General features: G+C 35.0%; 1 protein-coding gene and 1 long non-coding RNA gene across 2 annotated transcripts; one reads left to right on the top strand and one right to left on the bottom strand.

Moving 5' to 3' along the window:
* The first annotated feature begins 5,730 nt into the window (after window positions 1–5,730).
* Window positions 5,731–50,180, top strand: LOC125669415 (ribosome biogenesis protein BMS1 homolog). The gene is made up of 23 exons (XM_048903900.2): window positions 5,731–5,809; window positions 9,448–9,672; window positions 9,921–10,111; window positions 12,409–12,488; window positions 13,512–13,700; window positions 14,790–14,932; window positions 17,901–18,022; window positions 21,914–22,113; window positions 22,285–22,415; window positions 22,504–22,594; window positions 23,228–23,816; window positions 23,981–24,141; window positions 25,948–26,029; window positions 26,177–26,278; window positions 26,448–26,611; window positions 31,577–31,765; window positions 32,161–32,341; window positions 32,957–33,015; window positions 38,994–39,116; window positions 39,900–40,047; window positions 43,587–43,762; window positions 45,269–45,421; window positions 49,339–50,180. Exons 2-23 carry the CDS (start codon window positions 9,506–9,508, stop codon window positions 49,546–49,548), a joined length of 3,651 nt encoding a protein of 1,216 aa, XP_048759857.2. The 5' UTR covers window positions 5,731–5,809; window positions 9,448–9,505; the 3' UTR covers window positions 49,549–50,180.
* On the bottom strand, window positions 12,647–18,140 carry LOC130053982 (uncharacterized). Its single transcript, XR_008802207.1, has 2 exons — window positions 17,886–18,140; window positions 12,647–12,958 (listed from the first exon to the last, which is right to left on the bottom strand). It is a non-coding gene; the product is annotated as an uncharacterized LOC130053982 (long non-coding RNA).
* Window positions 50,181–72,089: the final 21,909 nt, after the last annotated feature.

Raw genomic sequence — 72,089 nt, forward strand, 5'->3', positions numbered from 1 at the left:
CCTCTTTTGATACTTCAATGAATTCAGATTGAAATGTTTCATGTGCCAAATACGATCAGGACTTTGTTGTTTGCACAAGCCCCTCATAAGATAAGATAAGTTTATTACAATTTTGGGCACAGAGGGCATAACAGCAAAGACAGTTTATAAAGAAAGAAGTTTCAGAAAAGATTACAACACAACATTAACTATGAACTACACGTAGCTGTAGCATTTAGGGAAACAAGTACATAGGATTTACAAATCAGTTGATGGACAATATCAGTGTTATACATGCACCAACATATGAATAATAAACTAGAAGAATTTTTACTGTTTTAAAAAATTACCTTTTTTCTGAAAGTTTTAACCAGATATTCACTCAATTTGACAATTACTGGTTTGTTTTCACTAATCACCAACCAAGTAAATTTGTCCTTCGTTGTTGAATAGATTTTTTTAAAAATGTTGAGCTTGTACATGTATACATGTATATCATGAAAAAACAATAACATATTTCTCTCTTCAACATAGAATGGGCAATCAGTGAGAAAATGAATTATATATTCAAATACAACGCTACCTTTACTTGTTCTTGATAATGTAACATGTATGTAGATTAAACATAAAACATTAAAATTAGCATACATGTTACATTTGTGTTAAAAATTACACGCATGTTATAAAAATTTACATGTACAATTGGTGCTGTTAAAAAGTTTCAATCCTTCGCTTTGAAATGGTAGTGTATATTCGTTTCAGCAAGCGGAGGGGTATAATTTTACATTAGGCTGAGTCTCCATTATTGTCACTACTAAAGATGGTTTCTAAGACTGAATAGTGATTAAATGTAACAAATGGATGAAAATGCGTGTTCAATATTAGTAAATTAATTAAAATTCTGCATTTGCTTACATTACGTGTATAATTACTGGTAACACGACATAAAATCAATCACGTGCTTTATTCCTTCTGATGACGTATATGAGAGACTAGAAGTTGAACTCGTATTTCATTAGCTTTTACGTTTTCTTGCATTCTCGTCATATTGGTAAAAAAAAAAAAAAATTTAACACAGGAACAGATTTTCTTTATCACATTCTCGGATGTAACATCAAATACGTTATAATTTTAGAACGGAGGGTTATACAGTCTCACAGGTCAGAAGTCTGGGGAAACCACTACACGAGGGGTGGGATCGCCGGCGTTGGATCCGCCTTTGGGCATAAATATATGTTTCAGTATTTTTTGCTCTAAAGATAAATCTATGTATACATGAGGATATTGTGTATTTGTATGTAGTATATCAAACGGTGGATTCTGAGTATATCTTCCCGTTTTCTTTGTAATTTCCGCTTCCCTTGTTCATAAGCCTTTTGAGTTTACAAAATGCTGATCTTCTCCTGGTATCATTGCATAATTTATGGATCCGAATCTAATTGCACATGGTATTTAATCCACTTCGGGTATGTACCTGGTGCTTACTACCACCCCCCCCCCTCTTTCCAACTTCAACTTCAAAGGGGAGGCGAATTTCATTTATATGTGGTAACTTTCACAGGGGCCTGTTTCGTTTCGTTTCGGTGGGTTTCGTTTCGTTTCGGTAGATTTAGTTTTATTTCGTTTCGATTTCGTTTCGCACTTTACAGGTACCCATACATTTCATCATCAATTAATGTGATGATATGTATTTGCCGCTATCCATGTAGTCGTATCAAAGACAAGAGAAATATTTTGTACTATTGCTATCAATGCTGTGACGTATTCTTTTATTTCGAAATTAATTAAGGCTCTCGGGCACAACATACAAAATACGCATATGTTTATCTAGAGACAATGTTACTAAAACAACACATGGAGTAAAGACTTAATAATTGCTGTCGTTATTTTTAATCTGAATCTGTCGTTCTGCTACGCGTTGAAGCATAGCGTACGCCTCCAAAAAAGCAGAATATTACGGAAGCCGATGGGTGAAAGGATATAGAATTAACATTAATTTATATGGCGGGTGCCACTTATTTTATCGGACGACCGTCAGTTATTCTCTCTCTCTCTTTCTCTCTCTCTCTCTCTCTCTCTGAGAGATCCATATACAAAACTAATTGAAATAACACTCACCCCCGGCAAAATAAAGTGTTTTTAAAAGTATATTTTGTATGAAATACTTATTTTTGCCTGGTGCTCCTTTTTTTCGGCCGATCTCGCAATCCGCGACTGGAACATTGATACACTACAACAGCTGTCAAACATTATAAGGCATTCATGATGTTGAGCACGCTTTGTCGTTGACAAGCTAGCACTAACACTGTATCATACGTTTCACGTTGACGTTAATTAAAACTTGTAAATTGTTATTTTTCTTTTTTAAAACAATAATCTGTACCAGGTATCTTCTTTACAATTATAATACACCACAGAAGTTGACAGAACATAATAATATACTGTCGACTGTCAAAGGGTTCTCTAGATACGCTTTCTCAATGCGTGGACTGTTCAGAAACACACTGCATCTAATCTTCACACTTTTAAAAATTGTGTTACATTTATAGCAAGAAAATGGTGGAAATAAGGTGTCAAGACACAGCACGATCAATGTCCTGAACCCATCAGAGTTATTTACCACTTGATGTAAGGTTCATTCTCCAGAAAGCCAATCGAACACAGCCACTCAATCTTTGATCACTTGCACTCTGTCCAAATCACATTACATAACCATTTCTGTTGTGGTTACATCTCTCTCTCTCTCTCTCTCTCTCTCTCTCTCTCTCTCTCTCTGAAAGGGATGCAACACTTGTAACCCCTTCTCCTTTGTCATGATGTTATACACTTATTTAAAAGAAAATTGTCGTTTGTCGAGTGTGCTGTTTTACAAAGTTATATGAATGTTCATGATATCAGATGCTGAAGATAGATTCGCGCACGAAAAAATAAAATAAAATAGCTGCAGAACTGTCAGATAGACACCGTTGAAGTCTGTCTGCAATGCTGTCCCACTTAGCCCTCTGATAAAATTTTGCGACGGTTCTGATCCGTCTCAATATTTTCTCAGAGAGCTACAGTTCTGCAGTTAGAGAAAATATTAATATGTACTTTTAAAATATACTAATGTATCAGGCACGTAGAACCAGGGGATGCTCCTCCACTTTTTGACAAAGTTCATCTTCCGTAAATATGGCAAGAAATAAGGACCTCGTTTTTAGGCGATACTTTTGTACACAAGGTTGCATGCTCTATATTTCTTTATCCAAAAATTACAGAACGGGTACATTACAAATCGTATGGAAAACGAAAGTAAGAAATATCTGTATATGGATACAAATTAAATTGTACACTTGGTAACAGATGCTCACAACTCTATATATATGAAATTGATACAAGCTGAATTTTTAAAGTAAAAAATTAGGGACTGGAGAGAGAGAGAGAGAGAGAGAGAGAGAGAGAGAGAACATAGGCGTAGCTTGGGTTCGAATATTACCGAGGTAGGGGGTCTGGGGGCGCCCCCCAGAAGCTATCGACATTTTAACAACGTAAAAGGTGTTTTTTTTGTGGTTTTTTTTTTTTTACCGAGGCAGCTGCCTCGGTTGCCTCAATGGAAGCTACGCCACTGGAGAAGGTTACAATGGTTACACAGGGTGCACTTGGTTACAGATGGTCACAAGTCTATACTAGTATATAAAATAGATACAGACTGAGTTAATTGTTTGAATAAAGAATTAGGGAAGGGAGAGAGAGGCCAGGTTACAATGGTTACACAGGGTGCACTTAGTTGGTCACAACTGAAATATTAGATGAAACTCAATATACTCAACCGTACGAAGTAAATCAATTTTTTAAATTGAATTTTTAATACATGAATACTTGGCAGTCGCCAGTTAAAAAAAGACATTGATTCTCTACCCTGGCACCTACCGGCCTCTGTTCAATATGAATGTTTACGATATCAAATGTCGACAGATAGAGATTTGCGAACGAGAAAATATTGTGTACTAGATTCATGGGACAGCCTCCTTACATGTACTTTATTTACACGCAGTTATTTTCACATGCAAAGTAAGATATATAGTGGCTGCTTGGCCCCACTTTTTGGTAGTATTAGTGAATGGTAAGATTGTAAGTTTGAATGAACTGATAAATTGAAGGACGGCCGGTACCCCCGCCTCTCATTAGCGATATGAAGTTTTGGCTAAAGCCGGAGGAATTTTCATTTTTTTAAAAGCTTGTCAAATTTTTAGAATACAAATTCTCTTCCGGCTGCTCTCCCCACCTCTTTAAAAAAACAAGACCACGTACAGTTGGCAACTGCCATATTTAAATTAAGAGGCTACGGCCAGTTATATTAAATCGTGGCCTCCAGATATACATGTAGTAAGTGGCGATCGCCCATTAAACCTTAGCATCCACTGGCTACTGTAATTGTAATCAATTTGTAAATGTCACTTAAATATCTTTTATGACTATGTGAAGGAATTTGTGAAATGATGTACAGTGCCATTGAAAAGGATTATAAAATCTACACGCACACGCGCGCGCGCGCACGCACGCACACATACACAATCATTGTTGTTGTTGTCGTGGATGCAGAAGGTGTATTGTATATATGCAGGTACGAATGAAAGTGAATAAATTAAGAGAACTGTTGTATGCATAAATGTGTATGAATAAGATAAAAGTGAATAAATTGATGAATATGATCACCAGGGCCGTAACTGCCGATGAGGCAGACGAGGCAACTGCCTCGTCTGATTTTTTGGCAAAAAAGAAAATAAAATTATATAAATGTTATATTATAGGATATATGTTTAAAATGAAGACAAGCACCTTTGTCTTTGACACCATATTACGATTCTTTACATAGTACAAATGAAACACAAACATGATAAATTGGGATTTAAAAAGTGTCATTTTCAGTCGTAAAGTCAATCGGCGGCCCCCAATCCCCTGCCTCCCCTGATTTAGAACCCTACTTACGGCCCTGATCACCAAAATATGTTAACATGACATCAACGCTTTATTTGGTGTCGAGACGAGATGCATAAATCAGTCATTTTTCCTACAGTCTTCTACCTGTTGGATGTCACAGTGAGCCAGCAGCGTTATCAAACATGAATGGATGAAATTAAAAATACCATTTCGAAACAGAGATTCAATAAAGCAAAAATTCAGCTATAATCTGTTTGAAGCATTAAGCACAAATGATTTTGGAATTTGAAGTTATTTTTAAGAAATGAAGATACTCTTTGATAGGTCAAGCGTATTGAAAATTTCCACCTCAATTTGTTGCATCAATGAAATTATTACAAAACGATTTTTGCAGAAACAGTTTTTTAAAAAGAAATTTTTGTTATGAAAAAAACCCAAACAAAACAACTAGGCCCTACTTAATTAGGATTTATAGATCATTCAGTTTTAAAAAGAAACGTAATTTATTAGAATAATACTTAAGTTTTATGTGTATTTAAAACCGGTAATTTTTCGCCATGTTTATGTTAATCAAATACCGTAAAAACAGGAGCTTCCGAGGGCTTTGTCCCCTGGACCGTCATCAGGGCTTCGCCCTGGACCCACTTAGGGGAGGGGTTGAAATGCGACCCCCAGACCCCTTGCTCCTCAGATATTCCCACTCCCACTTCCCCAAATCTGAAATCCTGGATCCGCCAATGCTATATTTCACTGACTGCAGATGTATGATTTTGACAAATCATATTTAAACTATTGAAATCACATAAGTAGTTAGGATTTGATGATGAAACCTGTAGGCATAAAGACGATTTATAACTGGAATTAGTTGACGATCGACTTACTTCCAAGATGGCCGCCTCCATTGAAAAACGTGAGATGATACTGGCAACATTTTTCTTTGCTTTTAAGTATTTTCACTCTTACTAATATCATTATATATACATGTATGTGATAAGATTAAATGAATGATATATTGACGGTGCTACTGTTTGAGCGAGCGTAGCTACATGTATATATTTTGTAATGTTCATGCTTTGATCAAGTTCAATCGAAACAATATCTATTTGCTAAATACTCAGTACATGAATAAAATTAGGCGGCAGAAACAGCCCATTTTAGTTTTCTACCAGGGTTTCATATTAAATCATTAAAACATATAATACATGAATGTGATTGAAATATTTTTATGCTAGGCCTATATACATTTTATTTCTGTTGTCTTCACTGTGACTTTCTTAATCTTTGACGCGCGAAATGTTTTGAACTTCATGCTCTCGACTGCCTCTACTTTCCTAATTCTACTCTCAATCTTTCCAAGTTACAAACTGTGTGATAAAAATGCCCAAGTCTCTTTGCAAACCTTTCAAGTTTGTAAAACTTTGTGAACAGCACTGCCTTTGAACATAAAACGCATTTCAATATAATGATAGTTTTAAATAAATCCATAAATTCAACACTTTTTTTTCTTGTTAGAATAATCAATTCCTTTTGAGGCTCTAGTATTTTAATCAGATTTGTGGTTTGCAGTAGATTATACACAATTTGTATTCAATGCCATATTACGTATGCCTAATGTTTATGTACATTATCCTGGTATCATGACTTTTACAAATGGAAATAACAAGTCTTTAGATCCGCCACTGTCAGTCTTTATTGTGACGCACATCAAAACGTCGCACATCATCTTATCCTGCCTTTCGTAAACATTGCACTGCGGTTTACATTACGCCTAATGGTGTACTGAATTTTTGGGCTGGGAGACCCCAAGATTAGGATGATAATCCGCATAAGTTCACAATCATAGTCCAAGGTGTGACTTTGCGAGATCTCAGCCATTTTTGACAAGGGACTTCTGGAATTGGTGTCAATTTTTTTTCTTGTTAATGGTTTAAGATTTAGCTCGGATTATTTCCTGCGTTTTAGTCATTAGAGCTCGCAGTATGAGCCAGCGCTCTGCGCTGACTCGCAATGCTCGCTATAAATGAATATCACAGCAAATACCACAGGTGCTTGGGTCTTAATATATAATTTATAACTGGGCACATAAATAAACTGTAACTGTCCTGCTTTGCATATATACACCGTAGAACTCGGCCTACAGTTATTATTATTATTATCATTAGTAGTACATACATGAAGTATTATACTTTGCCAACTTTCCATGTTGTTAAAACAAGCCAAACCAGTGTTATTATAAGATACCACACTGCAAATTGTATCATAAACTTACATTATAATTGTTTGTACTTAATTGTATCAATGTTGGTATCTGAATTTTAATCAATAGATAGATAAAAAAAACCCTCCAAAACCAACTGTACCAGTGGTGCAAATGTAAGAGTCATGTATGTTGTACATAACATTATATATTTCCAGTATTTATTGGGGATGGTATCCCATTTGGGCAATGAGATCCAACTATTTAAATGTAAATTGAAAAATAGCTGATTCAATTTATTTGTAGCTTTTTAGTCTTAAGCTTGATATGAGGTGAAAATGCATACTGTATGCCTTGAAATTTTTACCCTGAGTCATTTTTGTGGAGATGCATTTAAAAAATTCCTGTGTCATTTGTAAGAAATTGGCTCCCAACCATTTATTAAGATCATATCGTTGATTCCATCACTCCGTATAATTTCTCTGCATTCTGTTGTGTGTATGGCTTTCCTGATAGGTTCATCCCATGACCTGAATTCTTTATACAGTTCTTCTACATGTTTCCTTTTGCCTTGCTTTCCTCACAGTTCCAAAAAAAGGTTGTTTAAGGGTTTATAAATTCGGGTTTGGGTCTATATAACTATTTTAAAAATCTAATATATGTTTATACCATGGACCAAGCGAACCATGGAATGGTCGTTGGTGTGTCCCAAGTGATAATCATAATTCCGTTAAATACGATATTATAAATTATAATTCGTTTAAAAATATATATTATTTATGAAATTCTCCTTGCACTAAATGCCCAGTAACATCTAAATTTTAAAGGAGGGATATATGATGATAGCTACAGGATACACCTATTCATTTAATGTGGGGAATATAATGCTAGGTGACATAAAGCATGCATTGTGACGTCACATTTAGCCTTGACTTTTTTCTCTTTCAGATCAAACAATTATAAAATACAGCAATACATTCCATTTGCAATTTGAAAGACATTTAAAACTAACCAACAAATTCAAAGTGGTAAAAAAGTAAGCGTAGATATATTGTATTTTTTTTTTTAAAAGAAACTCATGAACTCATTCATCTGTTTAGTCATATTACGGTTTTTTATTTGATGATTGGCTAAAAACTGTATCTATAATAATTACAACATTCATTTTTAACAGCCTGAGTGTTTGAATTACCAAGTGAATGTCAGTCTTGTATTTTTGGCATTCAAAATTAAAACATGAATAACTGTAGAAGCAATCAATGAACAAAACAAAATGGTGGCGCCCATGTGGATCACAAAATTTTCAGTGAACGTATGTAGAGAGTAGAGAATTCATTTACTGATTTTCTCATTTTTTGTTTTACATACATGTTACCTCTAGAGCCTTGCTTCACGGACGGGCCTTTGACCTGGCCGAGCCTCACTTGGTACAAGTTAAAATCAAAAACCTTTATTTGTATTTTGTTACAATAATTACTTGCAGATATGGACTTAGGTTTAGACTCGATCCATGGTACTAGAAACAGCATTGTCACATCTACTCGTTTCCATTCCATGTTTTCAATGCTTTGTCATTGACAATGTTGATCTTGTGGCGTATTTTCAATGCGTTTGACATATCTTACATACTGTCATTGTTTATAGTTTTGTCCACAATGCCATCATTTAACAATTAATCAAAATACAGCCATATTTTGGATTTTGACACCATTTTGTTTAAACAGATTTCTAATAATGATTCTATCATGAAAACCAGACTTGAACCGAAATACGGAAAAATGGAACTGAACCCGACCCGAATAACATGACCCATGGTTTTTGGTTATTCCAGGTGCCCGTTGCAGCCCTACTTCCTTCGCTCTGTGGGTGTCCAGTGTAGGACTCTTCTGGCATTGCTCATGACAATTAGTTCTCATTCTTACTACATGCTCTATACATTTGTATAGTGTATTTCATTTAATGAATTTGTTTTTATATATCATACAAATTATCTACAAAGAAAAAAGAGTTATTTGTAAATTTACTTTTTCCTGATATTCACTGGCTGTAACAGACATCAGGAAAATTAACCTGGGTTCCTTGGAATAATAATACAGTACATATAATTGAAGTTTCTCTCACAACTCAGATAAGGAAAAAAATCAGTGAGTTATTAAGGGGAAATAATCTTAGTCTAAATACATACATGTACTGATTGATTTGGTCAAAGGTGTAAAATTTTAAGGCCATGCAAGCTTGCATAGTAGGCATTGATAATCAACATATATAACAGGAAAGTTTTTTTTTTTTTTTTTTTTTAACAGGAATATGAAATGAAATCATTGATATTCAAATATGTAACTGTTTTCTAGGTCTAACTTGTTGAAACATCAATCTGATATACCGTTGAAAATATAACATTCTACAAAAATGGAGGAGGATGCAAATAAGAAAGTACATAGAAAGCGACAGGCGGGGCCGAAGGCAGAAAAGAAAAAGGCAAAGAATAAACACCAACAAGATTTAACTCCGCAACAGAGAAACCCTAAAGCCTTTGCTATTCAACATGCTCAGAAAACTGCCAAGCTTATTAAAAGGTTTGTATCACAGGCAAATCTAAAGGAAATGTATGCATTCTAAACATCTTGAATTTTGTCTGTAGTTGTTGTGTCATTCAGTTGTTTGTAATATAGCCTTAAACAAAAAAAGTTTTTGTTTTTAGAGTGTATTTGTGGGACAAGACGATAAGTAATATGTCAAGGGAAATTTGAAACGTGATTGTGTGTGCAAGCGCATTTTTCATATAAAGAGACATGAGCATATACCCATGTATTAAATATTGTAGAACACAAGATATTAAGACCAAGAAGCAGCACATTCCCATGGTGGACAGGACACCACTGGAACCGCCCCCAATAGTGATAGCCATTGTCGGCCCACCCAAAGTTGGAAAGTCCACCCTGTTACAGTGCATAGTTAAAAATTTCACAAAACAGAGGCTTGCCAATGTCCAAGGCCCAGTTACGGTTGTGTCAGGTAGACATGATATTTCTGTATATAGAGTGTAAATAATTGAAAACATGTCAGGCATTTATTTTTTAAATCCTGAAAATGGGACATAATTTAAAAAGTTCATCTATAAATGAATTATCTTAGATCAGCCATGATAGATAAGATCTAAAAATATCTAACATAATTTTTGTAGGATTGATTAATATTGGAAACATTTTGTAGGACTGATTGATATTGGAAACATTTTGTAGGACTGATTAATATTGGAAACTTTTTGTAGGACTGTTTAATGTTGGAAACATTTTGTAGGACTGATTAATATTGGAAACATTTTGTAGGACTGTTTAATGTTGGAAACATTTTGTAGGACTGATTAATATTGGAAACATTTTGTAGGACTGTTTAATGTTGGAAACATTTTGTAGGACTGATTAATATTGGAAACATTTTGTAGGACTGATTAATATTGGAAACATTTTGTAGGACTGATTAATATTGGAAACATTTTGTAGGACTGATTAATATTGGAAACATTTTGTAGGACTGATTAATATTGGAAACATTTTGTAGGACTGATTAATATTGGAAACATTTTGTAGGACTGATTAATATTGGAAACATTTTGTAGGACTGATTAATATTGGAGACAGTAGAAATGTTTTCAACCAATCTGGCTTCATGACCATAAACTGAGAATAGACTTGGGTCAAATTATCAAATTGATCTATTCCATATAATAATATTTTCAAGTCAGGAAAATTCATGATGAGGTTAGATTTTGATATGATTTAAAATGTCAGTAAAGTATTTGTGTAATTTAAACAAGCCAAGTGTAAATAGTACAAAATTTTAGTTCTGACTTAAGTCTATTGAATGGTCATGCAGCATGATTCAAAGGCACTTGTAATTGAATCTCCTGTGATATCTAGTGGATTAAGTAGATCATTGAATCTCCTGTGATATCTAGTGGATTAAGTAGATCATTTGATTCTCCTGTGATATCTAGTGGATTAAGTAGATCATTTGATTCTCCTGTGATATCTAGTGAATTAAGTAGATCATTGATTCTCCTGTGATATCTAGTGAATTAAGTAGATCATTGATTCTCCTGTGATATCTAGTGAATTAAGTAGATCATTGAATCTCTTGTGATATCTAGTGAATTAAGTAGATCATTGATTCTCCTGTGATATCTAGTGAATTAAGTAGATCATTGATTCTCCTTATGATGTCTAGTGAATTATCTAGTGGATCATTGAATCTCCTGTGATATCTAGTGGATTAAGTAGATCATTGAATCTCCTGTGATATCTAGCGAATTAAGTAGATCATTGATTCTCCTGTGATATCTAGTGAATTAAGTAGATCATTGAATCTCCTGTGATATCTAGTGAATTAAGTAGATCATTGATTCTCCTGCGATATCTAGTGAATTAAGTAGATCATTCTCCTGTGATATCTAGTGAATTATCTAATGGATCATTGAATCTCTTGTGATATCTAGTGAATCATTGATTCTCCTTATGATATCTAGTGAATTAAGTAGATCATTGATTCTCCTGTGATATCTAGTGAATTAAGTAGATCATTGAATCTCTTGTGATATCTAGTGAATTAAGTAGATCATTGATTCTCCTGTGATATCTAGTGAATTAAGTAGATCATTGAATCTCCTGTGATATCTAGTGAATTAAGTAGATCATTTGATTCTCCTTATGATATCTAGTGAATTATCTAGTGGATCATTGATTCTCCTGTGATATCTAGTGAATTAAGTAGATCATTTGATTCTCCTGTGATATCTAGTGAATTAAGTAGATCATTGAATCTCCTGTGATATCTAGTGGATTATCTAGTGGATCATTGAATCTCCTGTGATATCTAGTGAATTAAGTAGATCATTTGATTCTCCTGTGATATCTAGTGAATTAAGTAGATCATTTGATTCTCCTGTGATATCTAGTGAATTAAGTAGATCATTGAATCTCCTGTGATATCTAGTGGATTATCTAGTGGATCATTGAATCTCCTGTGATATCTAGTGAATTAAGTAGATCATTTGATTCTCCTGTGATATCTAGTGAATTAAGTAGATCATTGATTCTCCTGTGATATCTAGTGAATTAAGTAGATCATTGATTCTCCTTATGATATCTAGTGAATTATCTAGTGGATCATTGATTCTCCTGTGATATCTAGTGAATTATTAAGTATATATAAGTAGATCACACACATAGTGAACCTAATTTAGTAAAACGTTATATATCAATATTATATACATGAGTAATTTGACTGCATAAAACATTGGATTTCTTATTCAGGTAAAAGCAGGAGACTGACATTAATGGAGTGCAATAATGACATCAACAGCATGATTGATCTGGCCAAAGTAGCAGACCTGGTCAGTATTGTCAGAGTTTTTGAAATGAAAATAATTCACTGGCATAGTGGACTGGTGAATTGATGAAATTTTATGGTCTGAAGAAATATTTACTGGTCAGTATTTTAGTTACTTGAATGAAAAAAAACCCCCAAACAAACAAACAAAATAAAACATCAAAAAAAATTATTATTTAATGTAAAGCCACAATATTCACTACCTCATGACCGGAGTAATAGTAAAGGTGGACCATTTGAATTCCATCTATGTGACTTCAAATGCCTTGTTGAATAAGCAGACTTGTCTTCCAAGGGCTGCAAAGGTGTGTGCATTTGTGGGAACAGCAATGGAGCCCCAACCTGGAATGGCCTGCACACCAAATTTTTTAAATCTCACTGAAGCATCTGTCAACATGATAACGTCGAATTCATGTAACAAAGTTGTATTATTAGCAGTTTCCATCCATATCCGCTTATGTTTCGAATATGATCCTGAAAAATATAAAAAAGGAAATCGTCTAATTTCGCACTTGCAGTGCCTATTGGTTTGTTTTAAATGTTTGGTATTCAATTCCAAATTACATAAGCGTTTAGATTTACTCATTTAAATACACAGATTCAAATGTTCAGTCAATTTTACAACTACATTTAAAAACCATGCACATAAAAGAGGTTAAAGTTCCAATTTGATCATTTACACATTACCAGTCCTTTCACTTTCAAGTTCAGACTGATTATAATCATTATATGTACAAAAAATCCCTGACTATAGAAATATTTAACTGTTTTGCTGGTGGGACTTGCAGATTTTAGAAACTCTGGTATTGTGGTTGTGTATGTTTAATTTACATATTGCAGTAATGAAAATTAATGTGAATCAGAAAAATTTCTGTTTGGATCAGTAGGTGAAAGACTTCACCTATTTGTACATACAATGTATATAAGACTTTGTAGAATCATTGAATTATTTTTATAACTCCTTGTAAAACCAGTGTAGGATTCCTATATATCCCTGTAGAACCAATATACCATTTCATTTTTTCAGGTATTATTGTTGGTTGATGCAAGTTTTGGGTTTGAAATGGAAACTTTTGAGTTTCTGAATATCTGCCAAGTGCACGGCTTTCCAAGAATTATGGGAGTACTGACTCATCTTGATGCTTTCAAGGACAACAAACAAATGAGGAAAACCAAAAAGAGACTGAAACACAGATTTTGGACAGAGGTGTATCAGGTAAACATTGATTTTCTGTTATGGAGTGCTCAAGCATTTAATAGTGTAGAGTTATGTTTTGTGAACTTTATTTCATTATTGTTTAGCGTTTTGTGTATTTGATAAAGAAATAAAGCCCTTTATTACATGATTGAATAATTCCGAGCTTTCGGATTGGCTGAGATCTGAAAAACTAGAAAATAGAACATTTTATTCACCTCCACGGGTCTTTGAGGTGAATATAACATTTGATTTTTCCAACATTGGACCAAAGACGAAATCGTGATTCCCAATGTGATTGGTTGTTATCCCCTTGCTATTCATTGTGAGAAGGGATATCGCAACATTCATGTGTGGGCGAGTATGTATGTGAGTGTGTGTAAAACACTAAGTTTGGAGATGCTCTACAGGCCACATTTTTTCTGTGATTGATTTGATACTTCACAAGTAACTGTGTCACCAAGAGAAAAAGAACCTATTGATTTTGGGAGTCAAAGGTCAAGGTCACTATGGGACTTCATAGAAAAACCTTTAGACACTTATTGCGAGTGGATATGCCCCACTTTACGGAGCTCTTGTTATGTTTTAGTTATCCCATGTAAAACTCGCATCTCTAACCGCTTTCAACGAGGCCTTGCACTCTAGCTGTAGACAAAGATGGCTGACCAGGCTCCATGGCCATAGGCTGAGAATAGAATGAACTCAGAATTCAAATTTTGTATATACCTTGGGCTTATTAACATTACACAAATGGTATTTTGAATCATATTAAAATCAAATCTGATCATGAATTTTTTTTATTTATATATACTGTATTAATTTTATATGGATTAGGTCAATTTGAAAATTTGACTTCAGTCTATTTTCAGTTTATGATTGTGGAGCAAGGTATCAATCATTCATATCAGCATTAGAATCTGGTTTCAATATTTTAGATTATTCAATCATGTAATAGAACAATTATAGACATTTACTTGGTCACATGATGATTTAGGTACTTCAAAGTACAATATTCACTGAGCTCAGTGTTTTTAAAATACCTTGAAAGTCTGCAACTGTTTGTCCTTGTGAAAATGAAAATTTCATTGCAGAATAATTGTGATTTTGTAGGGTGCTAAGTTGTTCTATCTTTCTGGAATGGTAAATGAAGAATACCAGAAGACAGAAGTTCACAACCTGTGTCGATTCATCTCTGTCATGAAGTTCAGGCCCCTGCAGTGGCGACTCACACATCCCTACCTCCTTGTGGACAGGTAATATACCTGTATACTGGTAGCACTTTAAGTACTTGATAGGAAACAGTGACAGTGAAAGCTTCATTGTTAATTCAGTGAAATGTAGGGAAACATGATCCACAGAGTACAAACAGGTTTGGTACTTTCTCCAGCATGCTAGAGGTTCACAGCACTATACCTTTGACTTGGCTCCAAGAGGTGTATATATATAAGGGTCATTAACTGAGGCTCTAACTTGTTGGAGTAGTATGTTACTTTACTAAAATGTGGCTTGGCAAAGACAAATTCTGGAATATAGGAAAGATTTTATAAATACAGTCGAAGTTTGTTGTTTGTCCAATGGCGTTGCATCCATTTAATAAGGCAAAAAGACAAATGGTACACATGATTATGAGGTATTCACAAATATTAAAGCAACACACTACTGACGGTAAATAAATTGGAAAAAATATCAGAACTTATTATATACTTTCAATTTCATCTCTTCTTTTTTCTTTAAAAGTTTGCGGGCATATATCACACGATATATGCCCGGAAACATTCCGGCCCACAAACATTACGTCACAATCAAATTTCTACACCGTTAATTTTCAAATTTTTCGTGTTTTTCATCTTTTACTCAGTTAAACCGATAAAGTTATTGTTAAAAATAAAATTATTGTTAGTTTCTAAATGAAATTGAAAGTATATAATAAAAAGGTTATAGACTTTGTATGGGAAATATGACGACCTCGTTTTTTGTCATGGATGGACCTTGCAAGCTCGGTCCGTCTACGCGCCAAAAAACTCGGTCGTCATATTTCCCATACAAAGTCTATAACCTATAAAAATAGAATGCAGGGGTGTGATTTTTCCTCTTTTCAGAGGAAATCCTCTGATTTGCTCAATTTTCGAAAAAATGAAACGCTCTGGATTTGATCTAAAGTGGCAGAGAAGGATATTTTTCCAGGTAGGGTGAGGTGTTTTCCTCTCTTTTTGACCAGTTTTCCTCTGATTTCCGAGGAATTCAGTCACATCCCTGAGAATGACATATTTGTGATTGAATATGTATAATTTCATTGAATCAGAATGGATCTGAAGCAATAAACCCATTAAATCTGCAGAAAATGTCAAATCACGCATCATTGTCATCCTGACAGTAATTTCTGTTTGTAATATCCAATGTGCACTGACCTCGGAAGTCACCAGTTCAGAATAATACAAAAGAGAGGAACTGTGCACGTATCAGATTTGTAAACAATTTAACATGCCAATTTTAAAGAAAATTCTAATCAAAATTTCATTCCAGTGGCACATTTGCATACTGGTAATTAATACTATCTTACACTTATAATACTTCAAGTCTTTTATGAAACGATGTAATATTTAAAAAAAAATGTGTAGTTACTCATGTCAGTTGACAATGGTCTCCACAAACCTGATTATGTTCGGGAATCATCGTTCCTGTGTCCGAGTATATGACAATTGCATCAGAGGCTATGGCGATTTATACAGAATGCTCATTGTAGGTATGCTCTCAAACATATTCCCTTGCTCATTTTGCTGAATTTTTCATCAGATCTTAAGGATTGTATTAGTTATATCAATAAGTGTTAATTGGTGCATACTTGGATAGTTGAAAAATACCATCAGTTGCTTCAATGAACAACTTTTAACCTGAGTTATGTACTTTTGTCATTTCTTTTGGAATTACATGTACATCTTTAATGTCTACATTGAAAGAATTTATTAAAACAAAAAAGAAGAATAGGGGTCACTGTCCTTGTTATTGAACTATGTTGTGGTAAACTTGACCTTTTGCACTTTAGATCTGCTTTCGATTTATTCTATGAAGTTTAACACAATGTAAGCACCACAAATCAATCATTAAAGTAAATTAATGTACACTCGTGTCTTCTTATGGAAAGTTTAAATACTAGTAGAATGACCTTTTTGCACTCAAAATATGCAAAAATTCATCTGATTGTATCTTGCTTAACGTCTCTCTCGAGAATTTTTCACTCATATAGAGACGTCACCAAGACCGGTGAAGGGCTTCAAATTTAGGCCTATGCTCGGCGCTTACAGCCATTAAGCAGTGAGGGTTCTTTAGCGTGCCACACTTACTGTGTCACGGGACATCGGTTTTTAAGGTAATCTCCAAGGACCCATGACATTCACACCTGATGCTGAGCTTTTGGCGATGGAACTGTCACTACCTGTTTTAATGACTAAGGTCTGTCGCAGCCTGGATTCGAACCCTGGCCTTCCGCATGCAGGGCAAATGCTCTAACCTCTAGGCCACCGCGGGAGATTGGCTAGAAACTGAAAGTTTCAAAGAACAGTCTAGGAGTATTGTTTAATTTTAAAAATTGTGCTTGAGTTGCAATGTATCTCCTATCCTTGCTACCTTGCCATTTGGGATGAAAACAGATTTTAGTCCAAAAATTCATATATATGTTTTGTAATTCTCCTATTTGGAAGACTTGAGTTTAGCTTCCAAATATACTCAAAATTCAGCTTGCAAGGACTTTGTCCCCTGGAGCCATTGGGAGCTTTAAGGCAGCCTCCAAGCTCCTGCCTTAATTTGTGTGTACATTAATTAACCTCTAGTCCATGAACAGTACATTGTATTAACTTCAAAAGTAAATGTACAAAAGCTTCACAAAATGATGTTGTTTTGTGTCCATAGAGAGCATAAAGTTAGACCTAAACTTCTCATATAAGGTCACCTGACCCCCCCCCCCCCCCCCCCCCCCGACCCCCCCCTTAGGTCAAACCAATCTAACATGTTTGATGTCTGTCAAAGAAAGGGCTCTTAAGATATTGAGGGGACAACACTTTGTCTACCAACCGTCCAGCAGACTTACCTACCTACCGACAGGTCCAAAGCAGTATGCCCCCTTTTCTCAAGGGGGAGGGCATAGAAATATTTCAATACATATATTTGTGAAATCTTTGAAATAAGAGTTATATTGGTGAATTCATTTACCTGATGTCCTTTTAGAATTGAAGACATCACTGACCCAGAGGAGATTCGACAGAAACCTAAAATTGACAGGAAGCTGTCCATGTACGGTTACGTCAGAGGGACACACCTGAAGAACCACTCCATGGTCCACATCCCAGGCAAGTCAATATCCGTGTATAATTACTCACTCGTATTTATATTTTGACAACTTTAGCACTGATGTAAGTGTACTAATTTATCACCAATGTATAAATGTTACGGAACATGTATTTGAATTATATGACATTAATACTGAAAGGCATGGTGTCTGATTTTGACTGCATGATAGTTCTAGTTTATTATTCTGTGAAATAATTGTGATCTACATGTACATTAGCACAAAGTTTTTGATATACTAAACTCTGTACACACATATATAAGTACATTGTATACAGTACACGACACGAGTTTTATACACCCCACCGTGGAAAGACCACGGAGGAAAATCCACGGAGATACACCTTGTCCTCCGTGTTCCACGGTGTGTGTTATTTGCGAATACACACAGCTGCGAAGAGCTTTGTTCTGGCCATGGGCACCTTGCGGGAGATGTGAAAATGTGCCGCAGGCCAAATAATCAAGATAAGGGTGGAATTTTAAGAAAAGAAAAAATGTCAATATTTTTCCCCCTGATACTTATATTGTTTTTCAGCATATTGAGCCGATTCGAACGATACCAAACACTATATATTATGTTTTTAAGAAAACCTGGTTTTGACTTTTTTCTTTTAGTCTTCTTTCTTCATTAAAATATTCTAAAAATTCTATGTTTAAATAATGCGTACTTGCAGGCAATTCCTGTTTTGAATGCGAATTAGTATATTCAGTAAATGAAAAACATACATGTACAACATGTGATAGGGATATTTAATAATTACCCATGTGCTCTCTCTCTCTCTCTCTCTCTCTCTCTCTCTCTCTCTCTGTGACAAATGCGCTGTTTAACATAATTACCTCCATCATATTGTGTTGATATGCATCTTGACAAATATAACTTTATCCAATATAGAAATTAGAGCATTGTCGATGATTAACAAATTGGAATTAATTTATTACGTAATTAATAGAAGCAAAAATACAAACCATCGAATGATTTATTTTTAAAATCCCGAGTTAATTACATTTGACTGAGACTTATGTTCGATGTACTTTGATAGAGGTTTTCATAAAAAAAATGTTCATAGGGAGTGTCTGGATAATGCAATGATTTTTGTATAATAAGTATATACCATGCAAATTCCTAGGGTCTTTCTCACAGTATAACTAAATTACGGTTAGCTAGTTTGGGTTATGACTTCTCATGAAAAGTGTGAAATATATTGGGTCGGCGCGATATCAGATCTAGTCTAAGATCACGGGTATCTTACGCTGACCCAATATATTTCACACTTTCCGCAAGAAGCTAAGCACTTCTGTTGATTTCAAATACACGGATTAGCTGACTCCCATTGTTCTACTGAGGCGAAAACCCCTTCGAATTTGCATGGAATGTACAAGTTATACACAGGTCATTGTTATAGTCATACATCATAGTACCGCTAACCCAACAAACATTTTTTTTTTTATTTTGAATAAGTTATTGAATGACGAAGTATGACCAAACTGCAGATTGAACTTTATAGAGCCCCGTGCTAACATTACTTATATATTTTTCAATGTATCAGAAGGGGTATGTTGCCGGTTAAGTTGTGTAAATTTCTTGACAAGCAATAAAATAACAACAGAAATGGTGCTTAAATTGTCCGATTACGAAAACCTTTCAAGTTTTCAAAGTACACCCTCTCCGATTCTACGTGCTTGTAATCAATATTTAAGGATGTAAATCCTCGGTGTCAAATGCAACTAGTTCATGAAAAAAAAACTAATATAAATATAAACAGAAATGACTTTACGATTATTTGCTTTTATTCATATACGCTATCGATTATTAAGATCTTTAATTTAATCTTTAGATGCATTAGATAATGAAAGCGCGCGAGAGAGAGAGAGAGAGAGAGAGAGAGAGAGAGAGAGAGAGAGAGCATTGGTAATTGTTTCATCTTCGTTAGCCGAGATTATTCGTGCACGAAGGCACAGTTGACTCAAAACCCATTGCTAGCGGAGATTAGATGAATTTTACCTCCGTATTATGTTAAAACTGCCCAAAACCTAGTACGTTTGTTTTACAATTTTCATTCAGAAGACGCGCAAGTTATTGAGTTACTGAATAAACGAGAAAACGTCTGCATTTTTATTTCAATCGTTGTCAACTCTTTACTTTGTGATATTTCAAGACTACATGTACTCAATTCAATTTATTGGATCTCATCACCATTATGCAATGGTATATAAAAATATAAAGACAAAAAGCTGTTATATATACATTTAGTAAATAATACATGCGTGTAATAAAGTATTTATCAAGTTAGAAAAAAAACCTAAAAAAAAACCGTGTTATTATTAATGTGAAATATGGGCATTCTAATGAAATTTTCCTAATGAAAGTACGTAGTTTTCTAAAGATTTGTTTAAAAGTAAAGATAGTTTTAATATTTATTTGTTTAAGTGATAAAAATTTGAGTCTTTGCTCACATTGCTTCACAGTTGAGTACATAATGAAATTCATATCCAATGTAAACATGTACATGTATATAGCTGACCTTAATCACATATTCCTAATTACAATGAAAACCTTACGTAAAAATAAACTATTGCTTATGGTACACATTTCTTTGAACTGCTGTTTATCAAATTGAAATTACTGGCATGTGATTGTCGTTGTTCATGACCCTTCTTTTATTTGGTGAAATTGTGCTGCACGTGCCGTGAAACAATGTACCGACGAGTGGTAGGAATAACACAGGTGTTTATATACAGGATGTCGAGAATTTGGGCGTTTCATAAAAAAGGTGTGAACGTCTGCAGGGAAGTCTACATACGGATATGAACCGAAAACACCAACGTATCATTAAACAACAGTTACAAGAATTGAATGATTTATAGCTAATTTCTAAATAAGTAATGGGGTGAGGGCATGTATGCTGGCCAAGCGAAAAGGTTTTTTGGGTGAATCATTTCGGAAATTATTTCTTTGTTTTATCACACGGAGGTACACGGTGGCATCGACGGAGGTACAGGTGACATCCACGGAGGTGCGAGGTGGCATCCACGGAGATCCTCCGTGGACTTCAATGTCTAGCTCGCGCGGAAAAATAGGACTTCAAAGGTGCCGACAATTTTAAAGGTCCACCGTGTTTGGGGCAAATTTGTTCCTCTGCGTTGCGTGGAACACGCATAAAACTCGTGTCGTGTACTGTATTTAGCATAAGGATTTGAATGGATCTTGTCATAAATTCATGTAGTAAAAAAAAAGAAAGAACAATTGAAGACCAGTTTAATGACTGTTGAAACTTCATGATCCAGTGTCTGGTACCCAGCCCCCTTTTCTAAAGAAAAAAGTAATATACAATGTTTATCAAATTCATGATCCCCCCCCCCCCTCCCAATGACTTATTCGTAATCAACTAATCTTAAATGTAATAGGCACATGTACATGTCTGATACATACATGTAAGCATATGTGTGTGTAAGATTGTCACATTCAAGAACACTGATTATGTAGACTAACTTTAATGCTCTCTCTCTTGATCAGGTTGTGGGGATTACAGTATCAGTGATAAGAACACTGATTATGTAGACTAACTTTAATGCTCTCTCTCTCTTGATCAGGTTGTGGTGATTACAATATCAGTGATATGAACACTGATTATGTAGACTAACTTTAATGATCTCTCTCTTGATCAGGTTGCGGGGATTACAGTATCAGTGATATGAACACTGATTATGTAGACTAACTTTAATGCTCTCTCTCTCTTGATCAGGTTGTGGTGATTACAGTATCAGTGATATGAACACTGATTATGTAGACTAACTTTAATGATCTCTCTCTTGATCAGGTTGCGGGGATTACAGTATCAGTGATATGAACACTGATTATGTAGACTAACTTTAATGATCTCTCTCTTGATCAGGTTGTGGGGATTACAGTATCAGTGATATGCAGACTTTACCAGATCCATGTCCAATGCCAGACAAGGAGAAGAAAAAGACCCTCCATGTGAAGGAGAGATTGATCTACGCTCCCATGTCTGGGGTGGGGGGAGTTATTTACGACAAGGATGCCGTGTATATAGACCTGGGGGGCAGCCATTCCCTCACACAGAATGCAGAGGTACAGAAAACAAGAAAAAATAACTGATAAAGTATAAAGAGAGAGAACAAAGTAACTCAGAAGGGTTCATTTTTTATTAATTTTTTCTCTCATAATCCTTTATGACCATTCATTATGATCGTGTGGTGTTTGATATTATAAACCAGTAAACTTGTGTCATTATTCTAACAGGAGTCTGATGCCCCGATGAATGAACTTGTGGCCTCTTTGATGAATGTAAACAATCCACTGGATGAGAAAATGACAACCAGTCACATGACCTTATTCTCTAATGCTGCCCCAATCATAGAGGCAGATTTACAGTATGTTTCGAATGATTGTTCACTGGGATAAGAATGGGATTTGATTTGATTCATTTTATAATCAAAGTAAATATATTGATGTTTGTAGAGAGGATAAGGATGACGATGAAGAAATCTCGAGGATTCGTAGATTGGCGGAGTTTGATGTTGATCCAGAAAAAGACCACAAACAACGAAAGGTAAAGTCAACACAGATTTTTGTGTGTAGGAAAGAAATGCTCCATGCTGGGAACTTTTATCCCTTTTTTGATTTCACAGTTGTCCTAGTTAGCAAATTAAAAAATAGGCAAGTTTGAATTTACTCATTATTCAAAAGTTGTAATATAGAAGGTTGTGGGTGAAAAGAATGTCATCAGAAAGTATGATTTCATTTATTTTTTCTTAATTATCGTAGCAAAGTTTCATTTCATAAATGGGACCAAATTATCATTACATATATTGAACATATTGTCAAAATTTGAAATGAGTCTTTGTAGTAGACAATTCCTTTTGTCTTGATTACTATATGATTTGCTAAATATGTATTGTAAGATCTTACATCCGCAATATTTTATCAGCAAATCATGATTTTCATGAACATTCAATTTGTTAGTCACCATATACAACTTGTATGTATAAAACTATTCATGAGAGACTGACTTTTACTTGAAGGATTCGTCACATTTATGCAAAATTAAAGTACTATACCTACAAATAAAAGTGATTTACAGCAATGTAGCAAAATTTCTTTATCAAATTATTATCACATTAAAAGCATATTTTTGAAAGATGGGATTATATGTTAAAAGTGAAAGTATGATTTTATTTATTAGAAAACGGAGGACTTGGTGTTTGATGATAGTGACGAAGAGGGAGAGGCATTCAGTCTGTTTTCAAACTCGGTGAAAAAACAAATTGGGACTAATTCTGAAAAGGCAGATCGGATTCATGAAAATGAAAACAGTGAATCTGAATCAGGATCAAATAGTGGCTCAGACATGGAGTATTCTGAAGAGGAAGAAATTGCAGTAAAAAAACCCAAACTGTCAAGGACTTCAAGTGAAGGAAAATCTGGTTCCTTCAATTTTGCTGGTGCTGATGTGACTGACCCTGAAAGTGATGCATGTGCCGAGTCCGATGATGATGTGCAAAATGGAAGAAGTGATATTTCTAAAAGTGTGATGGAAGATAGTGATGATGATGTTGATGAAGAGGATGATTCTAATAGTGATGAGGACAGTGAAGGCAGTGAGGAGGAGGAAGAGGACATTGTGGAAGAAGCTGATAGTGAAAGTGATGAAGAGGATGGTGAAGAAGAGGGACATTTAAAATGGAAAGCTAAAATAGCTGCTTCAGCTGCTGAGTCATTCAAAAGGAGGAAATCAGATAGGATTAATTATAGGAAGCTTATCTATGGGAAAGGTCTGTTTACTAGGGAATATTCCAACAATTTGTTATTTATTTACCTTGGTGATATTCAGTGAAAGTAACCATTTTGCAATTTGTTTCTTCTTTGTATTCATGTATTTAGATTATAAATGTTATTTTCACCTTCTCCCTAATGATGAAATACCCTTTCTGTTAAGTTGAGGAAGAGGAGCAGGAAGAGGAGGAGGAGGATGAATTGGGAGGACTGTTTAAAGTGTTAAAACAGAAAGAGCAAAAGAAAAATCCCAACCTGGAAGCTGATATGACGGACAGCTCTAAGTGTGTGCCCAACAAATTCCAGGCCTGGGAGTTAGAGGAGGTAGGTCAGGGGTCAGGCAGGTGGTAAATCAGGGATTAGGAAGGTGGTAAGTTTGTTAAATTCATGGCCCTCGATGGTAGGATGGGGCCACAATAGGGGACCAAACTTTTACATACAAATATAGGGAAAATCTTGAAAAATCGTCTACTAAAGACACACTGGGCCAGGAAAGTTCAAATTTACATGGCAGCTTTTTGACTAGTGCAGATTCAAGTTTGTTGAATTTGTGGCCCCCAGATGTAGGGGATCAAAGTTTTACTTGGGAATATATTATTTTTAGAAAAATTCTTTAAAAATCTGCTTCTCTAGAACCACTGGGCCAGAAAAGTTTACCTTTACATGACAGCTTCCCGACATAGTGCAGAATGGGGAAAATCTTTAGAAATCTCCTTTTCAAAAATCATAGGGCCAAAAAAGTGGAGATTTACATGAAAACTTATTGACATAGAGTAGATCCAATTTTGTACAATTCATGGTCCCCAAGGGTAGGGTGTGGCCACATTAGGGGATCAGCTGATATATAGGATAAATCTTTAAAGATAGCTTTTGACCTATTTAAGCTAGGGCTTTCATATTTTGTATATACATTTCAATTTCTAAAACTCTAAAGAAAAAAAGGTACATAATTGATAGAAATATTATTCATGTCCATGAAGTTACTTAGTGCTTTTTTTAAATAGATGAACTGACACTTAGAATGACGTTCAAGGTAAAAGGAAAATTACAACAGACGATAAAATACTTCATTTCTGCCACTATATTGAACGAAAAAGTTTGAAAAGAATACATTTCAAATTTCACTTTAAGATTTCACTTGTTATTTTGGGGATTTTGATTGGCCAAACCATGATATATACTCCTCTATCTGCAAATATAACCAGATGTAATGTCAAAACCATCCTCAAATCCTGTGTTAGGCTGTCTCCAATACAACTGAAATGATCATGGATGGTAACACTGTAAGGGGCGAGATCAAAAGATCGATGTCGGATAAAAATCTAAATTCAAATAGTTAGGGGGACTGAAGAGGAGGGGGGGGGGGGGGGGGGGGGGGGTCTGTGTGAAAACTCCTGTAAGTTTCTGTCATCCGACATCGAATACACATTAGTGGAGAAAGAAAAAAGACAAGTGACTGTTAAAAACCATATGATATTACATTTTAATGAACATTTATTAGTTTTATTGAACACTTTCATTTGTGAAAAAAAAAACAGTAGAAAAGGTATACAGAGTGTTATTTATACTTGTTTGTTTTTACTTGTTAATCGTTAAGTTTCAACATCCATCATATTGACTGTTAGTCCCCGAGGGTCTCTACAGCCCAGTAGCTAAGTACTTCGTTACTAGCTTGAAAATACGGACGTATATTTAATTGCTGTTATAAAATTTAGAAATTCATTTCAAAATTAAGGATTATCTCCCTCACGCATAGCTCTTATCCTTCGATGAATTTGACTCCACTTTTTTGGCACACTGTTTTCCCCTATAATAGTTCTAAAACTTCATTGTTATTTCGGATTTCAAACATTTCGGTTGAGCATCACTGAAGAGACATTATTTGTCGAAATGTGCATCTGGTGCATCAAAATTGGTGCTGTATAAGTTTTATATTTAGTTCTTCTAAGGGGGTTGGGGAAAACTATGTGAATTTAATTTTTTGTCAGACATTGAACTTTTGATCTCGCCCCTAAATCTGTTGATGCTTTAATTCCAAAATGGTTTCTTTTGAAGAATTGGAAGTGTTACTGTCCATTCTTTGGTAATTTTTGTATGTAACTTTTTTCATGTTTTCATGCAACTCCACAGGTGCAGGATTTGATCAGGGACTGCTTTGTAACAGGAAACTGGGACAAGAGCGAGGATGCTAAAGAGCTGCTTAACCAAGATGGTGAGGAAATTAAGCTCCATTTACGTGTATTTAAATTTTTTCAAAAACAATTTCATTGCATTCCAAGTTTTTTTGTTTCAGCACATAACTATGGTTTCATGAATGTACGAGAAATTGTACAGGTGTACATGTAACAATGTTTTTCAGATGAACTGTTTGGAGACTTTGAGGATCTAGAGACTGGTGAAGTTCACCATGGTGATGGAGGTGAAGAAGATGAAGAAGATGATGAGGGTGAGGATGGTGAAGGTAATAAATCACTGATTATTTTTCTTCCACCACAATTACCATAGTAATCAAACGTTTGCAAAGAATTCATAAATCTAACAAGTTCAATTTTTTTTTTAGAGAGTAGTATCATTTTCGCATCTCTTTTTTCTTGTCGAAATTTAATTGTTTGTTTGATATATGTGCATAGAAGAGTCATCGGAGAGGAAGAAAACAAAGGCAGAGAAGACGGCCTTAGAACGAAGAATGGAGAAGAAGAAGAAGCTGAAGGAGATGTTTGATAATGAGTATGACATGAAGGGAGATAATGAGTTCTATGATAACTGGAAACTACAGAATGAGGAACAAGCCAAGGTAATGTAAGGGGCACATTATGTACCTAACGCAAGGGGCATATCATGTACTTAATGCAAGGGGCATATCATGTACTTAATGCAAGGGGCATATCATGTACTTAATGCAAGGGGAATGCCATGTACTTAATGCAAGGGGCATATCATGTACTTCAAATATGCAGAGAGAAATGCAATCACATCTATATTTAAGGACCTTTTAAGGGAGTTTAAAAAAAAGGTCACATATATGACAGGTGCTCTTTTACAGTAATTTAGGTTTAAATGGAGTGGAGATAGTATGTTAAGATTTGCATATAGTGTTTCATTTTTTTTTTATCATTGGTATATCTTAAATGAATTTTTGAAATATTGTAAAGTGTTTGTAAAAGATATAAATGAATACAGCATCAAAAAGTTTTATGTGTCATAAAACCAATTTGCTGTCTTCACAATTAAAACAAATCCTTTTAAATATGAAACATGTATGCATATTTTTTTTATTTTACAAAATTGGTGTGAGTTTGTTTGTTTTTTAAAAAAAAAAAAAAAAGCAATTATTGAATGCCTCCCTTTTTGTTCTGAAATTGTTGACAGGTGTATATGACATTTTCAAGGACATTGAATGCAGTTGATTAGCAAAACCTAATGAGACTACTACATGTAGTTTCCTCTCTGTCAGGCCCTCTATCTGGTGATTTTTTTGTTTAAGATTTATGGAACTTTGTGCTGATTGTAGTTTTCCACACTTTTCTCCACTATGCTTTTTAAAAATTGAAATTTGATATATAATTATCTAATGCCAGGGTAGACACAGACTGATTTTCATTATCATCATGGTTGACATACATATGTATTCTAACAAAGTTTGGAAGACTAAGTTTCATTATTGAGTGAATTTCTTTAATTGTTGTACTCCGTTTTCTAGTTTATTTTTTATTGCATAAGTTCTGTATGATTTACTGAATGAATTATGAAATAGATTTTATCTATTCTTTTTTTTATGATTATTCATAAACTGTTGATGTAAGATTATTCACTCAGAATTTTACATGAATGACTTAAACTGGGACTGGTAGGGAACATGTATTTGCTACACAAAATTTACAGAATGCTTGTTAATCTTTATAGTTGCCCATGTCATCATTTAATTATTTAGTGTATATATCACCCTAAAATGATAGTGTAGAGACAATGTTCAGTATAATTATTTAACTTCCATAGTAAGGGAAACAACTCAAGATTGGAAGCAGTCAAAATTTGTTTTGTTAAATCAACATTGTTTTGCAAGCAAGTTCCATGCTTTGTACGTGTACAGTGTAATTATCGCCTAATATTAACCACATTGTCACTTCTGTATTGTGTGGGCTTAACTGATAAGTAGGTTCCTGTCTCACATGTATTTTTCACACCACTGTCTGATTGCACTGAATAAACATACAGTCTAAAATATAAACATTGATACATGGTATTTAGTTGTAAAATTTTGTTTTGCTATTTTGAAGAAAATAAATCACCATTGTTCATACATATGCTAATTTTTGAGAATCCCCATGGGGGATTTTGTGGGTGACATTTTTTCAAAGCTTTAGATTCATGACATTTTGTCGGGAAAATAAATATTTGTCTTTTTAAAAGAAAATATAGATCTGATACATTCTACATGTATCATACATGTACATATTTTAAACACAAAATAACAAAGTGTGTTTTATTCTCCACCACCTAAAACAAAACTCAGACTATTGATTAATTTTTTGGGAGCCTATATATTTGTAATTCTTATACAGGGCTTGAAACTAACTTATTTTCAACAAGTCCGCAGAAAAATTTACCAGTCCATCAAGGTTTCCAGTACTAATCAAACATATTTAGTTAATTATGTTATTCAAATAAGATGATAGGATTTAACTTGATAAGCCTTGGACAATATTGCAACATTAAGCAGGTTCATCTGATATCTACAGAGGGATGCCGGGGTTAAGATTCGTAAGTAAGTTTTTCAAAATGATGTTTTAGAAAATTGACCAGTCCCATCGGACTAACTAAAACAAATATCAGTCTGTCCACCAGACTTTTAACCAGTGAGGGACTGACGGGCATATGTTAATTTCGAGCCCTGTTCTATTGTCAATTTACTTGCTGATATCAAATATCAAATTCAACATCAACATTTTAACTGACTGAAGATTTATGCAATTTACGTATTACAAAGTCTATTGAATACAAGATCCCCATTAATTTTATAATACATCTCTCTAGATTTGGACAAGAAAAAAATAGAATTTCAGGTACCTATTGCATATCAGTAGCCCCCAACTTGGATTCTGCCATACTGAAAATCTGGAATGTCCAAATTTTTGGTGGTTTAACTATCATTGTTGTCTTTCACATTTTTGCAAAGAATATGGCAATTTGAAATCCATCTTCCCATTTAATTACTATCAAAATATGTTTCTCATTATCAACGCTTTGCTGTGAGTTACATCCCTTTGCTGGGTCAGCCAAAGGTCAATCGGTGAAAAGTCAAGTTTTCCTTTACCCTACCAAATGTAATAGGTTACTACTGTGAATTATAGCAAATTATCAAGTTTTCTTACAAGTTTATGGGTTGCCCCACCCTGAAGCATTATTGTAGTCGACTGCAATTGATGGAAAAGTAACAAATATCAAAGTTACAGATCAGAAAATTACAAAGGCCAATGTAAGAAAAGACTACTTTGTAACCAGATATAAATAGATATAAGGTAAACCAAATTTCCTCCCAGACTGATTCTTTCATTTTTGAACATCGATCAATATTTATGTCATACACATACTTCTAGATCTTAGATTTTCTTGATAAAAGTACTTGTGTGAAGTAGGAATAATTGATCATAGGCCTATAGGAAAAAGAATAAGATTTTCTTAATTTTTTCCTTAAAGCATCTAAGATGGCCTCAAGTTCAAAGTATCCTGAGAGTTTTGCTCTAGTCTTTTACTTTTGTTAGTTACAACTTATTCCCATAAATTTCAAAAATCTTTTCTTGCTGTGATTTTGTTCTACATGAAGACAAAAGTCAGTACTTTCAAATGAGGAAATAAAGTGAATTTTACTATGCCATTGACACTGAAAATATAGTTTTCTATAATTCAAGTTCCCCAGGCCTTATTGTAGCGTTAAATGTTACAACTACGGTATATACTCACCTATAGGTCGGATTTTTGAGAGTTAAAATTTGGTCCAAAACTTTATATCTGACTTATAAGTGAGTCCAAAGAAGATTAGTATTTTTCTGGACGATGTTATGTATCGTATTTTTTTTAAAACAACTCCTTACTCCGACAATTATCATGATTAACATTGACTAGACACATTTTATTATCTATGTATTCCAAGATTAAGGTATTTTCTTCAATTATGAAACAAAAGTCATGGTGCCGCATTACTCTTTCTTGCTTATACATGTACCGTATTTACTTGCCTATAAGTCGGTTGTATATTTTTTAGGTTATTTTGGAGGGATTTGCCATTTGCCTGTTTATACGTCGGTATAACTTTGCAAGAATCAGTTGACAATTTCAAATCATTGCTCTAATATTTTCACCTCTGTTTCAAATAATATTTTGAGAAATGTGCTGCTATATATTCATTTTCTCAACTGATTAATTTCAATGATATATGCAGTGTTCGAAATTGGTTTAAAACTTGGCATAGACCTCGGGTCTATGCCAAAACAAGATGGCTTAGACCTCATCGAATTGGCATAGACCGCAACATTGAAAAAAAACCCACAAATTTAAAACATTATTATTTACTTCTAATGTACTTAAAAAGCATATTCTCTTTCCATTTCCATAACAATGTCCTCCTTTCCTCATAACGTTTATCAGACGTTGAATTTTGGGATAACTCTTTTGCGTCAAATCTAGAAAATCAGCATAGACAATTTGGTCTATCCCAATTACAATTGGCATAGACTGGTGTTATTTGACATAGACTCGGTCTATCGGTCTATGGTTAATTTCCAACACTGATATATGTAATCTGTAGTTAATGTTTTAAACTTTTTTTGAAAATTTCTTTCTTTATAAGCTGTCTTGCTGTTATGCCCACTGGGCCCAAAATTGGAATAAACTTATCTTATCTTATCTATACACTTAAGATAAATAAAGATATAGATAAAATCATTGAAATATGTAAATACTTGTACTTTATGCATACCTGGTAATTTTAGAATACATAGATAATGAAATGTGTCCAGTCAACGTTAATCATGATAATCGTCAGAGTATGATGTATAACAGCATTTCTTCTTCTTTTTTTATGCAAGATTGACATTCCAAGATCAATAAGGCATTACTAAATGTAATTCAGAAATATTTTTCACAAGCATTTAGCGAAGATGTAGAATTGTACAAAATCTCAAATGATCACTGTTTGTCTTCATTGTATATGTAGCTATAAAGTTGCTTGTGAATGACGTTGAATTAGCAGGGTTTGACATTTACTTTTTTGAGCACTAGACCAGTCGGGCTACTTCAAATGATTTTTACTAGACCTGACTTTATATCCACTAGCCCTGACCAACTTTCCAGTAAAAAACTCTTGATAGTTTCTCCATATTTAAATACTTCATGTAAATGACAAACGTTTACGACGTAATTTATTAACTTGATAAACACTTTATTATTGTCTATTCAAATAAACTGTTTAAAATTAACATCCAGTAGATGTCGTAAAACATCACTACCGACCGCGACGTATTTATTAGAACTAAAAATAGAGATTATTCCACCACACGGTTCAAGATTGGTAGTTTCTTGTTTATTATTTAACACGACCAGTCGGACGACTAGTCAATCGACATTTTACCCGACCGGACCTATCATTTAGTAGACTCGGTCGGTCGGACGTGCCTTAGTGTCAAACCCTGAATTAGAGGAATGCAGATTTTGAGATGTGATATGAGCTTGGATCAACAGAACTCTTTTCTTATTGTTGCAGTTGAACCGAGCTGAGTTTGAGAACATGGACGATAGTTTGCGCGTCGGCTACGAGGGGTTCCGTCCAGGTATGTACGTCAGAGTGGAGCTGGAGAGACTGCCATGTGAACTCATCAATAACTTTGATGCCACTTTTCCTCTCATACTTGGGGGTCAACAGAGTGTGGAGGGAAACATTGGATTTGTCCAGGTATATACAATTTACTGAAAATAATGAAATAGTATACAGTCATGTGCTTTATCTGGAAAATGTCAGATGCTTTTTAAATCTCTTTGAAATAAAATATTTACATTAAATAAAATTGATAGCTTAATAATTGGAATCAATGCTCTTTGTCTTTGATTATGAGATTGCTATATACGAATTTACTGTAATTATTTGTATGTGCTTGCTGTATTATGTAAATGTATTAACTAAAGGCTAAAATAGAATTATTATTTGCAATAGGTTTACAATGACACCACTTTTTAATTGAGGGAGGTTTGGGGAACATGTATTAACGGTCCCTGTTACAATTAGAACTAGTTATTTGTATATGCTTGCTGTATTATATATGTACATATATGTGTATTTGTTGTGTTTAGACACGCATGAAGAAGCATAGGTGGTACAAAAGGATCCTGAAGAGTCGTAACCCCCTGATTATCTCCCTTGGATGGCGGAGGTTCCAGTCTATTCCTCTGTACTCCATACAGGACCACAACTTCCGGAATCGCCTACTCAAGTACACCCCACAACATCTTCACTGTCACGCCTGCTTCTGGGGTACGTACAATGTAGATTTAGAATTAGCTGCTGAGGTACATAGATTTGAAATTAGCTTCTAATGTACACCGATTCAGAATTAGTTTCTGAGGTATGTAGATTTAGAATTACCTTCTTACATGTAGGTATGTAGATTTAGAATTACCTTCTGAGGTATATAGATTTAGAATTTGCGTCTGAGGAATGTACATTTAGAATTAGTTTTTGAGGTATGTACATTTAGAATTAGTTTTTGAAGTAGGTAGATTTAGAATTACCTTCTGAGGTATATAGATTTAGAATTTGCGTCTGAGGTAGGTAGATTTAGAATTAGTTTCTGAGGTATGTAGATTTAGAATTAGTTTTTGAAGTAGGTAGATTTAGAATTACCTTCTGAGGTATATAGATTTAGAATTTGCATCTGAGGTAGGTAGATTTAGAATTAGTTTCTGAGGTAGGTAGATTTAGAATTAGTTTCTGAGGTACACAGATTTAGAATTCTCTATAGTGTGGCAAGGAAAAGAAAAAGGAATGGAGAAATGATTTAATAATCATTTTGATGACAACAAGATATATTCATGTATTATGTCATAGTAATTCAAAATGAAGAATTTGGAGAGGTTGTGATTTTTGTAGGTCCTATAACACCCCAGGGTACAGGTTTACTAGCCGTCGAGAGCCTGACAGGAAATGAGGTAGGATCAACTTTTCATTCATAAGTTTTTATGCCCCCGAGATCGAAGATTGGGGGGCATATTGTTTTTGTCCTGTCTGTCATTCTGTAATTCTGTCATTCTGTCTGAAACTTTAACCTTGCTAATAACTTTTGAACAGTAAGTGATAGAGCTTTGATATTTCACATGAGTGTTCCTTGTGATAAGACCTTTCCGTGGGTACCAACGTGGGTACCATTATTTGTGACCCCGTGACCTTGACCTTGGAGTAGACCTACTTTTTGAAAACTTTAACCTTGCAAATAACATTTGAACAGTAAGTGATAGAGCTTTAATATTTCACATGAGTATTCCTTGTGACAAGACCTTTCCGTGGGTACCAACATTTTTGACCCTGTGACCTTCACCTTGGAGTTTGACCTACTTCTTTAAAACTTTAACTTGCTAATAACTTTTGAACAATAAGTGATAGAGCTTTGATATTTCACATGAGTGTTCCTTGTGACAAGACCTTTCCGTTGGTATTAAACCTCTTGACCTTGACATTTAACTTACTTTTAATTTTTTTTACATTGGTCATAACTTCTAAATGGTAAATATTAGAGCTTTCATTTTATACATGAACATTTCTTTTGACAAGACCTTTCTACTGGTACCAAGATATTTGCCCTTGTGACCTTGGCCAGCTTTGGAATTGGCCATTATCGGAGGCATTTGTGTTTCACAAACACATCTTGTTATTAATATTTCAATGCTAGACCTCTTAGAAAATGTCACTGTAAACTGTAAATAAAGTCTGTTTTTAGTATTCACAGCAGATATGTTAAATAATTGATTTGATTAATAATTCAGTTTATTGACATATCCAAATAAGTGGTAGACAGTCTAGAATAATTGGGTAACAGGTATAATCGAAATCCTTAAATTTGACTGAAATCCTTGACCTCCCCCTGAAACCAAAATCCCCAGGAAGTGTAACCTTGGGGGTAGAATATCACCAATATTATTATTATTATATATATATATATATATATATATATATATATATTTATATATATATATATATATATATATATATATATATATATATATATTATGTCTTATTTATTTTACTTCATAGAGTGAAATGTTGGAGTTTTTTTTGTCCAAAGCAGCAAATAGCTCCATTGTTTTGGATTAGAGGTCCCTGTGTAGAATACCTGATATCTTGATTTACACACTCAATATTTTGAAATGTATTTGATTTTTCAAAAAACAATTTCTAGGACTTGAACCATAAATTTTTTTTAAATCAAATTCATTATAACAGAATTAACGATTTTCCTGTCTTGTTGTGTTCCCCCCTCTAGCTGCATGCGAGACTTATCTGTGTAGTCTTAATTTCTGTTGTTTAAAAAAATATATAGCATGGAGTATGGTGTGCAAGGATCTCAAATCTAAAATGGCTGCTGGATTTTTGCCACTTTGAACAAAGAAACTGCTTACAAAAGCAACATTTAACTCTATAAAATTATGCAAATATATTGTATGGTGGTATCCACCTCCAAGTTTAAAGGTACATGTACGTACTAATAACGTTTGCATCATGCACGCCTTCTTCACATGTGGTTGGATAGAAAGGATGTAAAAAATTTGTAAGTTGTAAAATCGAGTTCGTCAACTGTTGATATAAAGAGTAAGACCTTTCAGTCTAAATTCATTATGCTGGATCATGTGTAAAACACTAAAAGGAGTTAGATATGTTCAATTTCTAGAATTGCTGGAAAAATAGCATATGTTATGCTAATAAGACAGTCACATGGTCAGCACTTGGTCCATTTGGGGAAAAAAAATTGTTTTTAAAGACAGGCTGCATTTTGAAACTAGTTTTTTCTTTATATGTCTACAACTGTAGATTTTGTATGGATGTCTACCAAAATTTTTTGTTTCATTTTATTCATATATTAATATTGTGGTATTGATACACATGTATCTTTATTCAAATCTAACATAAAACTTTGAACATATGTACCTTTAAAGGGATTGATTCATATGGCAAGCCCTTTTACTATTTATTCATTAAATAAGATATCTCTTTAAATAAGAGAGATATCTTTATTGGTTAAAGAGATATCTCTGTAAGTTAGAGAGATATCTTTTTACGCTAGGGAGATATCTCTTTTGTTTAAAGAGATATCTCTTTAAACAAAAGAGATATATCTTTTGATTAAAGAGATATCTCTTTAAGCAAATGAGATATCTCTTTACGCTTGGGAGATATCTCTTTCTCTTTGAGAGATATCTCTCAAAGCTAGAGAGATATCTCTCAGAGAGAAAGAGATATCTCTCTAGTGGAAAGAGATATCTCTCTATCGATGTAAAAAGAGATATCCCTTTAAGTTAGAGAGATATCTCTTTAAATTTTCAAAGATATCTCTTTAATATAAAGAGATATCTCTTTAGATTTTCCACCCGGTGATCATAATGACTTCTCCCTGTTGCATTGTCAGTGAAATGATGTAACTCTATTTTTTAACCAAGCAAAATACTACTAGCCTACAAGGTTGAAGAGGTGGTTGGGGTAATATTGTCAAGTTGCCGAGAGGCGAAATCTAGTCTAGCTTGCATATTTCATCAATTTATTGTCTCTGTTTTCTGTTACCTGTACATATATACATTTCACATGCGGTAAAAAGCAAAATCTTCCCACGGGATTGCAGCCATCAGGGTGTTGCTAAAACGTGGAACGAAAACAAAACGGAACAGAATTTAAGAATTCGAATGATTAATGTAGATAAGATAACGGTAAAAATCAGGGGTAGAGGGGGGGGGGGGGGGGGGGTCTATTTTGATTAAAATCAACAATTTGGGAATTGTTTACAAGCGATAAAACAACTTTATCTTAAAATTTTGCATTATAAATTGATTAATTGAATTTAGTTAAACGTTAGTATAAGAATTTACAAGGCATTTTACAAGAATTTCGAAATTTTGGCAATGACAGGGGTGTTAGTGAGCAGTGACACCTAACCTATGGGTAGAGAATGAAAAGAACACACGTGGTTTATCATCCCCCCCCCTCCCCCCCCCCGGTGGCAAAACGTCATTAACGCACATGACACGTATTTACACATAATACCGTGTATGTGTGTACTTACAACAAGGAGTGTGATATGTATAAAACAATAATAATTCATGATCTTATTTAGTCAACAAGTTAAACATCTTTTGTCTGATTTATCATTTTTATACACCCGTCGAAGATGGGACGTATTATGGTATGGCGTCGTCCGTCCGTCCGTCTGTCTGTCCGGACCTTGTGTGCAGGATACAGACTGAACCATAAGCCCTAGGGCTTTACAACTTGGTACATTTGATCACCATGATGAGAGGAAGGTGCCTATTGTTTTTCAAGGTCAAAGGTCAAGGTCGTAGTATCACTTATTAGGAAAACCTTATGGGCAGGATACAAACCGAACCGTAAGCTCCAGGATATTATAACTCGGTATATTTGATCATCATAATGAGAGGAAGGTGCCTATTGTTTTTCAAAGTCAAAGGTCAAGGTCGTAGTATCACTTATTAGGAAAACCTTGTGGGCAGGATACAAACAGAACCGTAAGCTCCAGGATATTATAACTTGGTATATTTGATCACCATGATGAGAGGAAGATGCCTATTGTTTTTCAAGGTCAAAGGTCAAGGTCATAGTATCACTTTTTAGGAAAACCTTGTGGGCAGGATACAAACCAAAGCGTAAGCTCCAGGATATTATAACTTGTTATTTTTTATCATCATGATGAGAGGAAGGTACCTATTGTTTTTCAAGGTCAGAGGTCAAAGGTCAAGGTCGTAGTATCACTTATAAGGAAAACCTTGTGGGCAGGATACAAACTGAACCGTAAGCTCCTGGATATTATAACTTGGTACATGTATATTTGATCACCATGATAATGAATTAGCTCACAGAGGACAGTGCTAACTTCACTAAAATATGAATCCCACTAAAATATGTTTTCCTTGAACAAAATCTACGGGCGTATTATGCGTTGGCGTTGCTCTTGTTTAACTAACAGGAGACTTAGTAACCGCAACACTCCAATCCTAAATACTGAGGACTTCTGGCAGTTAATTTTTAAACTAAATACTTGTATAGCTTAACATTTGGATTAAGAATGAGATGACTTTTAATTCCATTCAAGTATAAATTCTGTGTTAGGTTTTTAGCTACTTCATATATTATGAAATAAATCTGTTAATTCCTCTTACAATTGGTCATAAACTTCACCCTAGTTAACATCGGTTTTGTTTCAATCTTTCTTTCCTGCTGTATCTCTTAAGTTTCAACACTAATCCGCAGGATATCGGTAAATGTACGAAATTTCGCATAGATTCATCCCAAATGAGGCAAAACTTGTTTCTTCACCGGACTCGTTCGCTTTAAAATTTGATTTGATGCATAAATGTATATTGTACCAGGTGTAGAACTAAATTCAAATTCAGATATCTTAAACATATGTAGTTCGATTGAAAGCACGTTCGATTTAAAAAGGCTATGTTTAGGGAAAATTGTTCAAAGAATTATTTTATGTTTTACAATGTTGTTTTTGGGGGAGGGGGGTGTACCTTTTATTCATTGGATGGGCTCATAAAATCTTTTCTTACCAGAATAAAGTAGTAAATTATAATTCAAGTCTTTTCAGTATGTTACCTTATTGAGTTTTTCTTCATTTGTGAAACAACATACTGTCAAAATCTGGGTTGGGGGTGGGTGGGGGGTGGGGGTGACAAAGCCAGGAAAAAAGATGGTGCCAATAGGCGCTTGCTTAATATTTTTATTAAAACTTACTATATGCAAAATATTAAGCAAGCGCCTGTTGGTACATTCATCCGCAAAACACACCGTGTAAAAATACATAATAATGCTTTAGTATGAGGTATCAATATGAAATGGTGGATTCTGAGGATGACTTCCTGTTCTCTCTGTAATTTCTTCATTCCTTGTTCAAAATAAGCCTTTTGATTTTGCAAAATGTTGACCTCCTCATGACATTATTGCATATATTTTTCGTTTTCCGTTCCATTTTCCATTCCGCGTTTTAGCAACACCCCAGCCATCATGGTAAGATTTGCTTTGGCGGGCTTCTGTTTTAGGGAGGAGTATGCAATTATTCAAACTAATAAAAATATTGGAAAGAGATATCTCTTTCTCTTTGAGAGATATCTCTTTTTCAACGATTAAAGAGACATCTCTTATACTTTGAGAGATATCTCTCTAGGAATTCTTTGAGAGATATCTCTTTAAGTGAAGGAGATATCTCTCAAAGTAAAAGAGATATCTCTCAGAGTAAAGGAGATATCTCTTTAATTGAAAGAGATATCTCTCTAAGTGAAAGAGATATCTCTTAAAGTATAAGAGATATCTCTCTACGTGAAAGAGATATCTCTTAAAGTGAAAGAAATATCTCTTTAAGTGTAAAAGATATCTCTAAAGGTAAAAGAGATATCTCTCTAAGTGAAAGAGATATATCTCTAGGTGAAAGAGATATCTCTCTAAATGAAAGAGATATCTATCTAAGTGAAAGAGATATCTCTTATCTAGAGAGATATCTCTTATTAATAAGATTAAGAGATATCTCATTTTAAAGAGATATCTCTTTAAAATAAGAGATATCTCTTTAATTCAAAGAGATATCTTATTTTTCGAATAAATAGTAAAAGGGCTTGCCATAGATTCATGATTTTCCTCCAAATTTTATTTTTCACATTAAATGATAAAAATCTACAGTCTATTCAATTCTTTTGAAAAACGTGAACCAGTCCCTTTAAGATTCCAAGGGATTTTGGTATTTACAGGGATGTGTATTATAATGATGCTTTTATATCATTTCATTCTTTCAGAGAATTATAATATTTTTGTACATGAAGAGACTACTGGAGCTGATGTACTTTTTTGGGGGTATATATTTGAACTTACCTATTTCTCAGTGTATATAGGTGTATACTTGTATTACTTACAGCCAGGCTTCAGGATTGCTGCCACAGGTGTTGTCCTAGAATTGGATAAATCAATGCAGATTGTAAAGAAACTGAAACTTACAGGCACACCTTACAAGATCTTTAAGAAAACTGCATTCATTCAGGTAGGACACAGGTGTTTTGTCAGTCAGTGAATTTAATTTGCACTGGATGTAGAGGTGAAGTTCTATATAATTAAAGTGTGATGTGTCAGTATATCAAATTAGTGTTTTATTGATGTATGAGAAAGCATCAGGATCACCATCCTTGTTTTTCCATTGATGTTCTCCAGAAATTGAAATGAACATTGTGCACTGAAAAAAACCTCACAATACATGTACAGACAAAAGGTTTCAAACGCTGGATAATGGTGGTAAACCTGAATCTTTTTTATATCGTAGTAGAGTTGAGATGTGCAGTAGCGATACACACTTTATTTTTGTATAAGAATGAAGTCATTATTCTCGTGCAGTCCCATCGTATCATTGATGTACATGTACATTGTATAAGAATGAAGTCATTATTCTCGTGCAGTCCCATCTTATCATTGATGTACATGTACATTGTATAAGAATGAAGTCATTATTCTCGTGCAGTCCCATCGTATCATTGATGTACATGTACATTGTATAAGAATGAAGTCATTATTCTCGTGCAGTCCCATCGTATCATTGATGTACATGTACATTGTATAAGAATGAAGTCATTATTCTCGTGCAGTCCCATCTTATCATTGATGTACATGTACATTGTATAAGAATGAAGTCATTCTCGTGCAGTCCCATCTTATCATTGATGTACATGTACATTGAAACTATGTACTTGTTGAGTCTAATTTTAAAAATACATGTATAGTATGAAGTTGTTGATTTAGGATAAATGATTTTCATGATGTGTGCATTATTTAGGGCATGTTCAACTCCATCCTGGAAGTTACCAAGTTTGAAGGTGCCAAGATTAGGACAGTGAGTGGAATCCGGGGACAGGTGAAAAAGGGGTTGAGGACCCCTGAGGGAGCATTTAGGGCCACATTCGAGGACAAAGTTCTCCTCAGTGGTGAGCAAATACAGATACCTGTACATGTACAGTACGCACCAGACCCACCCTGACAGAAAACAAACCTTTTGTCAGCATTCTGAGTTTGCTCTGTCAGCCCTAGCAAATCTAAGGCAGACGTGAAAAGCACTTGTAGAATTTTGCAAATTGAATGTAAAATCTTAGCAGAGAGCCCCGTGATCACTTTACAACTAACCCAGGAGGCAAAGCTTATCTCTGTGGACAGAGTTAAACTTTCACTTGATGATGAATGCAAAATTATTTATTTTCTAGGTATCATTTTAATAAGTGAGGGAAATTACAGTGATGGACAGTTTAATCATTGTACTTTATTATGTATACTGTAGGTAATTTTTTATTGTAAAGAAAACTATCACAAAATGAAAAGCTTTTTGGTCATTTTGGTATCTTTCGGGGAAATTTAAGATTATACATGTATTTACTCTTTTTATAGTTTTTGTACAAAACAACACCTTGGCAATATCTTTTGAACCAAGCCAAGGGGGATATGGCTTTGATATTTTTCATGTATATGCCTATGAAGAGATACTTGTTTTGGTACCAAGTTATTGGACCTAATGACCTTGACCTTGAACTTTGACCTACTTTTTAAAAACTTTAACCTACATGTAGGCTTTATCTTTTGAACAATGGAGAGTAGGGCTTTAATATTTTACTTATAGATGCCTCATGAAGAGACCTTTGTTTTGGTACGAAGATGTTTAACCTAATTATCTTGACCTTGAAATTTGACCTACTTTTCGAAAACTTTAACACTGGCTATATCTTTTGAACCAAGAGTGATAGGGCTTTGATATTTCAAATATAGATGCCTCATTACAAGAAATTTATTTTGGTACCAGAACTGTTGACCTTGGACTTTGATTTACTTTTCAAAAACTTTAACCATGGCTATATCTTTTGAACCAAGGGGGATAGGAATTTGATATTTAGATGCCGCATGACCATGCAAACTTTAACCATTTGAACTAAAGGGGATAGGTTAAGTAGAGTCATGCTTCCCGACAAGCTATGTTGTCTTCTGACAACTTTTGTTTTAATTTGTCTTGATCTTATTAAATTATTGTCATATCTTAACACTTGTAATTAAAAACCAGTGATGAAGAATAAATATATGTACTATAAATACATATATCTTATATAACAGTAATACAAAGGTGGGGATAAATAGATACTTTAATTAATTTTGAACAAGAGATCTGCAAAGCAAGGCATTCCCTTTCAGCGTATGTACATGTAGGCAATCAGTAACTGCAAGTCCCATAGGAACCTTGACATTTGAATCTCAAAATCAAAAGGGCTCTTCCTTTCTCTAACAAAGGTATATACAACTGTATGTAGTATGAAATTATGAAGTATGAAATAAATGATGTGCTTTTAAATAACGAAAGAAAGTATTTTTTCTAACAAATAAACGAGTTATTAACATTGTCTACAACTTTTCCGGACAACCCTTCTGTATATAAATCATGTTTTTAAAGCAAGATTTTCTTGACATTGTCATGTTATATAACTATCAATAGTGAAAATTGTTGCTGAATGTACAGAGAAAATTTGCTAGGAAAAGAAAGAATACACAAGGAACAAAACTAGAAATGAACGCAGCAGACCCAGTGGATGCTAAGTACACTTCATACATGGGTGAACAAAGCTGATGTGAAAAACTAACACTGGGACTACTCTGACCCTCAGCTGACTTGCTCAGATTTCACTTTATTGAAGCTGGGTTCTGGTTTCTGGATCCACTTGGGTGTTAGCCTGGGTCTGTCAGTACTGTACATAGTATATATGTAGATTTGATGATATAAGATGATAAAATGATAATTTAAAAATGTGATTTGTGATCAATTTCATATCCAGGTAATGAGAGTTTGTCAGAAATATGTTATAATGTATTCACATCTGGGTGTTTTTTCAAAGAGATGATTGATTGAAAAAACTCCTGAACAATTATATAAAAGATTAGATTCAGCTAGTACATCATTGAAATCTGCCCCTATAAAGCATTAAAGATTTTGAATGATTCAAACTTGCTGTTACATACAGTATATGAATCAGTGCCTGTCAATTATGACTGTTTCTATGAATTCACAATATGAACCATTTCCTGATATTTCTCTTAAAGATACAGCCAAAAACTCTAAATTTAATACACATTTTGCCTTGGCCTTGGAGTTTGACCTACTTTTTGAAAACTTTAACCTTGCTAATAACTTTTGAACAATAAGAGATAGAGCTTTGATATTTCACATGAGTATTCCTTGTGAAAAGACCTTTTCGTGGGTACCAACATTTTTGACCCCATGACCTTGACGTTTGACCTACTTTTTGAAAACTTTAACTTTGCTAATACCTTTTGTACAGTAAGTGATAGAGCTTTGATATTTCACATGAGTATTCCCTGTGACAAGACCTTTCCGTGGGTACCAACATTTTTTACCCTTGACCATGGAATTTGACCTACTTTTTGAAAACTTTAACCTTGCTAATACCTTTTGAACAGTAAGAGGTAGAGCTTTGATATTTCACATGAGTATTCATTGTTACAAGATCTTTCCGTTGGTATTGAACCTTTTGACCTTGACATTTGACCTACTTTAAATTTTTTTTTTTACATTGGTCATAACTTCTAAATGGTAAATATTAGAGCTTTCATATTGTACATGAGCATTTCTTTTGACAAGATCTTTCTACTGGTACCAAGATATTTGCCCTTGTGACCTTGGCCATCTTCGGAAATGGCCATTATCGGGGGCATTTGTGTTTCACAAACACATCTTGTTTACTGATATCATTATTTGATAAAATGGTGTGTGATCACCATTACTCTCTACATTTTCCCAATCAAAAAACTAACATGATCAAAATAGGTAATTGGTCATAATTGTAACCAATGTGAAATTATATCATTTTTATGATATCATTAAAATAACTGAATAATGGAATCATAGTAAAATATACTTTTACTCTTTTTTCTTTTTTTTTCCCCGCCACACTCAACAATTTTTCAGTTTTCTGGTGGCGCCCAGTTTTTATTGGTGGAAGAGAGAACCCAGATACGATGTAATTGGAAAGAGACCACCGACCTTCCGAAAGTAAACTTGGAAACTTTCTCACTTGCCGGCGCAAGCAGGATTCTAACCTGCGCCGACAGAGGTGAGAGGCCGTGTGATTTTGAGTGCGATGCTCTAACCACTCGGCCACGGAGGCCCCTTTTACTGTTTTGAAAGAAGTTGGTATTCTTAAGGTTTATATAGTGACCGTATATTTCCATCTCAAAATGTTATTTAGAGGGTAGGAAATAGTCACTATTGCACATGTATATATTTTTTTTTTTTTTAGTTTCCCATTATGTTGAATCAATGACTTGAAAAAAAAAATTGAATTGTTTATACATTTATGTTTGATATTGTTTATACATGTGTGTTTGATATTGTTTATACATGTGTGTTTGATATTGTTTATACATGTGTGTTTGATATTGAACATAAAAAGAATATTAATTTAATAATTTTCAGATATTGTGTTTATGAGGACTTGGTACCCTGTGGAGGTGCCCCAGTTCTATGCTACTGTGACCTCTCTACTGTTACCCCCAGCAGAGAAAGTAGCCTGGGTCGGGATGAAGACTCTGGGTCAGCTGAAGCGAGAGAGAGCTGTAACAGCCCCACTGAAGGAGGATTCCCTCTACAAGGTCTGTATTAGTGTGTCAGGGGAGAGAGAGAGAGAGAGAGAGAGAGAGAGAGAGAGAGAGAGAGAGAGAGCTAGCTGTAACAGCCCCACTGAAGGAGGATTCCCTCTACAAGGTCTGTAATAGTGTGTCAGAGAGAGAGAGAGAGAGAGAGAGAGAGAGAGCTGTAACAGCCCCACTGAAGGAGGATTCCCTCTACAAGGTCTGTAATAGTGTGTCAGCTGAGGGGGGGGGGGGAGAGATAGCTGTAACAGCCCCACTGAAGGAGGATTCCCTCTACAAGGTCTGTATTAGTGTGTCAGCAGAGGGGCGGGGGGGGGGGGGGGGGGGGGGAGAGAGCTGTAACAGCCCCACTGAAGGAGGATTCCCTCTACAAGGTCTGTAATAGTGTGTCAGGGAGAGAGAGAGAGAGAGAGAGAGAGAGAGAGAGAGAGAGCTGTAACAGCCCCACTGAAGGAGGATTCCCTCTACAAGGTCTGTAATAGTGTGTCAGCTGAGGGGAGAGAGAGAGAGAGAGAGAGAGAGACCCACTGATGGAGGTCTGTAATATTGTATATGTAAAGCACATGGTACATGTATATGAAAGTATTATATTAAATGTTGGAATAAATTCCAATTTTGTGGAGTCCAGAATGCCCTTTCTTTCTCATTGATTCTTTTACCAATTAAGATCTTCATTCCAAGAATTTGGTGCCTTCTTTGGCAGTAATCATAAGTTGGCACAGTGGAAGTATGTAACATATATTGTAACACCTTGCCTTGGTGTGATGTTAACATATGTATCATCATGGGGAACAAATATCCTGTAAAATTCACCCTCAAAACCATGGCAGCTAGCCTAGGAGGTGAAGCTTATGACATAGTGGGGATGAATGGTTGTCATTCCCCAATTATTTTGTGAAATTGCCCTCAAAACCATCAAACATGCTTAGATAATTATGATATTTATTATACCCCCCGCAATAAGTTGTGGGGGGGGGGGGGTATACTGGAATCGGGTTGTCCATCTGTCTGTCCGTCCGTCCGTCTGTAGACGCAATCGTTTCCGGGCTCTAAAGCATTATCCTTTCCACCTACCTTTGCCATATCATACATATGGACTACCCATGGGATGAAGATGTTCCCTATCGATTTTGGGGTCCAAAGGTCAAGTGCACTGGACATCGAAGTAGCAATATGGTTTCCGGGCTCTAAAGTGTTATCCTTTCCACCTACAGTCACCATATCATACATATGGACTACCCATGGGATGAAGATGTTCCCTATCGATTTTTGGGTCAAAAAGTCAAAGGTCACGCGCACTGGACATCGAAGTAGCAATATGGTTCGGTTTGTCATGCCATTTGTTTTTTATACTCAGAAAAGAGGTAGTTTATACCTATTACCAACACCCTTTGGGAGATTGGGGTAAGCGGGGGGTATTCTTAGTGAGCATTGCTCACAGTACCTCTTGTTCCCCAAGAAAAACTACACGATTTTTTAAAATGAATGATATGTTGTATTTTGTAGCCGGTTGAAAGAAAAAAGAGATATGAACCAACTCTGAAGATCCCCAAGGATTTACAGAAGATGCTACCTTTTAAGGACACACCAAAAATTCTTAAGGAAAAGAAGGATCCATATAAAAGGGTAGCTGTCATTCTGGAACCACATGAAGCAAAGGTATGTGACTCAGGTTTACATGATTTCAAGTTATTCATTTCAAATGTTGTTATCAAAGCAATTAAAATATGTTTTATTAATTTTAAAGTGGTATGGACATGATTTTGGTACAAAAAATTATTTAGATATGTAATTGATAATAATATGATAGTATTTGATTCGTGTAAAACATAGCAACAAACCTAAATTTCAAAAACTGACGCAAAGATGTATTTAAGACATTTACATATAAACTTTTCATTTCCAAAACAAAAGACACGGACCCTGTTTATGTTTACATGTCACGTGACTCGCCTATCAGCATGTTGCTAAATTTGACGGCTTTGGTGAAAAATGGTTTTATAACTAAACTTTTCTGTTCTTTCTTCTTTGTGCTTGCTTCCTAAATTGATTCATTATTAACTATTATATGTTGAAATGTTGAATGCTTTTGACATAGTTTTTGAGTCGACTTGCATAGCGAGCTACTTCTTGGCATCGGGTCCATCCTGTGGATTGTCCTCTTCACTACCACCCTCATACGCAACTGAATATAGTTTTACTGGCAGTGTATGTTAATTGTTTTGTTAAATGAAGTCATTGCTGTGCACATAAAATTCTTAATAATGTCATTAGAACACACACATTATTTTTGAAAGAATGCGAAAACATTTTAAAATCGGGCATCATTAGCAGTTTGCAACTGAATACAGTTGGGAGAAGATGAAAGTCTGTTGATATGAAAGCAGACACTGCATGTCTTTCAATGAGTTTAGATTTGTTAACATGGTTAATAAAGTTATGTATAATATATTCTAATTTTAGCCAAACAATAACGGTGAAAGACTTCTATTGAAATAATATTTTTAATCACTCATGAATATAAGGAGGGAAGAGTTAGGAGAATAAGGACTTCATATTACTTGATATATAGCATTTAACTTTCTGTGAAATGGTGATTCTTGAACTGATATTCTAACAGAATCATGACGAAAATATATCTGAAATGAACTAACGAATTCTATATGAATAAACAACAAACGAGTTAACATCAGTTGTCTACTCATGGGGTACATTTATGCGGGAATATTTAATGTAAACAAGATGAAGGAAGAGGTGATCAAGATGTATTGAAGATATTTGAAGACTTCAAGAGAATAATTTGTATAATTACCTGCTACAATTGTGTCCGGGCTGTTACTTTTTATGCCCCTGAGATAGAAGATTGGGGGGCATATTGTTTTTGTCCTGTCTGTCATTCTGTCTGAAACTTTAACTTGCTAATAACTTTTGAACAGTAAGTGCTAGAGCTTTGATATTTCACATGAGTATTCCTTGTGACAAGACCTTTCCGTGGGTACCAAAAGTTTTGACCCTGTGACCTTGACCTTGGAGTTTGACCTATATTTTGAAAACTTTAACTTTGCTAATAACTTTTGAACAGCAAGTGCTAGAGCTTCGATATTTCACATGGGTATTACTTGTGACAAGACATTTCTGTGGGTACCAACATTTTTTACCCTTTGACCTTGGAGTTTGACCTACATTTTGAAAACTTTAACCTTGCAAATAACTTTTGAACAGCAAGACCTAGAGCTTTGATATTTCACATGAGTATTCCTTGTGACAAGACCTTTCCGTGGGTACTAAACTTTTTGATCTTGTCATTTGACCTAATTTTAAAAAGTTGACATTGGTCATAACTTCTAAATGGTAAATATTAGCGCTTTCATCTTGCACATGAGCATTTCTTGTGACAAGATATTTCTACTGGTACCAAGATATTTGTACTTGTGACCTTGGCCATCTTTGGAATTGGCCATTATCGTGGGCATTTGTGTTTCACAAACACATCTTGTTTGGCTTTTGATATTTGATTATTATAATTATCTTATATCGAGATGAAATGATAAGGAAATATGATAAATGTGTGTACTATGAAATCTTATATTGTTTCATAGATATTGGAATATAATCTGGGCAAGTGGTTGTTCTCTTCACGTGGGATTGATGTTTATAAGCTCATCTGAGGCACAATAGGGGATCAAATTTTACAAACTAATATATAGAAATCAAACTTTAAAAATCTTCTTCTCAAGAACCATTGGGCCAAAGAAATTTACATTTACATGAAAGCTTCCTAACATAGTGCAGAATCAAGTTGTAAAAATCATGGCCCCAAGGGTAGGATGGAGCCATAATAGGGGATCAAAGTTTTACATACAAATATACATGTATAGTGATTTTTAAAAAAAAATCTCTTCTCAAAAACCACTGGGATAGGGAAGTACAAATTTACATGAAAGCTTCCTGTCATAGTCCAGACTCAAGTCTGTTAAAATTGTGGCCCCTGGGGTTAGGGTGGGGCCACAATAGGGGATCAAAATTTTGCATATAAAGATATAGGGAAAATCATTAAAAATCTTCTTCTGAAAAATCACTGGGCCAGAAAAGTTTACATTTTCATGAAATCTTCCTGACATAGTGCAGATTCAAGTTTGTTAATGTCATGGCCCCTGGGGTTAGGATGGGGCCACAATAGGGGATCAAAGTTTTACATACTAATATATAAATTAGAGAAAATCTTTAGAATTCTTCATCTCGAGAACCATTAAGGCCCAAGAAGTTTACATTTACATGAAAGCTTCCTGACATAGTGCAGATTCAAGTCTGTAAAAATTATGGTCCCCGGATGTAGGTTGGAGCCACAATAGGGATCAAAGTTTTATATGTGAATATATTGGGAAAATCTTTAAATATGGGCCAAGATAACTCAGGTGAGCGATGTGGCCCATTGGCCTCTTGTATATACATTTCCAATGTTTTTGCCTTTGGTATCTTTACAAATTGTAATGATAGCCATTTCCTCATGAATGTGTAGCAGTTGAGAACTATGCAATGTAAATCTTGATAAATATAGTACATTAACTCAGTATTTTATCAGCTAGGAATTCCGACTTAAATGAGAGTGCAATGAAAATATAAAGAATAAAGTTGGGTTTTGGGGATGGGTTGTTGCACCAGAGACAGTACTTTCTCTGTCCAAAAGGGGAATTGTACCCCCTATTATGACACAAAGTAACCTTTATTTACACATGTAGATAAGATTTTCCTACCCAAAACATTGTATGTGGGTAGGATGGAGTGGTGATGGGGGTCTAATCCTCAGAATTCCCTCTAGATTGCCCACTCGTTGAGAAATTAAATGATATAGAAAGTTTTAAAGAGAGAAGTCCATATTCTTAGATTAAACCAAAGTAACAGCTCTGATGTCATTACTGTTATGTTAGGCTGGAGAACAAGAAATACTCGGGTGTTTTATAAGCAACAAACCATGCCAGATAACACCGTGCAGAGTGAATTATCAGTGATGTTTAAGTTGTAGGCCTAATGATAATGGTTTGATGTTTCGTAATAGGAAATCCATATATCTCTGGAGTACTATGAATTAATCGTTGCAAACCGTGCCTATTGTCTCCGTTTTTAGGAAGGGTAGGTACTCCTGGACTCAGTAAGGTGTGGTTAGGGGTGATGTATGAATTGATTGTATTTTTAGGTAGGGTAGGTACTCCCAAACTCAATAAGGTGTAGTTAAGGATCATGTATGAATTCAATAGATTGTATATTTAGTATATTAGTACATTTTGTGTATACATTTATGGGCAGGTTAAGTACTCCTCAGTTAAGTTGCATTGGTGCCATTTGGATTAGTCAATACTTTATAAATGCAGGTCACAACACCCATTTTTCAAAATTAATTTTGTTCTCATCGTTAAACACCTATCAGGAGAAATAACTCCTGTAAGGAAGTTTTATTTCAGTAGTTGTGGATGTTGAGGTTATATGGCAGTGACATATGTACAATGTAACTACCTGTTAAAATATCTTGAAATCACTTCCAAACTAACCTAAGTGAGTATATTTTCATGTTACTGTAGGTTAATAAACTGATGAAGATGGTGAAGAATGTCTATCAACATAAAATGAAGTCAGACAGAATGAGGATGAGAGAGAGGGTGTCTAAACATCAGAAAGAAATGGACAGGATCGGGGTGATTAAAGCCAGGAAACAGAAGCAAGTCAAAAAGGACATCTACAGGGCGCTTGGCAAGCTGGAGAAGAAGAGGGACCAGTACAAAAAGGACTGAGGGGGTGGTGCTGGAAGTTTCCACTCACCCATAGCGAGGAAAATAAACAAAATACTGTGACCTTGAGACACTTGGGAATAATACAGTGAATGAGAGTTTGTATTTCACTGTATACAGTTTACTAATGGAGAGGATACAGGTACAGCAGCCATACAAAAGGAGATGGTTATTGATGAAATACAAGAAAAACAAACAAACATGCACACAATTACAATCATACTCAGCTACTAAGTTTGGAATAAACAGCAAGTGTTTTAGTGCATTCTCCTTTTGATTCCATTTCTGCAAGGTGATGCTGTTGACTTTTATGACTCATTTCAAAGATGTAGGAAACGAAATTGTAGTAACAACCAATAAACCCAGTATCAAAGTTCTATATAGTCTCCTTTGGCATCTGCCATTAAATATGTGAATGGTGGTTTAATGTGAAAAAGTTCCATGTTGAGAAGCTATCTCACCGGATTTTATGTCTTTATGACAGTGTTTAGGGAGATAGTGATCCTGCAAATGATTCCTTAAATGGAAATGTCTATGGAATGCTTCCTCTTTCTGTATCAAATGTCACAACTGAATTACTTCATGAATCTGTGTTATTTAAAGGTAATAAAGGATGGCATTTGTAACACCAACAATGGAGATTTATTTTTTGTTTCTTATACTGTATATACACATATATAATTTTATACATTAATTATATATATATATATATATATATATATATATATATATATATATATATAAATATTGAAAATCAGAATGACACATTCCATAAAAAACAATCATTTACTGCTAGCGCTTTCTCCATGTCTGCATGGTTCATCAGGCAGTTCAAATATGTATATATATATATATATATATATATATATATATATATATATATATATTTACGGAGGATTTCTGTTTTCTTTCCATATTTTTTTAATATATATATATATATTTCGAAGTAAAATATAAAAAAAAAAACCTCTAAACACTTTGTAGAAATATTTCGACCGTGTTACCACAAACTTCTGCCAGAGTTCGTTTGCTTACTATTCGTAGGTGATGTAATGAGGCCTCGACGGAGAGTTTGCGTGTTACCAGTCTTCTTCAGTCGTGTTTATCTCTCGTAGCAACGTAACGCACGACTACAATGACGGCACAGTAAGTATTATAGAAGAAGACCAGTAACACAGTTGAAATATTTCTGGAAAGTGTTTAGAGTTATATATATATATATATATATCCAAATGTGAAAAATTGCCTTAGTGTCCGGTAATCAATAAGTAAAAAATAAAATAAAAATTATGACAACACGTAAACCGTAAGTGCTTTCATTTTTTAAAAAATTACAGTATGAAAACAAATTATGTTGTTATGACTATACATGTACACACACACACACACACACATATATATATATATATATATTCAACAATGGCAGCATTTGGACTACCATCTACCTTTGGCATTTGTATCAGATACACTTTGTTAAATGCACTTACATCAGTCTTATTTCCCTCGATACATAAATCCTGTGTCCTGGTAGTCACTTTGTTTGGATGAAAATTGAAGACAAATGCTTAATTGCCCTTTATCATGAAACAATCCAATCAATTACTAACATAATGAGTCGCAGTGACAAAACGTCCAAGATATTGAGAAATTGATTGCAATTCAGAGAAATATTTAGTTTCAGGGGACCTCATTATATCGACTGGAAAGACTGATGAAATATGAATGTGTGGTGTATAAGATACTGTAGACAGAATGTCCTGTCATTTGCTCTACCCATCCAAGGTGACCAAGTCACAATCAAATTATTGGTTCCCTACCAGTGGAGTTGAAGGGAAGGTTTGCACTCTGTCCGTCTGTCAGTCCAGCAAATCAGTTTTTCACACTTTTTTCATCATGATTGCAGATATTCATTTGATGTTTGAGCAAATTTTGTTCCGGTCCGTTTATTTTTTACCGAGTTGTGACCTATGGACATAGAAAATCAATGAAATAATCAGTTTTCTACCCTTTTTTCGTCATGCTTGCAGATATTCATTTGATATTTAGTACATTGCTTTACCATGACAAGTTGCAGCTTAAGTTAGAAATTTGTTCCAGTTTATTGATTTTAGGTTGAGTTAAGGTCCCTGGACTTACAATAATTACGCAAATACTCAATTTTTACGACTTGTGACAGGAATGTGGAATTTGAACCGGGCTATTCTTGTGCATAGACTGTTGACGTGTGATTATTCACGCAGAAATTGAATATTACGCATACGACTTGACTTGGGACCGGTAAGGGACATGTATATATGTAGCCATGCAATACTTACAGAATGCTTCTTCTAACTATGATATATATTTTTATGGCCCCGAGATCGAAGATCTGGGGGCATATTGTTTTTGTCCTGTTTGTAATTCTGTCCGAAACTTTAATCTTGCTAATAACTTTTGAACAGCAAGTGCTAGAGCTTTGATATTTCACATGAGTATTCCTTGTGACAAGACCTTTCCGTGGGTACCAACATTTTTGACCCAGTGACCTTGACCTTGGAGTTTGACCTACTTTTAAAAAATTGACATTGGTCATAACTTCTAACTGATACATATTAGAGCTTTCATATTGCACATGAGCATTTCTTGTGACAAGATCTCTCTACTGGTACCAAGATATTTGTCCTTGTGACCGTGGCCATCTTTGGAATTGGCCATTATCGGGGACATTTTGTGTTTCACAAACACATCTTGTTTTTTCTAATTTAATAAAAATACTCATTGAAAATATATACATGCATCCTCCAGGTTTTGAAAGAGAACCTGATAAGGGGCGGCCTTGAGGAGACTGCTGAATAGGAACAGTGTCTACATGGAGTCATTATTGTAGATGATGTGGATACAAAATGTTTGACAGAAAGTATATGTCTTATGTATTTGTTGTGTTGGAAAAGAAGGGGTGCCATGGTGCGCCTTATTATGACAGCCCCGAGGCCCGTAAATGTGTGCGTTCGTTGTGTCGTCGCATTATTGTGACTGAGCAAATTAATAGCTGCGTTCCAGGTTTCACCAATGGTAATTTTTCAAATTACCAACAGTAACACTTGGTTAACTATTGTAGCCTAAGGTAGCCCACGGTAACAAACTGTTGTAAAATGCACCATTTTTTAACACAAGAACCTGAAACAATATTTGGTAAAAATTGGTCAAAACAGACCAATTGTCACATGGTTTCAAACTGCACACTTTCTCTTTTTCAAAAACATGGATGCAGAGAAAAAAAAACTGGTAATAAAAACTGTCTGTTCATGTCTACGAACACAAATGCAGCAACATTTGTGTTTGCTATTCAATCATTTCAGTGAAAATACACCAATCGTTCCAACCCTATTTCATCAGAGAAAAACGGTAAATCGGGAAGAGAATTATTTTGAAATAACAATACCACAGTATAATCCCGATGATTTTAGAAGTCATTTTCGACTCATAAGAGAGTCATTTGATGATCTCGCCGAAAAATTTTCTAAATGTAGTGTGTACAACAAATAGAGTGGCCCTCCTGTCGACCCAGCGAAGGATATCCTCATGTCCCTTTGGTATATAGGGATGAATACTTCACTGTATTATATGTATTCATGTACACTTCTTGTACCAACGATTATTTTATAAGAACAATTCTGTTGAATAATAGGGGACACATAGAGCTTCAGGTAAATGGCAGATAGATTCTATGTCGGCAAAAGCTCCTACCATCGAAGCATCAAAAGAGTAGCGTGCGCATTAGTGGATGACATTATTCCAATAACCATGCATGTCGTCTATAACCGCCATATTGAACTTGCTTGATGACATCACTCACCAATCCTATCACGCTCTAGTTGCAGGTAGAATTGATGACCTACATTCAATGTGAAAGTAAACCAGTGGTTAACATTGGGGCGAGATTGTTATAGTGACGAGTGTAAGGAGGAGGGGGGTGGTTTTAATCAGACTGAGATTGTTACCAACTGTTGTAATTCTTTGTCATTAATGACAATATGTACTACAGGTGTAACACGTGCTACCAATGGTGAAACCTGGAACGAATTATTCTGATTTCTGTGCAAGGATATGAGGAAATTCCGTTTGAATTGAAGTATAACATGAAGGCTTGTTACCTTGGCAATGGTCTGGTGATGTACAAACCTTCTATTATGTGTATGTGGCAACATTGATAGAGATATTAGAAAAACTATAGTGAGACATGTTTAATTGGATTTCTTCTGTGAAAGCGTTCAATGGTTCTATACATCGCGTATTGTATTCAGACAAAGAACAATAACGTATGCAAAGGGTTGATCACATACATGTATCTATATCATAAAACAAGAGGTCCATGGGCTACGTCACTCACTTGAACAACTGCTATTTCAAAACCTTCTTCCGATAGTGCATTTACACATGGTTTATTTAAATTATGCCGTCTGCCTTCAACAAGTTATTCCACAAATCCCAGCGCTGAAAAAAAAACACGGCATTTTTTAAAAAAAAATAATAGAACGTGTAAATAATGAAAACTTTTTTATTTTACAAACCAATGTATTTTAAAAGTCATTGCATTCAGTTCATATTATGTTGGTTGTCTCCGTTGTAACATCTAATGACACACGTATACAACATAAGTCTCATTCAACCAGGTCTCTATGGCAAGCCCTTTTACTATTTATTCGAAAAATAAGATATCTGTTTAAATCAAAGAGATATCTCTTATGTTAAAGATATATCTCTTTAAAATGAGAGATATCTCTTAATTTTAAAAGATATCTCTCCAAATAAAAGATAACTCTTTCACTTAGAGAGATATCTCTTTCCCTTAGAGAGATATCTTTCACCTAGAGAGATATCTCTTTTACTTTTAGAGATATCTCTTACACTTAAAGAGATATCTCTTTTACTTTAAGAAATATCTCTTACACTTAGAGAGATATTTCTTTCACTTTAAGAGATATCTCTTTCACTTAGAGAGATATCTCTCACTTAAAGAGATATCTCTCACTTAAAGAGATATTTTTCTAAGAATTCCTAGAGAGATATCTCTCAAAGTATAAGATATATCTCTTTAATCATTGAAAAAGAGATATCTCTCAAAGAGAAAGAGATATCTCTTTCCAATATTTTTATTAGTTTGAATACTTATGGAATTCTCCCTAAAACGGAAACCCGCCAAGTAAATCTTACCATGATGGCTGGGGTGTTGCTAAAACGTGGAACGGAACGGAAAACGGAAAATATATTATGGAATAATGGTATGAGAAGTCAACATTTTGCAAAATCAAAAGGCTTATTATGAACAAGGGATGAAGAAATTACAGAGAGAGCAGAAAGTCATCCTCAGAATCCACCATTTCATATTGATAACTCATACTTATGGAGCATACTATTGCATTATTATGTATTTTTACATGGTGCATTTTGTGGATGAATGTACCAATAGGCGCTTGCTTAATAATTTGCATAGTAAGTTTTAATAAAAATATCAAGCAAGCGCCTGTTGGCACCATCTTTTTTCCCCGGCTTTGTCATCCCTCCCCCCAGATTTTGACAGTATGTTGTTTCACAAATGAATAAAAAATGAATAAGATAACATACTGAAAAAGACTTGAATTATAATTGAACCCCTTTCAAATTCTATTACTTTATTCTGGCTGGTATCGTAAGATAAAATTTTATGAGCCCATCCAATGAATAAAAGGTACCTACAACCCCACCCCCCCCCCCACCCCGAAAACAACATTGTAAAAGATAAAATAATTTTTTGAACAATTTCCCCCAAACATTGCCTTTTTAAATCGAACGTGCTTTTAATCGAACTACATATGTTTAAGATAACTGAATTTGAATTTAGTTCTACACCTGGTACAATATACATTTATGTATCACATCAAATTTTAAAGCGAACGAGTCCGGTGAAGAAAAGTTTTTCCTCATTTGGGATGAATCTATGTGAAAGTTCGTACTTTTACCGATATCCTGCGGAGTAGTGTTGAAACTGAAGAGATACAACAGGAAAGAAAGATTGAAACAAAACCAATGTTAACTAGGGTGAAGTTTACGACCAATAGTAAGAGGTATTAACAGATTTATTTCATAATATATGAAATAGCAAAAGCTAATACGGAATTCTATACAAGAATTTAGTTTAAAAATCAACTGCTAGAAGTTCTCCCTATTTAGGATTGGAGTGCTGCGGTTACTAAGTCTCCTGTTAGTTAAAAAATAATAAATGTGTAAATACATGTACATGTGCGTTAATGACGTTTAGCCACGGGGGGGGGGGGGGGGGGATGTCTAAACCTCATGTGTTCTTTTATTCTTTACCCATAGGTGTCACTTCTCGCTAACACCTCTGTCAATGCCGAAATTTCAAAATTCTTGTAAAATGCCTTGTAAATTCTTATACTAACGTTTTGTTAAATTCGCTTACTCAATTTATGATGCAAAATTTTAAGATAAAGTTGTTTTATTGCTTGTAAACAATTCCCAAATTGTTGATTTTAATCAAAATGAATCACACACCCCCTCCCGATTTTTACCGCTATCTTATCTACATTAAGCATTCGAATTCTAAAATTCCGTTCCGCGTTTTAGCAATACCCTGATGGCTGCAATCCTGTGGGAAAATTTTGCTTTTACCGCATGTGAAATGTATACATGTACAGATAACTAAAAACAAAGACAATAAATTGATGAAATATACAAGCTAGACTAGATTTCGCCTCTCGGCAACTTGACAATGTTACCCCCAACAACCTCTTCAACCTTTTCCGCCATTTGTACACTAGAAGTATTTTGCTTAGTTAAAAAATAGAGTTACATCATTTCAATGCCAATGCAACAGGGAGAAGTCATTATGATCACCGGGGGGAAAATCTAAAGAGATATCTCTTTAGGTTTAAGAGATATCTTTTTTTGAAAATTTAAAGAGACATCTCTCTAACTTAAAGAGATATCTCTTTTTACATCGATAGAGAGATATTTCTTTACGCTAGAGAGATATCTTTCTCTTTGAGAGATATCTCTCTAGCTTTGAGAGATATCTCTCAAAGAGAAAGAGATATCTCCCAAGCGTAAAGAGATATCTCATTTGTCTAAAGAGATATCTCTTTAAACAAAAAAGATATCTCTTGGTTAAAGAGATATCTCCCTAGCGTAAAAAGATATCTCTCTAACTTAAGAGATATCTCTTTAACCAATAGAGATATCTCTCTTATTTAAAGAGATATCTTATTTTACGAATAAATAGTAAAAGAGCTTGCCATAGGTCTCGGTTATTTCCGTTATAACCAGGTCTCGGTTGTTTCCGTTATAACCAGGTCTCGGTTGTTTCCGTTATAAAGCCTTTTGTAGCAATAGTTTGAGGGGATCTTGTACATTGACTAGACTAAATGGGATAATCCGGACACCATACTTTCATCTATCTATGAAGATTCTATGACTTATGGATTGCCTATATATTGTTTTTAGGTCACCACTTAAATCTACTCCCCTTTCCCGTGTGCTACAGTTCAGCAGCTAAGGTAATTTAAAGTATATGAATTAAAAATAAACCATAAGCTTGTTTGCCACAGCGTCGATAGGCTCGGCAGAGAAGTAAATATATACATGAACTATAAGTTCTGGGGGAAACAAATGAAGATGATAATGTAATAGGAGCTCATTATAATTCTTGCGCAAGCTTTGATTATCAAGTCCTTATAGGTGCATTACCACCTCATTTACACGGTGAACTAGACACTTAGGTAGCAGGGGACAGTTTCGCACTATAGGCCTGGTCAACTTTTTCAAAAAATGGAATTACCCCGTATTTGAAGTGATATTACATGTGTAAAAATGTATACAATAATTTTAGGATGCATGTCAAATGTAGCTGAGTGCTTAGTAAAAATGTTGATATACAACATGTAGGTGTCACCATGATTCCTAGCATATAGATGGGTGCAAATACGAAACTAAGACACGTGGTCAGTTGCTGAAGAAATTCCGGTGAAAACATGCAGGGTCTAGCAAAAGGTCTGTAGCTGTGAGGGAAGGTGGATGGCCCCATATGAGAGGTAGATTTTTGAGAAGGGCAGATAGGGTTCTTGATTGTGCACAGTGTCTAAATCCCCATGTTTGGTACTGTGATGGTGTGGGGGTGGTTCGGATTAGCCCAAATGAGGGAAAATCAAAGCAAAAAAGGGGAACTTGCTCAGAGCATGTTTTGTGCACCAGCACCAGTATTTATAGATTACATGTAAGTTAGGGTCATAATTTATTAACTACACTAATATGAAATACAAGTATTGACATAAAAGGGAAATATGATTTTTCATTAGTCTGTCATAATCTGACTTTGGTGTATACCCCCTATCCACATGTTTCAAAACCAAAGAAACTGTCCCCTGCCACCTTATTCATGTAATAGCTTTATTTACATACTACCTCACGATTTCACTCGTGTACATACAACATTCAAAAGTCATGACATTGTATAAGCGGATCTAAGATTTTTTCTTATTTAGTCTAAGAGGTAGGTGTTTGGATAATGTCATGGATCCAGGCATTAGAGTGACTTCGAGGTGTTTGTGCATTTCAGTATCAACACTAATTACAACGATATCCTTGAGAGTGATAGCTCCAGATTCTATTCTAATTTTTCTATATTTACGATGGAGACATTGTTTTCTGTGAGTTGGGAAGTGGTTTGGATCGGATGTTTCTGTGGGTACGCGCTTTTTGTTTGGTTGTCTTATCTGGGTTCATGCTCATTGTTCTTTGTTGTGGCTGTAATTATTTGAAGATATTATCAATTCAATTGATAGCGCAACAATTACATTCATAGTCCTGTCATTCCGTCATTTTAAGCCAAACCTCAAACTAATTGCTAGAAAGCTAATTACCACTTCAAATGTAGATATTTATTTGTACATTGTACAAGTAACATATTAAAACTATACTTAAGGAAAATATTGGGTTTTCACTGAAAAATCATGAAAATCTGAACAATTCAATAATATCAAATCAATTGGTATCAGATTATTTAAACCTCAAACTACAGGCAATTGATATATACTAAAATTGATGAAGGGAAAATAGAATTTTGGAGGTAAATTTCGTTTTCTAGTGAAAAATCGCCGAAAACTGGAAATATGGATGATTTGGTCAAATATATTGATTTTAAGTTATTTATAACTAAATTAACAAGTCTTTCATTTACTGATAACGTATTTTAAAACTATACAAATTTAAATTGAGTGGGGAAATGGAATTTTGGATCAAAGTATCTATATTGTACTGAAAAATCACTGAGAACTGGGGAATTTTTTAAAATTTTTTTTTTTATCTCTTAATTATTTATCAATATACATGAATGTATTTCTTTGTGTTGTTTTTATATTGCAGTTACTTATTAGTCCATTTCTGTTGATATGTTTTTTTAATGGAAACCTCGATAACACTGCCAAAACACGAAATTGATGATGTGTCAAATGATTTGAGGTATGTGGCTGATGGGTTTAATCTTTTTATAACTTGTACGAGGGACAACGTCCCACTGACTCTAACTCCCGAGAATCGTCCACATTGTCTGCGATCTGTATTTCCTATCATTTGATCTCACTAACTCAGTTGCCGTGTCATATCGCACAACCCTCATCAAAAGTAATGGTAAGGAGCTAGGGTATTTTAATAAGACAGCTTATTGCGCATAAATTATAGAAACCAACCGTCGCAAATATGAACACGTATGATTCCTTGCAACCAGAAGGACCGAGATACTGGAAGACATTTTCAGAATCTGAAGATGAATTTGACAACAATGACTGCGTCTTTCTCTACAGATGATGTAACACTCTTCGCTTTAATTTACAACATGTCCGTGGCGATTTTTGACAAAGAACTGGTGAAACGGCATCAACTAGAATGTGCACGAGAGGGAATCTCCAACGCCAACATATCAAAAACATTACAACCTTACTTGAGATGGCAAATGGAGTGTCGTCCCAGGTTATTTTTAATCTGATTCACGATGTCCCCCCAAATTTTGTTTTTCACTTTAAATTATCAAAATCTACAGTCTAATATTTCTAGAAGGTTTCACCAAAAAATTTAAGGTTATTCATCATGACAGAAGCTCATTATAGAGAGTTTGTTATTTGATTGAGGTGTGTTATTGTTTACGAAGTTTTCAAAATAAATAAATCCAAGTTTATTATATTAATCACATCTCAAGTATACTTTAGATAAAATGTGTCATTTTAAAAGTTAAAACTTTGTTATTGTACAAAATAAAGGTGATTTAAATTACAAAATTTGGGTTCATGCTCATAGTTTATCTTTAACGTTTCACTGGTTTGTTTGTTTACATAAAAAGACTCGAATCTTTGTTTACAAAACACAGAATGTTACTCTTAATATCCTTGTATTCAGACGGTCCAAATTTTGGTTGTCAACATTAAATGAGTTATATTTTTAATTTCTAATATCAACAAATCAGAGAAACAAATACTGTAGTAGAATTCCTAGATCGGAAAATGATGATCAGCAATGTTTACCTCAGGGAAATCCGGATAAACACATTGGACAGTATACCTACGTCTGCCACCAAAAAGTAAACAATAACGAATGCTGAGACAGGGAATCTACGGAAAGTGTTGACTGGACTTCAAATTGTATATATCGCTTTTCTCCCGAAAGTACGCAAACTTGACACCGAATTCTATCAAAGATAACTGATGTTGCAAAATATCTATCATTCGAAAAGAAAGACATATTATATCTCAAATAAATGCACCAACAGAAAAAAGTCTATCTATTAACCATTTTAATACCTATCGTGCATACTGTGAGCGCCATTATTAGGGACAGTTCAGATTTCGTATTGACGTTTGCGCTCACACGCCGGTTGCCTGCTGGTCAGTTATGATTAAACATGCACTTCGAGGAGCCAATCACTGACGTTGAAGCAACCTGCAGAGACTTTTATGAAGGTCCAGTCACCATCCACAGCAGACCTGAGCTATTTACATAGATTAATTCTAAATAATGATATATTTGAATTCAAACTAATCACTGGATGTGAAATGGTCTCCCAAGTGTTCTCCCATTCTCTCACCAGAGGGCGCGTTACCCAAGCTTCACATACACGGAATTCTGGGTAGAGAATGCAAATCACCAACGAAATTTTCAACAAATTTCAGGAAAAGCAAAAATTAACCATCATGGTCGCTATCACGACGGTGGATTTATTATTTTTCATGGAAATGAAAACGAGATGCATGATCTTTTTTGCTGAAACCAATGCGCATTACATTGCAATTAAGCGCATCAAATCAACTATTTCTCTTATCAATTGAATCAATACGCGCATCAAATCAATAATTGCTCTCAGCAATTGAATTGATGCGCGCATTAAATTGGATTGTGCACAATTATTGAATTGATGGCATGTCTTCAAATGATTAAAATATCTTCAATTATTTGAGTTGATGTTAATTTGGCGCTCCACAGTCTCATGGCCGCGTGAAACCTAAGACGTAAAAGCAGGTAGTGAATACTCCTTCACCAAATGCTGGCATTTCACAGTGAGAATCCCGAGTCTTTTGTGTATGATCTTGAAATGGAGGTCTCGTGTGGCAACAAGCGTTGGCACGTTAAACAACGACGGCCCAGACCTTGAATTGTTGGTACTTCAGTCTTCACTTAGCAATGCATAGTGACGCCTCATTATGAGTGGAAAATTCTCGAAGGATGTTAAAAAAAGAAAAACAAATCATCTCTCTGGGTTCAGGCTTTCTGGGTTTGGGGAGGGGGTATTTTCTCTTGGTTCAAGTGTGCCATTTTTTTTATTTCTCTGAATTTATACTTTCTGCTTAATTTGTTGTTTCATCTGTTTTTGTGTTGACTCGATTTTAGGTTCATGCTTTGTGTCTATTCTTCCTTTGGGTTCATGCTCATAGTTTATCTTTCCATTCGCTTTTTAATTTTTTCCTTTTTCTGTCCATTTTTAATTGCTCTGGGTTTATCCGTACTGATTACTGTATAAATTCTTTTCTCTGTTGATGTTTTATCTCTATGTTCATATTTCTGTTGATGTTTTTTTCTCTGGTTTATGTTTTTAATTTTTTTAATCGTTTTGGGTTTCATGTTTTTTGTTTTCTTTCCGCTGTATGTTCACGTTTTCGCGATTGTGTTTTCTCTAGATCTACGCTTTCTATTCATCATTTCTTTCTCTGTGTTCATTCACTCTTTTATTGAGTTGCTTTGTGTTAATGTTTTCTCTCTGCGTCGAATGGGGGGGGGGGGGGGGGGGAGCAGAACCTACTTCCCCACTTTTTGGAGAGAGAAAAGGAGAGTTCGTCGATTTAGGTATTATAGCTTTGAAAAAAAAATTCTGGACATCAAACAGTCAAACTATAGGCAGGATGGTAAATAGCAATGAGTCCTTTACAAAAACTGAAATTCATCACCACAGGATTCATCGCCCAGTGTGGGTTGAAAATGCATCATACCTTAGCAAATCTTCTTTATTCTTGACATCAAGCAATCAAACTGTTGGCATGATTAAAATGAGCAATAAGGTCTATACCAAAATTGTGAATTCATGACTTCGGGTTTCACGCCTCAGACTATGGAACACCAAATTAACATTAACTCAAATAATTGATGATATCTTTACCGGTTTGAAGATATCATTAATTCATTTGATGCACGCAAAAAATTCAATTAAATATCTCTTCAAATGATTAATGGTATCTTTAATTCTGAATTATTGCGCGCATTAATAGAATTGTTGCTCTCTTAAAATGAATTGATGATAACAACAATTCAATTGATGCGCGATCAATTGAAGAGAGGAATAATTCAATTAATGTGCGCATCAATTTAATGCGCGCAATATTGGAATGAATTATTGCTATCTTCAATTGAATGAATGATATCATTAATTCAATTGATGTGCGCAATAATTCTTTCAGAGAGAGCAACTATAATTAGAGATATCTTCAATTCAACATATTCACAATCGAATTGATTATCTCTTTAATGGCATTGTTGCCCTCTTTAAAAGAATTAATCCATGCATTAATCATTTATACCGAGATCGAAATTTAAATTTTGTGAGTAATAATTCCACCACATTGATGCTAACATCAATTGGATTGATGAGAGCAATAATTGAATTGATGAACGCATCAAATCAACCAGGTGCGTAGCCAGAAAGATGGTTGGTTGGTTGTGTATTGTTTAACATCCCTCTCGAGAATTTTTCACTCATATGGAGACGTCAGCATGGTCGGTGAAGGGCTGCAAAATTTGGGCCTATGCTCGGCACTTACGGCCTTTGAGCAAGGAGGGATCTTTATCGTGGTACACCTACTATGACACAGGGCCTTGGTTTTTGCGGTCTCATCCGAAAGACCGCCCTATTTAGTCGCCTCTTACGACAATCAAGGAGTATTGACAGCTTAATTAAACCCGGATCCCCACGGAAGTGTAGCCAGAAGGAAAATGAAGTGTATGTCGGAAAGAAAATGAAGTTTACGTAAAGTACGGCAAATGCATTATATCTTAGAAAATCTTCTTTACTACTTTTGGATATCAAAGAGTCGAAATGTTGGCATAATTACAATGGGTATTAAGCCCTCTGACAAAATTGTGAAATTCAAGACGCTAGAGGTTACTTAAAACGCGCTATCACGCTAACACGGACCACGCCGTCGTGATAACACACAACACGCCGTCCCGCTAATACGCCGTCGCACTATGACACAACACGCGGTAGCCCTATCACGCTAACACACAACACGCTGTCGCGCTAACACACATTCGCGCTATTACACAACGCCATCACGCATTCGGCAAACTTCAGCAGATTCGGGTACACTACATCTACATTAGATGTAATCGGTCGCGGTGATCCGGGTGCGCCGTCACGCTACATGTATCACACTAACACACCAATCGGATTACCTCGGCCGAATCCATCTAGATGTAGGTTATCGGAATCTGCCAAAGCTTGGCGAATGAATGTCACACTAACACGTCGTCGCACTATCCTGTTAACACACATCAAGCCGTCAAGCTGTCACGCTAGTTAACACACATCAAGCCGTCAAGCTGTCACGCTAGTTAACACACATCAAGCTGTCACGCTAGTTAACACACATCAAGCCGTCAAGCCGTCACGCTAGTTAACACACAACTATGGCAAGCCCTTTTACTATTTAAATTCGAAAAATAAGATATCTCTTTAAATTAAAGAGATATCTCTTATTTTAAAGATATATTTCTTTAAAATGAGAGATATCTCTTTATCTTAAGAGTTATATCTCTAAATAAGAGATATCTCTTTCACTTAGAAAGATATCTCTTTCACATAGAGAGATATCTCCTTTACTTTAACTTACACTTAAAGAGATATCTCTTTCACTTTAAGAGATATATTTTTCACTTAGAGAGATATCTCTTTCACTTAAAGAAATATCTCTTTCACTTAAAGAGATATCTCTTTTACTCCGAGATATATCTCTTTTACTTTGAGAGATATCTCCTTCACTTAAAGATATATCTCTCTAAGAATTCCTAGAGAGATATATCTCAAACTATAAGAGATATCTCTTTAAACGTTGAAAAAGATATATCTCTCAAAGAGAAAGAGATATCTCTTTCCAATATTTTTATTAGTTTGAATACTTAAGGAATTCTCCCTAAAACGGAAGCCCTTACCATGATGGCTGGAGTGTTGCTAAAACGAAGAACGGAAAATGGAACGGAACGGAAAATATATTATGCAATAATGATATGAGGAGGTCAACATTTTGCAAAATCAAAAGGCTTATTATGAACAAGGGATCCAGAAATTACAGAGAGAACAGGAAGTCATCCCCAGAATCCACCATTTCATATTGATACCTCATACTAATGCATTATTATGTATTTTTACATGGTGTATTTTGTGGATGAATTTACCAACAGGCGCTTGCTTAATAATTTGCATAGTAAGTTTTAATAAAAATATCAAGCAAGCGCCTGTTGGCACCATCTTTTTCCCCGGCTTTGTCATCCCTCCCCCCAGATTTTGACAGTATGTTGTTTCACAAATGAATAAAAAATAAATAAGATAACATACTGAAAAAGACTTGAATTATAATTGAACCCCTTTCAACTTCTATTACTTTATTATGGTTGGTATCGTAAGATAAGGTTTTATGAGCCCATCCAATGAATAAAAGGTACACCCCTCCCCCCGAAAACAATGAATAAAAGGTACAACCCACCCACCCCACCCACCCACCCCCCGAAAACAACATTGTAAAAGATAAAATAATTTTTTGAACAATTTCCCCCAAACATAGCCTTTTTAAATCGAACTACATATGTTTAAGATAACTGAATTTGAATTTAGTTCTACACCTAGTACAATATACATTTATGTATCACATCAAATTTTAAAGCGAATGAGTCCGGTGAAGAAAAAAGTTTTGCCTCATTTGGGATGAATCTATGTGAAAGTTCGTACATTTACCGATATCCTGCGGATTAGTGTTGAAACTGAAGAGATACAGCGGGAAAAAAAGATTGAAACAAAACCAATGCTAACAGGGGTGAAGTTTACGACCAATAGTAAGAGGAATTAACAGATTTATTTCATAATATATGAAATAGTTAAAAAGCTAACACAGAATTTATGCTTGAATGGAATTAAAAGTCATCTTATTATTAATCCAAATATTAAGCTATACAAGTATTCAGTTTAAAAATTAACTGCCAGAAGGTCTCCCTATTTAGGATTGGAGTGCTGTGGTTACTAAGTCTCCTGTTAGTTAAAAAATAATAAATCAAACACAAGATGTTTAACTTGTTGACTAAATATGATTATGAATTATTATTTATTGTTTTATACATATCACACTACCTGTTGTAAGTACACACATACACAGTATTATGTGTAAATACATGTACATGTGCGTTAATGACGTTTTGCCGTGGGGGTGGGGGTGGGGGGAGTATAAACCACGTGTGTTCTTTTCATTCTCTACCCATACGTGTAACTGCTCGCTAACACCTCTGTCAATGCCGAAATTTTAAAATTCTTGTATATTGCTTTGTAAATTCTTATATTAACGTTTAACTAAATTCGCTTACTCAATTTATGATGCAAAATTTTAAGATAAAGTTGTTTTATCGCTTGTAAACAATTCCCAAATTGTTGATTTTAATCAAAATGAATCCCCCCTCCCATTTTTATCTACATAAATCATTTTAATTCTTAAATTCCGTTCCGTTTCCCATTCCGCGTTTAGCAACACCCTGATGGCTGCAATCCCGTGGGAAGATTTTGCTTTTACCGCATGTGAAATGTATACAGGTAACAAAAAACAAAGACAATAAATTGATGAAATATGCGAGCTAGACTAGATTTCGCCTCTCGGCAACTTGACAATGTTACCCCAACCACCTTCTTCAACATTCCCAGCCATTTGTACACTAGAAGTATTTTGCTTGGTTAAAAAATAGGGTTATCATTTCAATGACAATGCAACAGGGAGAAGTCATTATGATCACCGGGGGGTGGGGGGTCTAAAGAGATATCTCTTTAGGTTAAAGAGATATCTCTTTTTGAAAATTTAAAGAGATATCTCTCTAACTTAAAGAGTTATCTCTTTTTACATCGATAGAGAGATATCTCTTAACGTTAGAGAGATATCTTTCTCTCTGAAAGATATCTCTCTAGCTTTGAGGGATATCTCTCAAAGAGAAAGAGATATCTCCCAAGCGTAAAGAGATATCTCATTTGTTTAAAGAGATATCTCTTTAAACAAAAGAGATATCTCTTGGTTAAAGAGATATCTCCCTAGCGTAAAAAGATATCTCTCTAACTTACAGAGATATCTCTTTAACTAATAGAGATATCTCTTTTATTTAAAGAGATATCTTATATCACAAATAAATAGTAAAAGGGCTTGCCATACACAACACACAACAAGCCGTCGCGCTGTCACGTCATCGCGCTATCAAGCTAACACACAACACGTCGTCACTAACACACAACCAAGCCACGGTCACCTCAGTATATTCCATTGCGCTATGTAAAACCCCAATATCATTATTCGTAGAGGAAAGTAGTCCCAGAGAATTGACAATGTACGGAGTTTGATTCACACGCCCTGGTCTCGTGTTCTTATCTGTTTTCTGTTTACTTTGTTTTTCTCTGGGTTTGCGCATTGTTTAGTTTGGCTTTCTTTGGGTTTATGTTTCTCTCTCTCTCTCTCTCTCTCTCTCTGTGTGTGTGTGTGTGTGTGTGTGGTTTTTTTCTCTATGTATATTTTGTCTTTTTCTGAGTTCATGCTATTTTTTTTTTATTTCTCCTGTTACCGGTTTCATGCTTTCTGTTTATTTTTCCATCCCTGGTTTCATGTTTCTTGGTTAATATCCATTTTCTCTGGGTAAATTAGGCTTTCTTTTTATTCTGCTCCTGTGTTCATATTCTTTATTTATTTTGCCCCTCCGGGTCTATGTTCCCTGTTCATTTTGTCAATAAAGGAAATGGATTACATTGTCAGTGACAGGGAGCCAGTAATGGCGCAAATTGCTTTTAGAAAACGTAGGTTAAGCCTCTCCATCTTGGTGACAGATCTTCAATTACATCGCAGTTTTTGTATAGTTACCCCTTATTCAGCTGTTTTGTTATTACTTCAATGACTTTGTTATCAGTGACTATGGAATGTGTTTAACAAATTAAGACTAATTCCGTTACAAATCGTTTTACCTTGCAGTTCCAATATTTGTCATGATAAAATCGATACATATTCCAGAAAATAATGAATATAAAATCTTTCGCTTCTTTTTCATCTGACCTTTGTGTGTAATAGTCATTTCTATGATAAGAATAAAAATGCTGCGATTTAGACAAATATACAGTTGTAGGAACTGGTAAAGAAGAAAACAATGTCAACGGGGGCGTAGATCATAAGGCACGGAATCATTTTACATGTACTTCTTATAAGATGGCGTCTTTTTCTTTTACATCTCTACTATAAATCAATAATTTCCTATGCATGTGGTTGTTGTATTGAAAAAATTCTGTAGGTCTGAATCGGTGACAGGAACATTTTGCAATCACCTTGGAATAGGCTAAGTAGTACGGTCAGTGATAAGCATACAATCAAGGGGCTATACAAATTTTACCTTTGTATTTTCCTTAAAACAGCACTGATTGGTCCTTTGCTTAGTTAAGATTGGATTGTACTCAATTCCGCCATCACTGTGTATTGAAACAGTTGACATTTGACATTGTTTAAACGTTTTACCAAATCTTTGTCAATTCGTGCTAAAGAGGCGTAATGTACACGTATCTCTGATTGCGGGCAATGTTATTTTGTTTTGATCCTTGAACAACTGAAACAAAGGAATGCTATGGAAGCAGTTTTTTGGAATATCTTATTTTACCTCCCTCCCCCTAAAAATTCTGATTAATTTTCAATTTGCCAAATATTGTTTTTCAGAACACACAAGCATTTCCCCTGCGTCTAAATCTATCTTAAAACCCTACGATGGGAATGACATATCTTTTTGGTATTGTAGGTTTTCATTGTATATTGTTTAACGTCCCTCTCGAAAATATTTCACTCATATGGAGACCTCAACAATGCCGGTGAAGGGCTGCAAAAAGGCCTTTGCTCGGTGCTTATAACAATTGAGCAGGGTGGGGGGATTTTTATCGTGCCACACCTGCTGTGACACGGGGCCTCAGTTTTTACAGTCTCATCCGATGGACCGCCCCATTTAGTCGCCTCTTACGACAAGCAAGGTGTACTGAAGACTTATTCTAACCCGGATCCCTACGATACTTGTAGGTTTTCAACATTTCGAAAGCAGCGACTTGATCTAGGAAACTACCTAAGGTAACATTGCAATTGTTTTAAATTCTGATTCTTTAACATTTACACTGTTTCTGATATGTTATCAATTTTGTTCATTTACAGATTACATAATAAATGCTAAATGTCTTCAATTAACGTACTAGGACTGCTGATCCTTGGATAGATACACACATCGAAAGATACAATAGTATTCTGTAGACATGTATTTAAGTCCAGTGCCTTAAAAATCATAGCGATTCATTACTAAAGTTGTTGAATATTCCGTAACATTACTATCATGACATATTTTACACTTGTTTAGTCATATAAGCTTTTCCAGAGACTTCCAGGGTACGACTCTACTACAAGATGAGGAAAATTTGCAACATCCTTCAACAGCTCACAAAGAAACCAAAGAGTTCAGTTATTTATTTCATTTGCATTTGAAATTCCTGTTCAACCACTGCTAAAGAAAATATATACAAGTGTGCTAAATTTACTTTTTTGTACTACAGACACTTGTGTACCACAATTTCAATTTCTGGCGGATTGACTGATTTACTATAGACCAACAACAAAGTACCAAAATACCTTTAATTTTTGGTAACAACTGCATGATAGTTTTCCTCCACAATGTTTTTCTAACATGTGAAATTAGCATTCATTTAATGAATTTGATTATAACATCAATGTCAGGTTGCAGACTTTGGATTTGCAGAGATTGGCATGAGCATAACTGAGAGAAATGTCACCTAAGGTAAAGACATAGCGTAGAAGATATTGTTCTAGTACGCAGTGTATTAACAAGTTTAGATGACAAATAGATGACAAGTGCAGGACATCCTATAGATTACGTATACAATACAGACACAGTGGGTGAATTCCAAGAGAACAAGCGAAAGCAATTGTTATATAAACCGAAAAATAACAGGAAAATTCGCGAATAAAGACTTCATGTTGATGGGATGTTGTGAAATGACTTGGAAGTTAATACATCATCAAGTCTCTTCAGCAAGATTTATCGCTTGGATGGAGGATTTAGGGACACCATATCCTTCTTGAATAATATATTACTAATTGAGCGGAGTCCTCCGAATCCCTTCCTAACAACTAATAGAATAAACACTCGACATTCTACCGGTATGCGAGACATAATCCTTGGGACACGTGTGCTCAGCTTGTAAAATTTATTTGTTTGATGGCTAAACAGCCTAGATTAGCATATTTGCACGAGTAATGGTTGAAATTATATTCATTGAATTGACATACTGATATTCAAAATTGATGAAAATAAAACATAATTATAGGCAAATGATTGTATGGGTTTTTTTTTAAACATCCGGTATATCCAATATTCTGCGGATATCAAATGCTGGGACATTGATTTAATGAATCGCTCACAAATAAAGGTAGCATCAAGGATGAAGGACATGAGGATGAAAGTACAGACGTGGCTAAAAGCGATAATACAGCTCACCTGAAGATATTTTTGTGCCTGCCAAAACCAATAATTTTGTTTCCGATAACTTAAAATAAATGTGTAGTGCATGCTAAAGACTTTATGATATGTACTGTTTAATAATTGTTCATATAAAACGTAATTGGAAACGATTAATCGACCTCATTAACTTTCGTCGTTTAAAGTAACGCATCATTATGTGCAGGATATGCAAACTAGATCTCTTTGTTGGTCCAGGAAGCAAAACTGTTCACTCATTTCGTAACTTACTTACTTGGTTAGGCCTGTCATTCCGTGAGGAACAAAGGCCATCCACGACAGCCCTCCAGCGAATTAAAGGTGAAGATAACGAACAGTGATCAATCTCATAGATACCATAAGCAATACAAAATAGAGAGTTGGACAAACACAGACCCCTGGACACACCAGAGGTATGATCTGGTGCCTAGGAGGAGTAAGCATCCCCTGTCAACCGGTCACACCCGCCGTGAACCCTATATGCTGATCAGGTAAACGGAGCCTTATATCTTGATCAGTTTGAATATGTTTCTAGGCTGCTCTAACTGCGCCTTGCCAGGTGGTGTCACACGTCTATCTCTTACCCTGCGGGTTCCAAGTCAGGGTCTGGCGTGAGGTGGTGGATGGCGGCTTCCTTAGGATATGTCCAATCCAAACCCACTTCCTCCGTCTGATTTGTAATCCCATCGGCTTCTACCCTGCTCTCCTCCACAATTTCTCGTTTGTGATCCTTTCAGGACATTAGATGATACTGATGCGCCTGAGACAGGTGTTGTGGAATGGCTGGGGTTTTTCTAGGTGTTAGAAAGGGAATGCAGCGCTGCAGCCTCCTTTCGGCTTTCATTATACGGCGTCATAGTTCCCCTTAAAACAGTGCGAAGTTGCGTATGTTTTGGCTTGTTGTTGATGCTTCTGTAAATTGGTTTTTTCTAGGTAGAAGTGTTGGCCTTACGCAAATCCCTAATAACACCGGAGAGAGGTGGTTTGATTTGGTGTTTTCTTCCTAGACTACTTTCCATTCCTGGATATTGAGCGCAGTCCGCCCATTTGATTTTTTGTCAGTGCTTTCCTACTCCTAGCATTTCCCATGAGTGGGTTGGAAATAAGATTCTTCCTTCTCTTAAATGAGGTGTCCACCCAGACTGATGAACTTCATCTATCCAAAGTACTGAATTTCAGGAGCCATGTAACCCACCGACACCCCTTCTCCTATCACTGGTAGCTGTTTCGCCGGGCTTGATACAAGGCGCACGAGTAGGATAGGAACTGGACTTGGTTGTCAAAGGCTGTCAGAGCTGCATGCGGTGAGGAGCATTTTATAGACGATGGGAGCTTATCCCCATTGCCATCCCTTACCTATGACAACTTTGGAACCAAGTAATATAGGAACTTAATATACGTTTAAATGTGAAACTTCAATATTAAATAAACAATTCTATCATGTCTTTGCTAGGAATTTGTTCAACAAAATCGACGTTTATTATCGCTTTTAGAAAGTTGTTGGTCGTGGATCACCTATGAAATATAAAGTCTGGGTCTATCAGCACATGATCTCTCCTAAACTAATGTGTTTGTTCCTAATGTATGATGTTGCTACTAATGGAAGCCATAGAACAATCAGCAAATAGTTACGTGGGGAAATGACTTTTGAGTTCCACCATCATTTATGTCACCACAGTCAAGTGTGCTTTGTAGTCAGGGCCGTAAGTAGGGTTCTAAATCAGGGGAGGCAGGGGATTGGGGGCCGCCGATTGACTTTACGACTGAAAATGACACTTTTTAAATCCCAATTTATCATGTTTGTGTTTCATTTGTACTATGTAAAGAATCGTAATATGGTGTCAAAGACAAAGGTGCTTGTCTTCATTTTAAACATATATCCTATAATATAACATTTATATAATTTTATTTTCTTTTTTGCCAAAAAATCAGACGAGGCAGTTGCCTCGTCTGCCTCATCGGCAGTTACGGCCCTGGTAGTTTGTAGTAGAGGAATTCATGGTAACTAAATGTGGCCTAATAATGACCTTGTGAAACTCAGCAGATGACAGTTTCTAGCGCAGTGATCCATAAACGAACAGGAAGGAAATGGTCTGCAACAATATCTGTTGACCAAGCAGAGTCAGTAAGCTTCATTTACGAGATATCAGAAATACATTTACTGAAGGAGAGGGTCTGACACACTTCCAGTACTGGTCACCGCGTGGTGGTCT

This window comes from Ostrea edulis, chromosome 4 (assembly GCF_947568905.1).
Source record: "Ostrea edulis chromosome 4, xbOstEdul1.1, whole genome shotgun sequence".
In the NCBI taxonomy this organism is placed as follows: Eukaryota; Metazoa; Mollusca; class Bivalvia; order Ostreida; family Ostreidae; genus Ostrea; species Ostrea edulis.

Bases quoted from the DNA above. Each gene is read 5' to 3' on its own strand.
- LOC125669415 (XM_048903900.2), top strand. From the start codon at position 9,506: ATGGAGGAGGATGCAAATAAGAAAGTACATAGAAAGCGACAGGCGGGG. The intron at 14,933-17,900 runs GTAATATACCTG...ATGTCCTTTTAG, and splicing joins CCCTACCTCCTTGTGGACAG to AATTGAAGACATCACTGACC. The intron at 33,016-38,993 runs GTAGGATCAACT...TATTACTTACAG, and splicing joins AGAGCCTGACAGGAAATGAG to CCAGGCTTCAGGATTGCTGC.